Genomic DNA, 67,769 nt, shown 5'->3' with positions numbered 1-67,769 from the left:
CGTTCTCCCATGCTTCGGTATTTTCTTGGATTCGATCAAGAAGGTCCCTTTTAAACTCTTCTTTGTTGCGTGTAAATGATCCAGTAACAAGAAGTATCCAAGCAAGGTCTTGTCTTGAAAAGAAAGTCTTGCATAGAAATTATCAATAATAACATTACCAGGAAGCTCATGAATGGGGCATTTGAGCATTAAAGACTTCAATCTCCCCCACGCTTGGGCAATACTCTCTCCATCATGAGGCCAAAAATTATATATGCGATTCCGATCCTTATGAATTTCACTTGGAGGATAGAACTTAGAATAAAACCGGGGCACAATATCATTCCATTCAAGAGAATCCCCATTATCCAGTAATTTATACCAATGCGCCGCCTTACCGGACAGCGATAAGGAGAATAATTTCTTCCTCACTTCATCCATAGCAATACCTGCACATTTGAGTAACCCGCATAATTCATGCAAAAACAAGTAAATGATCACCGGGGTGGACAGTTCCATCCCCTTCATAGCGGTTATCCATAACACGTTCAATAATTTTCATAGGTATTTTATATGGTATTACTTCCTCACCTGGCGCCTCGTCTACTACCGTTGCAGTAGTAGTAGATTTCCCAAATAGAAAATGAAGAGAAGATCTCTCCATAATGACTTATAGCAGCAGGCAGAAATAAAATCAGCACAACGATAAAGGTTTTCCTTACCAATTCCACTTACCAATAGCGCTTCACTCCCCGGCAACGGCGCCGGAAAATAGTCTTGATGACCCACAAGTATAGGGGGTGTATCGTAGTATCTTCGATAAGTAAGAATGTCGATCCCAACGAGGAGCGAAGGTGTTGACAAGCAGTTTCGATGAAGGATTCACTCGTAAATGCTCACGTGACAAGTATTCGGGGGTTTTGATGTAACAGCTTGAATAAAGTACGAGTATGTAAAGTGCGAGAGTGACAATTGCAGCGAGTGGCCCAATCCTTTTTAGCACAAAGGACAAGCCGGTTTGTTTACTTATAATGACCAAACGTTCTCGAGGACACACGGGATTTTAGTCTAGTGCTTTCGCTACATACGGCTAAATAATCTTCATTGTTATGATAAGTGTTGTGTGGGTGAACCTATGCTAATGTACCGCCCTTCCTAGGACTAATACATACTTGTGATTATACCCCTTGCAAGCATCCGCAACTACAAGAAAGTAATTAAGAATAAATCTAACCACAGCCTTAAACTCCGAGATCCCGCGATCCCTCCTCGCATCGATATACCAACGGGGTTCAGGTTTCGTCACTCCGGCAACCCCGCAATTAGCAAACGAATACAAGATGCATTCCCCTAGGCCCATAAATGGTGAAGTGTCATGTAGTCGACGTTCACATGACACCACTAGAAGAATAACACCACAACTTAAATATCACACCATTGAATATTACTCAACCATAGTTCACTACTAACATTTAGACTTCACCCATGTCCTCAAGAACTAAACGAACTACTCACGAGACATCATACGGAACATGATCAGAGGTGATATGATGATGAATAACAATCTGAACATAAACTTGGTTCAATGGTTTCACTCAATAGCATCAACAACAAGTAGAGATCGATACCGGGAGAGTTTCCCCTATCAAACAATCAAGATCAAACCCAAATTGCTACGGCGGTGACGGTGTCCAGTGGTGATGACGGCGGTGATGATGGTGGAGATGATGATGATGGTGATGGCGATGATGTCCAGCTTGATGACGGTGACGATGGCGTCGATTTCCCCTCCCGGAGGGAATTTCCCGGCGGATTCCCGCCCGCCGGAGAGCTCTTTTCTCTCTGGTGTTCTCCGCCCCGCGAGGCGGCTGTAACTCTTCGCGAGGTACCCCTTCTGGCTTAGGTCTTCGGGACGAAGGGTTTCGCGAAGAAAAGGAGGCGAAAGGGGTCGTGGGCCCTCCACACCACATGGCGGCGCGGCCAGGGCATGGGCCGCGCCGCCCTAGGGTGTGGGCCCACCCTGGCTCCTCCTGGCTCCTCCTTCTGGCTTCCTTTGTCATCTTGAAAAATAGGATTTTTGGTATAATTTCCTTCCACAGTTGATCTTCCGAAATATTGCTTTCTGACGGTGCTTTTTCCAGCAGAATCCTGGCTCCGGTGCTTGATCCTCCAATAATGATGAAACATGCAAAATAGATGAAATAACATAAGTATTGTGTCCCAATATGAAATATATCAATGAATAACAACAAATTATGATATAAAATAGTGATGCAAATTGGACGTATCAAGCACCGCCGGGAGCAATGAGTACTCTAATGTGGAATTGTCGCAGACTCGGTAGTGTCACGACAATGCGAGAGCTTCGCGAGTTTTCCCCATCTATTTTGACAATGCCACAGAAGATTTTTTCGCTCCCCACGCAACTCCACACCCCCCTCCCGTGGATCACCATTTTTAGCTTTGTAAAATATAAAAGAAATAGATAGAAATTTCAAAAAAAAATCCTTCGAGGTTCCCATGTATTATGTCATCTAGTACCACTAAAAATTAACAAACATGAATTTTGACTTTTTTACAAAATTGCGTTGCAAAATCATCAAATTGCGTTGCATACGAACTCGGGAAAAAACGCACAATATATCAAAATGACCGGGAGAAAATTCTACATCCGAATTCACCTAGGCTTGCCCGATTAGACAATTTTTAGATTCTGAAAATTCGAAAAGAGTAAAAAAGATATGGCAAAGTCAAGATTTGTTGCTGCAAAAATAGAAAATTCAAAAAAAATCTGTGGCGCACCATGTGTCCATGCGCCACAGAGGTTTTGAGCCGAATTTTGAATTTCGTAGGCGCCATTCTCCTCCTCACTTCTCCTCCTTCTCCTCTTTCTCCTCCCTCCTCCTCCTCCACCCACACCCGACAACCTCCTCCTACTCCAGCGACCATCTCCTCCTCCTCCTCCTCCACCACCACCACCACCACCTCCTCCTCCTCCACCACCACCACCACCACCTCCACCACAACCACCTCCTCCTCCTCCTCCTCCTCCACCACCACCACCACCTCCTCCTCCCCCTCCACCACCACCTCCTCCGACAACCTTCCGACGAAATTTCAAAAAAAATTCAAAAAAAAATATTTGGCGGCCCCAGATCTAGATCTAGCCGCCATTTTTTTTGAAATTCAAAAAAAAATCTATGGCGCACCACCGCCGGTGCGCCACATAAATAAGACTTTCTCTTTCTGTGGCGCACCTTTCCTGGTGCGCCACAAAAATAAGACTTTCTACCGTGCATGGGCAGGTGCGCCACATAATTCTTATTTTTGTGGCGAGAATTCTGTGGCGCACCAGCCCATGCACAACAGAATATTGTTTTAGGTGCGCCACATATGAGCTTTTTCCTACTAGTGTATCATGTTACGGACGGGGTTTCACCGTTAGTGGGTAGACTTAATCATGAGTCTTGTATCATCAGTGTCCTTTGCAGTTTTGCTCAACGGGACACCTCTTGAGGAATTCCGAACCTCTCGGGGTCTTCGTCAGGGTGACCCAATATCGCCTTACCTGTTTTACTTGCAGCAGAGGGCCTTTTAGGCCTCCTAAAAAAAGTCGCCAGTCATCGCATCTTGAAGGGATTTAGGTAGCTCTCACAGCTCCAGCTGTGAACCACCTCCTTTTTGCTGATGATAGCCTGCTGTTTGTGAAAGCTAGCGAAGAAGGTGCTACAGAGGTTGTGAGTATTTTGGAAAAGTACTGCAATGCTTCGGGCCAACGTATAAATCGTGACAAATCCTCAGTCATTTTAAGCAAGGGGTGCCTCGAGGGACACCGCCAGATTGTTAAGACAATTCTTCAAGTTCCAAATGAAACTTTGAATGAGAAGTACCTTGGTATGCCTTCTGATGTGGGGGGATCTTTGAATGGGGATTTTAAATACCTCAAGGACCGCATCTGGAAAAGGATACAGGGGTGGCTGGAACAACTTTTAGCCGCGGGGGGAAAGGAAATGTTGATCAAGTCAGTGGCTCAAGCAATTCCTATTTTCTCCATGTCATGTTTCAGATTAGCACGAGGCTTGTGTTTGGCTATTAATGCTATGCTTCGAAGCTTATGATGGGAAAGCAAGGATGGCAAGCGCAAAACAAATTGGGTGTCTTGGGAAACTATGTGTTATCCGAAATTCTGTGGAGGGATGGGATTCAGAGATATTGAGCTCTTTAACTTGGAGATGCTAGCTCGTCAAGCCTGGTGGATTCTGCAAAACCCATACGCACTAAGCTCTAGAATTCTAAAGGCGCTATATTACCCGAATGGGGAGTTCCTTGATGCCACATTGGGATCCTTTCCTTCTCAAATATGACGTGCCCTCATTGAAGGGAGGACTGATCAGGTAGATTGGATCAGGCGAGTGAACCAACGCGTGGAACCAGAATTGGTTACCTCAGAATTTCATGATGCGTCCGACTGCTTATCGGAAAATGGATCCACCAATGATGGTAGCATCTTTTATTGATAACACATCGGCGACATGGCGCATCAAGCTGCTCGAGGAGTGGTTCCTCCCCATGGACATCAAGATTATTAGATCCATCCCTCTAACCGCTAGGCGGATGGAGGACTTTTGGGCTTAGCTGTACGAAAAAATGGACTGCTCACTGTCCAATCAGTGTACCGTATGCTAGTTCAAACAAAGAAGCGACGAGAAGATTGGCTTGAAGGGAGATCGAGATCCTCTAACTCGGAGGGTGAAGCCAGATCATGGCTCCAACTTTGGAAGATAGAAGTCCCTTCTAAGCTCCGGGTCTTCCTATGGCCTCTGGATCATCAATCTCTGCCTACATGGGACATTACATGTCATCGTCACATGGCTGAAACAAGTGCTTGCTCGATATGTGGCAAACCAGACTCCTGGATACATTCCCTCATAAACTGCACGGTGGCGTGGTGCGTGTGGGCTCTCGCAGATGAGGGAGTAACTGAGCATATGTGTGCAAATGAAGACCCATCCGCCAAACAGTGGTTGTTTGCGATGATGGAAACGCTATCACGAGATGATTTTGCAAAGGTGGCAGTCACACTTTAGGCCATCTGGTATGCAAGGAGGAGGATAATCCACCATGAAGAGTTTCAGAGCCCGCTGTCAACAGTACCTCTTCTTTCAGAGTTACCAGCGAGATCTTGCTGTTGCTATACCAAGTAGCAAGAAGCCAACGCAGGGAGCAAAGCCAGTCCACCCACGGTGGATTCCGCCCATGGTCGGTTGCGCCAAGCTGAACACTGGTGCGGCGGTATCCAAGAATGCTCGCAATGGAGCGGTGGGTGTAGTTTGTCGTTCGGAGACAGGTACCTTTTTGGGAGCATCAATGTTGGTGATACAGGGTATTAATGATCCATCCGTCCTGGAGTCACTTGCGTGACGGGAGGCGCTAGCTCTAGCCCAAGACCTGAACCTCCATCGAGTTACAATTGCAACAGACTGTATTGCGGTTGTTAATGACATGGATAGGTCCTACGCGGGAAGCTACAGCTCTGTGATGCATGAGATAAAGGAGCAGCTCCCGTCCTTTGCATAAATTTCTTTTAGACATGATAATAGGGCTTCCAATTCAGAAGCTCATAGACTAGCATGATCGGCTACCTCTCGTAGTGTTGGACGTTAGGTTTGGTTGCTACAGCCCCCTGATGGTCTTTGTATCTCTTATTCTATATTAGATCAATAAAGTGCTATGTTTACCCTTAAAAAAAAGGAGTGCATGCTATTATGTTCCTGGACATGCAAAGGCCTTTGCGGTTCGGTAGGCGCTCTCTCTTACTTCCGACCTAGGTTGTCTCAATATTGTTGTGGCCTCGAATAACTTGTCTTTGATCCAGCGTCTATCTTCTCAAGTTCAAGATCGTTCCCCGCTGGGCATGGTGGTACGTGCTATCAAGGTTCCAGCGAGAAGTTTCGTGTCCTCTGTTTTTACGTTTTATGGTAAGAGTTCCAATTTATTGGCACATCACTTAGCTCATAGCTCTTTATTTTTTGTTTTGTTCTACTTTATGATATCGCTATCCCTAATTGAATCCTAGATGTACCGTGTAATCACATTATCTAATCAATAAAGTGCTGTAATTCTCAGAAGAAAAAGAAACTCACGTAGAAATAATTTGATAGCCTTCTAGTTAAGATTTTTCTGTTTACATGAATTTCATGATCAGATAGGTCTTAGCAACAACTTACAAATAACTCATCTAACAAATAGCAAAAGCACAACCTTAATTTTAGCATGGCAAGTTAGTACTCTAGAGATGGTACGGAACCATGCATGTTCATATATCGGTTATGTGATAGTGAAGGGCCGGATTCCTCACACTTGTCGCTGCAAAATGAGCAAATTACACTGTTCGTCCCAATTCTTGTTCTGTAGGTGCAGTTTCGTCCCAATTCTTGCAAACTGTGGTGGAGTAGTCCCAATACTTGTGTCAAGGTGCATAAGTAGTCCCATTTTGTCTGAATCACAAGTTTAGCCTCTCAGATGGCGCCACGTGGTAGTTTAAACTCTGTTTTGTGATCTTGCTGATACCCCCCGTCCTTTGCGTGTAATTTCTGGATTCGTCCATTTTCTTTTCCCCAAATCAGCTGCTTCTAATCCCTAAATCTGGTAGGAGGAGAGAGCGGCGGCGCGGCTGGACGAGAGAGCGACGATGCCACGAGACGGCAGGAGCGGCGACGCCACGAGCGGCGCGCGGCGAAGCGGTGCAAGAGGCCTTCCACGATGCGGCGGAGCGGAGCAAGGATGGTCGGGTTGAAACCCGAGCTCGCCTTGGACGAAGCAAGGGGACCTGCAGTCGCTGGCGACGGCGACAACCCCGCCGTCGACGAAGAGAGCTGGGAGTTGACTGGTGAGGTTTTTTACATGAATTGCCCCTGTGCTGGTGATGCCACTGTCGATGGCGATGTTGCGAGGAAGGAATCGATGATTCAAGCTGGGAAGAAGAATGTGTTGCACACACATGCTGGAGGAGCCACAACAGATCAAGGAGATGAATTTCTTCAGAGGAGAGTGGTAGAATTGGAGCTGCAGGTCAAGCAAATGATCAAGGAGAGGAAAAGGATGGAGAAGCTTCACAGAATTGAGATGAGAGCAAGGGATAAGAAGGAAGTAGGCATTGTCATAGTTGTAGCTATATGTGCAATCATCTATGGTGTAGTTGCTTTGATGGTTAGTGACAATGTGTAGTGCCAGTGGAAATGTGTGTATCAGATTCTGTAATGTGCAATGCCTTTCTGTGACAATCTGTTGGAATATGATGAATAAAATTATTGCTTCTCTTGTATGTACAAATGTCCAACTGCAACAATCTTTCTTCTACTGGAATATTGCCAGCATTGTTGCTTTTACTGGAACAATGCCTTTCTGTGACAATCTGTTGGAAGGAGATGAATAAAATACTGGATAAACTGAAATACTGGACATCATTGTTGCTTCTACTGGAATAAACTGCAAAAAATAATTGATTGTACTGGAATAGTTTCAACATAATTCACTGAATAGTTTCAACATCTACTGACATAGACCAAATCATTCTTCATAATTCACTGAATAGTTTCAACATCTACTGACATAGACCAAATCATTCTTCATAATTCACTGAATAGTTTCAACATCTACTGACATAGACCAAATATTGGCAATAAACAAGTATGGTTGACAGAGAACAAGCTACAAGGAAAATATGCATTTCTCTGAGTAACTTGTGCACTCAAAGTCACAACATGGCCTGTAACTTGAATTGGTTGGTGCATTTTGTGTTATTTGAATCTCCTCTTCTACAACAGTTGCATTCAGATCAGGAACTGAGGGGCTGTCAGGAACATTTGCACTGTTGTAGCTTCTTTTTCTTCCTCTCCCTCTAGCTTGCCCTGTTGTTGATTCTCTTCCTCTCCCTCTGGCTTGACCTGTTGTTGATTCTCTTCCTCTCCCTCTGGCTTGCCTTGCTATTGATGTTCTTCCTCTTCCCCTAGCAGTTGATGCTCTTCCTCTTCCCCTGGTAGTAGCAGTTGTAGCTCTAACTCTAGCTGCTGGAATTGTAGCTCTAGCTGCAACAACAAATGAACTTTCTTCTGGAACTGAACCATGTGATCTGTTTGTAGCAACATGAGCCCTCTCCTGTGCCATGTCAATGATTTAGTGCTAGCAGTGAAATTTAGTAGACAGTAATACAAAGCAATACATGAAAATATAATTTACCTCTTGTCCCATTCTGTACACCATGGATTCCACCACATGAGTGGGGTCCCTGCTTGGATCAACACTCTGGTGTATAATGTGCTGCATTATCAAAGGATCATCATAGTCTGCACCAACTTCCTCTTGCTCTCTAACCGCTTCTTCTTCTGCTTCATTTGATTGTGCATACTTGTAGTGCCCTTTCTTGTTGTGGTTAGCCTTTCCACAGATAGAGCAATGCATGGTCAAACCACCTCTTGTAACATATTTGCCTCCATTTTTCTCCTTCTCCTCTGGTGCTTTCTTCCTATTTTTCCTTGGTCTTCCCATCACTTTTGTGTACAAGGGAGGTAGTACTTGGACAGCATTCATCTTCTCCCACATGACCCTGCCTCTTAGTGGGAACAAATTGTATGCATATGCTTCCTTGTAGGTGTTTATGTGATAGCAGCTGTGTACATATTCATCCACATCTAACCTATCTTCTCTACAACATGCAATAGCATGGTGGCATGGGATGCCACTGAGTTGCCATCTCCTACAATCACAAGATCTGCTTGGGAAATCAACAGTGTAGTGTCTTTCTAGCTCACCTGTTCTCACATGATAAACCCCATTGCCAGATGGTTTTACAACTGATCCCACACTCCACTCAGTATATTTGTCAATAATCTTCTGAATTTTGGGACATATTGTTCCTGACATTTTCACTGCCTCCTTCTGCTTTGTATTCACTCTCTGCATTGTCTTGTAGAAAATTGTATCAAGCATGGAAAGAACTGGCATCTCTCTGGCCTCCAAGATGTAGCTATTATACACTTCACAGTGATTGTTTAGCAGCATATCACATTTAGGGAATTCACTGAAAAAAGCCTTTATCCAGGTGTTTGGTACAAGATTCTGGACCCACTCATATGCAAGGTTGCTGTCCACTTGCATTTTATCAAGGTTTATCTGCCATCTAGCAATATTTGTTGACCTTGCAATTGTCCAGAGATGATTCTTCAACACCTCACCTCTATGGCCTGCTTTCTGGAAATTTTGATATAAATGCCTCACACAAAATCTGTGCTCTGCATCTGGCCAATTTTTTTGCACTGCATTGATCAATCCTTTCTGTTTATCACTCATTATTGTGAATGGGGAGGTGTTTGTGATGTTAAGATCCTCTTTCAGAGTGGTAAGAAACCACTCCCACGAGCTTGTGCACTCAACCTCTACTAATCCCATAGCTATTGGGTAAATGCAATTGTTAGGATCAATCCCTACAGCTGTCAGCAGAATCCCTTTGTACTTTGTCTTGATGTGGCAACCATCCACACAAATGAATGGCCGACAACCTCTTAGGAAACCCATTTTTATAGGACCATATGACCAATACAGAGTTGACAAGTGTTCTTGTGCTGGCTCTGCTCCAATACCTGGCACTCTATTTGTGGACAAGAAAAATGTAGAACCAGGATTGCTTCTTCTAAGCTCTTGCCCATAGTCCCATAACTGAGCAAACTGGCCATCCTCATCTCCATGGATAATATTCAAGGCTAGTTTCCTTGCCCTGCCCAATTTCCATCTATTTGGGCATAAGTTATATTCCCTCTGTACTTTTGCTGCAAATGTAGCTAAGTCAATCTTCTGGTTGTCTCTGACTTCATCAAGAAATTTCCTGGCAAGAAAGGGAGCAGTGAGTGCCTGGATTTCCCATTGTGCCTTGCATGTGTGCTTCCCACAATATTTCCTCACTGTAAAAGCACCTTCTTTCCTGCTGTCTTTTGTAGCTTTCAGAAACCAAGTGCACCCAGGCTTGCAAATTGCATCAATTCTTCTCTGGTCATTCTTCACCTTGACCACCTTAACTCTATTCCTGACACTATATGCTGCTAGTGCTTCCCTCAGCATTTTCACAGTACCAAAAACCATTCCTGGTTTGAATACTGGATTATCCATATCGACAACGTAGGTTGAATACTTTGAATGTGGACTGCAACTGCTTCTCATCTTCTTCTCTCAAGTGTAGGTCAGTGTCATCTAAAGCATGCTCATTTTCAATTTCAACAGTGTCTTGCACATCGTTGTTATCATCTACATCTCTGTCCACATTGTCAAGAAATAAATCATCGTCACCCTCTTCGATTTCATTGTCACTGTCAACAAAATCTGAATCACTGTCAGTATCATCTTCACCAGCAGAAGTATTGTCTTGTCCTTGATCAGCAACAGCAGAAGTATTCCATTGTCCTTGATCAGCAGTAGGAGAATTATTGCCTTTACCCTCTTCAATTTGAATATCAGATCTGTTAATCATGCCAGGCCTCAAAGTACAGAGAAAATTTGTGTGATCAACTATCACACACACAGTCTTGCTCTGGTTCAGAAAGGACATCATATGAAGAACATCCTTCTCTTCCCTCAACTCTTGAACTCCATCCATTATATCCTGCCCTGGCTTCATCTAGTACAAGTGCAGCCTACCATCAAATTGGTAATCGAAGTGATGCAGAAATTCTTCAAGCCACAGCATAGAAAAAGTTTCAGTGTGGCAGTAGTCAAAGTAATCAACAGTTCCACTTTTGTATGTGAGATTGTCCCTCAAACCTCAAAAAAACCCCATTATGCTCAATCTCCAATTTCCTGAACACAATTGTAAGCAAAAAGCTGTCAAATGTTCAACACATAACTGAATTTTTAACTGAATAATAAGAGCAAGGAACAGTACATGTATATATGTATCAGTAAAAATCATCCTAAACCACTGCATCAAGTATATATATCGTTGATATTATCACGGGACAACATAAAGTTAACTTCTTTGGACAAATTGATCAAATCCGTGCCGCCAAGAACCAAAGCACAACCTTTTCTTGGACCAACTTCACAGCAAGGAACAGGGCATATGATCAAAACACCCTAAACCACTATATCTACTACGTACATCAAAGCTATTATCATAGAACAACATGAAAGGTAACTTCTTTGTGCAAATCCGTGCCGCCAAGAGCCAAAGCAAAGCCCTTTCTTGGACCAAATCTGCTCAGAAGTTTTTCTCTAAAACATGCTCTTCATACAACTACAGACTACCTAATCCATGTCCGTTTCATCCATTACAACCAATAAATCGCTCGACATCATCGCCGCCGACGAACCACAAACCCCACGGTTACAGCAGCAAGGCGGAAGCGAAATTCATAGCGAAATCGAGGAAACTGACGACGTACCGTAGTCCGGCGGCTGGTCCTGCCACCCTCGGTACGATGGCTCCATAATCTACGCGGCGAAATCGTCGGCACGGACGACGACTGCGGCGACAACCACGCCGTCGCGGCGCCTTCCTTCTATTCCAACGAAACTGGCGGCCGCACGGAATATCTCCTGGCATTTATTTTGTGGCCTGGTTTGCGGGAGGGCTTCTTTGCGCCACGTAACGAACGACAGGGGGTTGTAAGCAAGATCACAAAACAGAGTCCAAACTGCCACGTGGCGCCATCTGAGAGGCTAAACTGGTGATTCGGACAGAATGGGACTACTTATGCTCCTTGACACAACTATTGGGACTACTCCACCACAGTTTGCAAGAATTGGGACGAAAGTGCACCTAAAGAACAAGAATTGGGACGAACAGTGTAATTTGCTCCTGCAAAATTACCTGGAATCGTGGTCTATTCCGTGGGGGTCCTTGAATGCGGGTGACGCCACTTGGTGAAGCCGGTGGTTTGTTAACTACTAGATGAATCCTACTTGTTTCCTGGCTAACGGAATCACGGCATGTGGTTACGCCAGTCTCTGTTGTCGGCGCGAAAAAGTCCACTCCAAGCGAGATCCATCTTTCTGTCGCAAAGTCAAGTGTTGACATCAAGTTTCCTCGTAGAAAAATGATTCTGCAAAAAGTTTGTCCCATGTGGATGGACGGACTTAATGGTCATTGCTTACATCAATGTCAAAATTATCTCTATTTATTTACTCTGCAATCATCAGCTCATAACAGGATTTGATGTGCCCATTTCAATTCATTTTATTATCTCATCGTACGTACACTTTCGTCCTACCGCGATCAGACGTTGAGAACAGAACTAGAGCTTCCCGCAATCGTAGTCGGCCATGTCGACCATCAGTTTGGCCAGTAGTCCCGACAAGAACTTCTCCCTGAGGAACTTGATCGCCACGTTGTTGCTCTGCTGCACGAATCCCACCACGTACGCCGCCGTGACCAGCCTGATCGCGCGCCACCGCCGCTCCCCGGCGAACTTCTCCAGCGCCGCAGTGACGCACGCGTACCCGCCATCGTTGCCGGGGCCGACGAAGGCCTCGCCGAGGCACCGGGCGAGGACGACGCCATCCTCCAGCGCCGCGCAGCCGCCCTGCCCGAGCTCCGGGGTCATCGGGTGCAACGCGTCGCCGGCCACGCACACGTTGCCCCTGCTGATGCTGCCCCGGACCAGCGCCAGCGGCGACCGGAACCGCAGCGGCGACGACACCACCTCGCTCATCTCGCTCCGCTCGATCACGTCCAGCGCCTCCGCCGGGATCTTCTTGGTGGCGCCCAGCTTCGCCAGCACGTGCTGCCGCATCTTGGCCACACTCTCCTCCGCGTCCCCGTCGGCCGGGGACGGGTACCAGGTGTAGTTCCAGTACACGGAGGTGTCGGAGCATGGCAGCACGCCGGACCGGAACCCCTGCCCGATGAACTGCAGCATCTCGGGACCGAAGCCGTGGCCCTCCGGGTACTCGGCGAGGCCCCTGGTGGCGGAGCGACCCGACAGGATCGGCTTCGGGAGGCCCAGCCATTTCGCCACCACCGAGTTCACGCCATCACACCCTACCAGAACCTGCACACAAGTTCACTCATGTCGTGTAAGCTTCTGTTGCTACTCACAAGAAGAGATGCACGACGAATGCGCAGCACCGCTACGTCTTCTTACATTAGCTCTGATGATGGAGCCGTCGGCCATGTGCAGGACCTTGACGTTGCCTTCTTCCTCGATGGCCACGATCTTGGAGGAGTACCTGATGCTGCCCTCAGGTAGCTCGTTCTCCAGCGTGTCCAGCAGGAAGTTACGTTTCACGCACCGGATTTCGTGAGGCCCGCTGGTCGAATAGAACCATGATTAAATTGTTGAACATAGAGAAGTTGTCAGATCGTGCATCTGCAATTCACTGAGCATAGTTTCAGTACCTTTTGCCCTGCATCTTCAGGCTCACTGTTGCAGCAGCCTCGCCTGTGGACGCAGAGAAGGCCACCAGCCTGCCAAGTGCGAACAAGTACAGTATTCAGTAAGTAACACCTTTCAGTTGTAAGGGCAGTCTTTTTTTTCAAGAAAAAAGGTCACTCTTTCAGTGTACATAAGAATAACTTCTGCACTAGGCGTGGATCCACAAACTGGGCAGGCGGCAATGGTGAACCAATTGGCAAAAGAAAAATGATTCTCAAATCTCAATACTCAATAGTGTCTATTTTGATCAAGTTAAAATGTGTATTCCTCTCAAGCCAGCAATGCACCACACAGGTTTAAAAACACCATATATTTGTATTTCTGTCCATAGTTTGTATCCTGGATATATTCAATGGGCAGACTCCAAAAGGTAGGCTGTTGTGACGACGTCAAACTTTTCATGCTGCGTATTGCACATATATTCTACAATTTGTTGCAACAAATGGGTATTTGTTGTGGGAAATACTTTTGTACTTACACGTATGGGTATTTGTTGCATATATAAAAAACATGTTGTGTGTAATCGTTGGATGTGTTGCATCACTTTTGCCTTTTTAAGTGTGTAATTGTTAATGTTGCATATGTGTGCAATATATTGCACACGGAAGATTGATGTTGCCACGATTGTGGGTGCCAGATTTGACATTTAAAGTGGATCAACTAGTGGAGGAAGCGACTATTTTGTTTCCGTGTTCCAGCCGGTTGACTCGAAATGTCCACCAATATTGTAAGAGCACAATTCACAGTAAGGTACTAAGGTGCGAGTTCATTGGTGAAATAATATTTTATAAGAACTTCTATTATAATTTTGGGATGAAATACTAGGGTTTGTCTCTAAACTTTCATTCCTCAAACAAATTGAATACTGATTCAGTCAAGATTTGAAAAAATAACAATATTTTTTAAAACCCCCATCACATTTTTTTCAAAAAATGGATAAACTAAAAAAAATCACAAAGTTAAGAATAAAAAGAAGAATCTCATATGACTTGCTAAGTTCAGACAACTAATTATTACTATAATGGATTGTACTCAAGTCCAAATCTCCCATGAAACAGATTAAGAGCACTTCATGAGAGGTGTGGCTTCCAATAATCATGCCTACAACATAATCCAAATTTAAACATATAGTTTTCCTTTCGTAGGTACATGCATATCAAGGTTGGTTGTTTGGGATTAATTATTGTCAGAGAAGAGTTTCAGGAGGACATAACCTAGGGTTCATATCCAGAGATTGGCCATGAAAGGATGGAATGGGTGAGGACCCATCTTGCCATGTCATTGTCTTGATTTGGAATGGAGATGCTAGCCATGAGTGGAAGAATGAACAACATCAACCGTTCCAAAATTCCCACGGAAAGCCGAAGGGTGGTGGGGTTACAATTTATACTGAACTTTTTTAGTTCTATAGAGCTTATGGGCACATTCGATTCAAAGGAATACCATAATAATTTTGTAGGATTTTCACCCTTTTGAAATTATTCCTATGTGCACTATTGGATTCATGTGATTGGTATCATTTCGAATGCACGACAGTTCCTTTGCATTTCTCTGAGTCAGACGCTGCTCGAAGAAATATCATGTAGGTTCGATTCAACTAGACATGGCATTCGAATCATGTACTTTTTTTATTCCTATGTTCTAAGAATCATGCGAATCAAACATGCCCTAACTTTAGAGTGATATAATTTCGACAGGTACACCATTGTAATATAGTATTGAAAAATACATTTTCATAGTTCTAAACTTAAACATATTTCGTAACAATAGCTTCTCAATGAATATATTTTTGACAATTGCATAACACTAATAGTATCTTTTATTGCCAACGTTTATAAAGCATAACTAACAAATATCTTAATAGTGGTTTCAAGTGTATGATTATGTAAGCATATTGTATAATTTCTAGATTGTAAATTGAACCGTTGGCACAATCTAAATTTATATCAGGTCGGGCCGTGGTGGCCTTTTGCCATTCCAACTCGTTCGTTTCGATCCGCACCATTCTCTCCTAAACCGGGTTGATTTGCTGCGGATGGGCCACCACTCCGCGAGCATGCCGTCCACTAAGATTTGCTGATGGACTAGTCCAAACATTTTTCATTTGCACGGTTTTTGTGTAAATGTCTTAATAGCCATTTTAGAGATTAAGGACCAAATTAAACTTGGATAAAACTTTCGAACATAACCCTTTTTTCCAAAATTTAACTCGTAATGTAAATCCAAAACTATAGCACAGATGATCTAGACAAAGTGTATACCACACATGATCTAAAATCTAGTCCTAGCTAGATTTGACTATTCTCCAACTGTTATTCGGAAGGTCCCACTGCCACTACCAGGCAAGTCGTGTCACCTTCACTCTTAGTAGGTCTAATCAGTCCGTAGAGTTTTTGTAGGCTAATCAGTCCGTAGGTCTAGTGTTATTGCTCTTAGTACCGCTAGGAAAGTTCCATGATTGGTCTGTAGTAGCTCACCTCTCGTAGCGCAGGTGGTGCTCCCTGATCTTGTCCCCAACGCCGAGGGCATCCAGCGCGCGGAAGGCGTTCGTCCATGTGGTGAAGGCGTACCCTGACGCGCGCAGCGTCGCCGACGACTCCAGCACCAGGCTCCTCACCCCTTTCCTGCAACACTCGTTCATCAGCTCGGCCTCTGCATCCAGCTCGGAGCTAGCAGGCGCAGCAGCGCTGAACCGAACAAGAAAAACGGAGATGATTTTTTCTTTACCTATGTAACCCCAGGGCCGTGGCGAGGCCCGCGAGCCCGGCGCCGGCGATGACGATGTCCTCGACGACCTCCATCAATCGGTGGCGGCGTACCCCGTGGGGCGTATGTAGCTGGTGTTTATCGGAACAGAGTGAAGAGTGCTAGAGCAAGAAGAAGGAGGTCAGCAGAGTGGCCGGATCTGATGGGACCGGGAGCTTATGTGAGTGGTATTTATAACAGCATAGCAGGTGGCTGGGAGCCTTGGCGGCCACGGTGATCACCGGCAGGCATGTGTCGAATTGGGTGTAGCCGTGAAGATTGATCGGTGACCGACTGACCGGATTCGGCATGGGCAAGGAGAACTCTGACTTTGGTCCACCAGGGCGGCGGTCCAGGCATGTTGTGCTATCACGTTGTCGTCAGGTATGGCCTTCTTGGAAGACGGCTTCAAGGTTGTAGGGCTAGCGTGGTGGCCTCCGTTGCAAAATTGGTTCATCATACAACACGCCAATTCGGGCTTCCTATGCGGTAATGTGGCATGGTGCACAAAAGCATTCAGGATATGATGGTGCCTCAAAGGAAGCTGCATATGTGCTTTCCTCCAGCTCATTGATTTTGTCGCAGAGGCGGCTAGTGAGTACTAAATCAAACTCCCTGGATGCTTTACATCTGATCAGTGATTGCAGCTAACAATATTAGATTGTTAGGTAGATGATCTTTTGAAGAAACCTGCTACGCACTCCCCTTTTGTTGGTAGCAAACAGGTGTAGAGTGGCCGATCAAAGCTTGTATTTTTATTTTTGCAGGGCTGTAAAGCTTGGACTCAGAAGGTGATGTTTCTGTCCCTTGACACCCTTGCATTCATTTTCTAAGCGATCGTTCCGCAAAGTTAGCATGCTTAGTTAGTGAGGTCATCTCCACCGGTCCGTTTTGGTCCAAGCGAGGACAGCCGAAACCCAGCCCGGTGGCCCGATGCAAATGGCTTGTCGTGTCCACGACGATCCATTTCATGTCGAAATTTAGGTGGCATATATGTCGCAGCGGACACAGCGCGGACCACGGGTTTCCTCCCGCTGCTGGCTTGAGCGTGCGTACATTGCCCGCTTCGTCTTTTGCGCACGCACCGGGTACTGCTTCGCCATCAATAGCTCGCTTCGATTTCAACAGCCACGCCAGGTCTAGCGTGCGGGTGGTTGGTCTTTTACGCCACCATCAATGACACACGCGCTTGGAGTCCAACGCTTTTTAGATGTCGGTGACTTAGGAGGATGATGAGCAGCAGACTAGGGCTTTGTCCTTTTTTATTTTCTATGTCCTTTTTTCCCTTTCTATGCAAACTAAATTTTATATCTATAAAAGTTCATCAACATAAAAAGTGGGTCGGGCCACTGGGTTGGGTCCGACCAAATGGACAAAGGGTAGCGCGATCGATCTGTGCATTCATGACTCGATTCGAATGGAGCAAAAACAGACACTTTTGGTGTCCGATTGGCGGTGCACTGCTGGAGTTGACTTAGACATATACATTGAAATGGTTTATGCAGAAGAAAGGTATGTTAAAAGGTGTTCAATTTGGTCGAGCCCGATAGAGGTGCCCTTAAAGATATTTAGTGAAATTGTTTATGTAGAAGAAAGGTATGACATCTTGAAAGGTGTACATAGATTAAATACTCTGGAATCCAAACAGTTTTGGAAGCTTTCTAGTAAAGCTGGACAAATCTACACCAGCTCCTTAATTTGAATAGACCAAGAAATACATGAGCAGATTTGGTGCACCCGAGAGTGCTTCTGGTTTTCGTGATATTTTAAAAGTATGCTTTTGTGTTTCAAAAAATCATAAATTTTATTTTATGAATACATACACATATTCTGAATATTCGTGCAAATGTTAGGTAGAAATTGCTTTGTATTTTAAGCTACAGAAAAATAAAGAATTTGTGGTCAACATACAACATATTTTTATTCGAAATTTACACTTTTTTTTTCAAATAGGAAGAAATACACACTAACACCGAGACACACTACTCACTGTCGCGTCCAACTCTGACAGCAGCCCCAAGTGAATCGAGACAGTTGCCTGCCTCACAGTCACAGCGTGCCGCAGTCGTAGTCCGGCATCATCAGGAGCCCCTTTGCCAGCAACCCGGATAGCATCCTGTCCCGCACGAAGCTCACCACGGCGCGATCACTCTGCTGCACCAGACCCACCACGTAGGACGCCGCGATTACCTGGGCGCTCCTCCACCGCCGGATCCCGGCGTACCGGCGCAGGGCCGCCTCGACCGTCTCCGTCCCGTCACCGACGATGGCGTCGCCGAGGCACCGCGCCAGCACGACGGCGTCCTCCAGCGCCACGCACGCGCCCTGCGCCAGGTCGGGTGTCGTCGGGTGAAGTGCGTCGCCGGCGACGCACACGTTCGCTTTGCTGATGCTCGCGGACAGGAGCGACAGCGGGGGCCGGTACCGCAGCGGCGCCACCAGCACGTCGTTCATCTCGCTCCTCTCCACCGCCTCCAGCACCTTGGCAGGGGCGTTGATACTCCTCAGCTTGGTCAGCACGAACTGCTTCATCGCCGCCGGGCTCCGGTCATCGTCCTCCTTGCCAGTCGGAGAGGGAGACCATGTCAAGAACCAGTAGACGTCCGTGTCGTTGCAGGGGACCATGCCGGCGCGGAAGCCCTGGCCGCTGAACTGCATCATCTTGTGCTCCAAGCCGTGGCCGTCGGGGTACCTGGCGTGTCCCCTCGTGGCCGTGCGCCCCGAGTCCGACAGCTTCGCCAGCCCCAGCCATCTGGCCACCACCGAGTTGATCCCGTCGCAGCCGATCAGCACCTTTGCTCTGAGAATCGAGCCGTCGGCGAGATGGAGGATCTTGGTACCGTCGCCGTCGCCGTCGTCGTCGACCCAGACGATCTTGGAGGAGTAGCGGATGGTGCCTGTCGGCAGCTCTGCCTCCAGTGTCTCCAGCAGGACGTTGCGCTGCACGCACCGGGCTTCATGGGGTCCCCTGCATCAACGAGTGCCAGATACTGCATCAAACATTGCCTACGTCACCAAGAACTGACAATTGATCGAGGTACTGGATAGAAATCCTCCTCACAGTTTTCCTTGAACCCGGAGATCCATCTCTCGCGCCACTTCCCCGGTAGACGAAGACATGACACGCACCCTAATTAAACGTACGCCAATATGCGTGAATGAAGGATTGAACATCTACAGTATAGTCAAGGGCAACAAGGACTCTTCTCAAAAAAAAAGGGGGGGGACTGTCTAATTAACAGACAGCTGTTTTTCAATTCATTTACACTCGTTTTTTCGACCAATTAGGTATTGCCATGTCATTTGTCCCATCTGTACGCCATCCATGCCGCGTGGGGCTGACTTGAGCTTCTCTTCCGGCCGGAAGCCTCATTCCGGTTTGAAACCCACAAACGTAACCACGATGTGCTACCCATTTTCGTCCTTGGGCCGCGTTTCAGATTGTAACCCAGTATGACAACGAGAGGCCTGTAGCGATTCAGTTGTTGGACTGCTCACCATTTGCAGAAACAGAAACACATGCACACCTTCTAAGGAGCAACTTTCCAGGTCAGAATTACTCACCAAAATGATTCTGTCAAAAAAAATCTTGCACTTGAGTACCAGTTTCTGATTATACTTGGTAAAGCCCAGACATAATGTTAGATGGAAGTATTAAAACTGATAATGTCAGCTTGGAACAAAAATAGTGCTTCCACGTTACTGATGTCTGATGTAAAACAAACTTGTAACTCTGACTATGCCAAGATATCTTGCTTCTAACATCTTGAGAAATAACATTGATGAAGTGAAAAAGGACAATTTAAGGTAAAAAGCGCACGGGGCCGAGACCTCGCGCAACCATGGCCGCATCAGTGGTCGCGTCCACGGACGGCTCGCCACTGCCTTGATCTCCCAATGCCGACCTCCTTTGCCTCCACTCAGACCAGACCTCAGATCCTCGCCGTGTCCTCTCTCCGCCCATCCTAGGTTTGTTGTCGTCATCGCCAGGGTCGTGGTAGGCAGTGGCCCATGTCTCGCCAGGACGCCACCGCCCGCCGTTCGTGAAGCTGCCAACACCGCCCCCCCCCTTGGGCAAGCCAGCAGCGGTCGCATCCTCCGGCGTCGCTCGCTGCACCGGCTCCACCGTCCGCCTCCGCCACGGCGGCTACTCTTGCCTCTCGCATGGGGCCATGGCCGACCTAGCCATTAGGGGCATAAGCAGAGTTCCCTACCCCTCACCCTGTTCACAAAACCTAAAACTCAGTGAAAAGAAAAAAATGAAATAATAAAAAAGACAAGAAAACAACCTAGAATCTGTAAACTGATTTGCAAGAAAAGATATCAAAACAACATTGAAAACACAAATAAAAAAAGATATATAAAAGTAATATGATATACACAATATTAACAAAACTATCTAAGACTATGAAAGACTAATTGAAGTGAAACTTAAAACAGATTAATGAAACTAAAGATTGATGACTAGGAATGACTTAGTTAAACTTTGGGAAAGAAGAAGACTGAAAAAGACTGAACAATGAAGAACTGACTACTTAGAATAAAACCTAGGGGTTATTTCCCAAGGCTAAACAATGAAAAACTGAATATTTAGAATAAAAATGCTAATACTGAGAGAAATGAAGACTGAGAATGACTACTTTTAACTATAAAAATGACATAAATGAGAAGTGAAGAAAGAGAGACTGAACAAAGAACATGAAATAGGAAAGAAAATGAGTACTGATGGAAAGAATTCAAAGTACCGAGAATTAGAACTGAAGAAAGAATAACTGATAAACCATGAAAAATAATGAGAGAAAACTGAAGAAAGAAACAAAACTAAAGAATAATGAAGACTAAGAATAAAATGAGGACCACACTTAATGAAAAGGAAAACAAATGAAGAACTGAATAATGAGAATAAAAGGATAAATACTGAGAAAAATGATACTGAGATTGACTACTTTTAACTATAAGAATGACAAAAACGGAAAGTGAAGAAAGAGAGACTTAACATAAATAGGTAAATGCTAAAGATCAACATGATGGTTTGCTTGGTTTGCTGGAAGGGAATGCTACAAGAGTGCCTGAAAGAGTACGCGGTGCAGGGAAGTGATGTACAAGGTCAACAATCGACTTTCTTTAAACCAGGCTAGTCGTGCACGCCAACCATAATGTCGATTGGCGTTGCGGGCCACCGAACCCGAGGATTTTGGTGAACAAAAGGAAGACACAGAGGCTACATCGATTGCATCCCATCTCAAATTTTTGTTGGGTGAGGAGGGACGGTGGTGGCTCTAGGACCAGCGCCTCGATGTGCAAGCACAGTGGCGTCAATCTTAAGAATTACTGGATCATGTCTTCGCGCAGCAAAATCACATGTTTGATCTTTCCTCATGTAGCATCAGTTCCTGCAAACAAACATATCATTAAGTAACTAAATCATCTCCACTAGCCTTGACGAGCACAAATGAAAAAAAAAATCACCAGCAGCATTCGCACAAACATCCAGCGACTCAATAACCTTGGCAGTTTTCTACCAGGAAAAAAGAGACGTTGATCTCACAGTATTAAACAAAACCTCCAAGAATTCAGTGATTCTTTCAGATTATAAGTTTGGATGTTCGACAAGGTCGCGTTCTCTTTTTCAGTACCATCTCCTGCCTATTTTCAATAAAAACACAGAGAAACTTTGAACTGATAATTTGAACCGAATCACTGATAAAACAGTTACATCAAGCAACTGTACAAAAACAAGGCCGGATTGGCTGATAAGTGCGACTGGTAGCTGCGGCCTGGAATCCACTCGTTGGTATCTCTAAGCTCCAAATCAATGGCGAGTCCACAGGTCACATCAATTTGCAGCAAGCAAACTAACTTCAAAATATCACTTAAACCATAAAGAGGAAATCCCCATCCACATCTACACACACAGGGACGCTTCCCAGATAGAAAAACAGGGGATCTAGCGGGGGGACCTGAAATCGCACCGAGGCATACACACAGCACAAAAGCAAGCCACATCATCAACTCCGCGACGCTAGAGCTTGCATCCGGGAACCTCGAACTCACCCCCTTAGACCTCCATCTAGCTTCAATCCGAGCTTAGATCCACAAAAAACGCGCGATCACCAACACAATCAAACAAATCAGAAGTAAACGCATACGACTGGGCGCACGCCCCACACCCCAAAATCGCGACAAGAAAAAAAGGAGTAAAGGCGACCTGCGCGTATACATACGCTCGGCGGCGAACCAGGCTGCCTCCACCGTCTCTACTTCTCGCCATACGACGAGGCTCTGGACGGTACGGGAGGCACCGCTCCTCTCTTCCACCACCTGTTACCCTCTGTCTCTCGAGAGTTCCGTTTGCCTCACACCGCTCTGTGACCCCACACAAACAACCAACGGAAAAAAGACACAAAACCAAGCCCAAAAAAAATAAAAAAGACGGAAGAAAACGGGCAGCCAAAACACTGACGGGTTCGGGTCCAACTGCCTGACAGCAGGATGGAACACACAGGGACGCGTAGGCGACTCACGCACGAATCACAATGACACACGAACGGTCAGAAAAACGAGTGTAAACGAATTAGAAAACAGCTAGCTGCTATTTAGTAGAAAAAGGGGGAAACAACGACTGGAAATGCATGCAACTGTACCCCTGAATCTGCGCATGTTTACTCCTGACGGTGTCGCCTACACCAAGGGCGTCGAGCGCGCGGAAGGCGTTCGTCCATGCCATGATCGCGAACCCAGACGTTCTGAGCACCGGCGACGACTCCAGCACCACGCTCCGAACGCCCTTCCTGTGGAGCCCCAGGGCGACGGCCAGGCCGGCCACGCCGGCGCCGACGATCACCACCTCCTCTGCGCCGTCCTTGTGTCGCGTGGCCGTTGCCATGACTTTGTATGTGGGACCGGCCGGCTGACTATGGTTCTAGGACGATCGAGCTGAACTGTGAACTGGTATTAGTTTCACCTATGAACTGTGTGAGCATGTAAATCGAGAGCGTCTGGTGAGTGTATATGTTTATATGCCTGCATACTTGCAGAGTGCAGACTCATCAAGATCAGATCAGAGCACGTATTTCTTTTCCTTCAAGAGAAAGAAGCAGCAGAAATATGGCGTCACTGCTGACGATGCTGATGGGATCTTCGAGTAGTCCTCCACTTCAGCTCGATCCAACGTAGGAGTACTACCGAACAAATTAAGCAAGCCAGCCCGTACTGGAAGAGGTTAGACATTGCCCTATGATCTGGCAGTGGGACGCCAAGTAAAACTTATCTCCTCTCCGGCTCTCCCAGCCATGCATATGGGGTGTTGCCTCCTATCATCCTACTCCAAAATGATTTAGGATAGCTCTTGGCACTCCCAATGCGATGTAGTGCAACGACATCAATTAGCATCTTTATTTTTATCTTCAACATGCCAACTAAAAGTCACAAATGCATTGCAATTGCAATAACATCACTTGCATCTTAAACATGATAACTAAGCAAAATTCTCGTGTGAGTGCATAACGAATGCTGATTGGCGAGAGAGAAATAGAGAGACTAAAATTCAGAAAAGTACGATACAAAAAAGTCAGCTCCCAAAAGCATTTGGTATCGGGTGAAACAAATAATGTTTTTAACGCAAAAAAAATCTAAAACAAATTACACATATATGCATCTCAATGTACTATGTGTATTGTAATCTTCATGAAAAACGTAAGTTTTGTAGCCTATGCGGGTAAAAACAACAATATTGCTTCAAATCTGAGCAGGACAGAACATTTTTATTCTTCTTAAAACTATGTATGCACATAATAGATACGGCATGTATATTTTCAAAATATTCATAATTGTTTGAATTTTTTTAAATACTGTGTATCCCTATAAACACCCTCGGAACAAACTCCATATACTTTAGGTACATCACAAAGATACTTTAGGATATAATATAGTTTGTGAAATGTTTGGGCTTCTAATTGCACATAGATGTGTAATTGCATATACGTGTGCAATTGCACACACGTGGATGCGTAATTGCATATATGTATGCAATTTTAAACCTTACACGTACTTTTTTAAATTTGTTTTCTTCATGTTAACTTGTAGTTGTGGTAGTTGTCTAATTTTGAGCTTGTTAATGGGCTTGTAATTTATGTATGGAAAAAAATCAAAGCATAAAACGGGAAGAGATTCCGCTCTATCATTGAAGACGTCGATCGACCTAGAATTAACAAGAAAAAAACCTCGGTCAATCGAGTGCTAGCGACTTCTTACATGAAACGTAGGGATGAGGGGTGCTGCTACTTTATCCTTCTCCAGTCTATCGGAAATTTAGAATTGTATGCTATGACAAGGAAAATATTAGATATACGCCCCCAAAGTCGAAATGGAGGCCAAGCTTCATGTAGCACTTCATATTTTCTATAAAAAAATATTTACAAGTTCTAGAAAAACTGGAAAGAAAACACTGGACTAGTTGATGATATACTATATTACGACCGTGTGGATTCTCAATGTGAAATAATTTACATTTCAGTCAACACAAAAATAATTTACATTTGAGTAGTTCTTCAATCTATAATAAGTGTCGGTGATTTAATAACTTCAAGATAGGAGTAAAAGTGTGCTTGTATATTGAATAGTTGACATTTTTAAGAAGATAGAAGAAATTTCTCAGATTTTATCATTTTCTCTGTCATTATTGGATATATACTTTAGATGCGATTTTTTTACATAATCACAGTGTTGATCAAATAATATTGATCCAGCTTAGCAACCATGAAATACATGAGAAGAGCTTGCATAAAATGGATGGGTGCTACTACTTTATCTTCCTCTAGTGTATCAGAAATTCAGAATTGTGTGCTATGACCAAGGGAAAAAATTAGATGTACGCTAGTATATATACTCCGTACTAGACTTCAGAGCTTGCCACAGTCGTGGTCTGGCATCATGAGCAGCGTCCTGGCGAGCACCCCCGACAGCAGCTTGTCGCGCACAAAGCTGACGACGGGGTGATCACTCTCCTGAAAGAATCCTACAACGTAGGACGCTGCGATCACCTGCGCGCTCCTCCACCGCCGGATGCCGGCGTACCTGCTCAGTGCCGCCTCGATCCTCTCTTTCTCCTCCACGGCACCGTCGGCCGCCATGGCATCACCGAGGCAACGGGCCAGGACGACGCCGTCCTCGAGCGCGGTGCACGCGCCCTGCGCCAGGTCGGGCGTCGTGGGGTGGAGCGCGTCGCCGGCGACGCAGACGTTCCCCTTGCTGATGCTGGCGAACAGGAGGGAGAGCGGGGGACGGTACCGCAGCGGCGCGGCGAGCACGTCGCTCATCTCGCTCCTCTCGACGGCTTCCAGCACCTGGGGGCTCACCTGGGCACCCCGCATCGTGGTCAGCACGAACTGCTTCATCGCCGCGGGGCTCCGGTCGACGGCGCCGTCCTTGCCGTCCGGGGAAGGGGACCAGATGAAGAACCAGTAGACGTCCGTGTCGCTGGTGGGCACGACGCCGGCGCGGAAGCCCTCGCCGACGAGCTGCAGGATCTTGGGCTCGAAGCCGTGGCCGCCGTCGGGGTAGTGCGCGAGGCCCCTGGTGGCCAGGCGGCCGGAGTCGGAGGAGCTTGGCGAGGCCCAGCCATTTGGCCACCACGGAATTTATCCCGTCGCAGCCGATGAGTACCTTGGCTCTGAGGGTTGCGCCGTCGGCGAGATGGAGGATCTTGGCGCTGCTGTGCTTGTCCTGGTCGATGGAGACGATCTTGGACGAGTAGCGGATGGTGCCCGCTGGCAGCTCTTCCTCCAGGGCCTGGAGCAGCACGTTACGGTGCACGCACCGGACCTCGTGAGGCCCTCTGTTTGTTTGCATCAACGAGTGACACATCAGAATCAGATACAGAGTAATTTTAAGAGCATGTCTAGCAGGCCCCTTATATTTCTGCCCCGTATCTGGCTGCTTTTTCGCCCCGTATCCAAAAGTTGGCAACGAAAGAGGCATTCCGTCTAGCAGAACCCGTATTTCGCCCCGTATTTTCAAAAATAAAAACCCCGGGAAGTTCGATTTCAATGAATCATACTACGGATTTCATTGATCATACTACGGATTTCATTGATTCTACATCCAGAATGCGCGATCCTACTCGGGGAGGTCGACTAGGTACGAGTCCGCCTCCGCCTCCGCCTCCCGCAACTCCGCCTCCTTCGCGGCGGCGATGGCCGCCGCCACCTCTTCCTCTTGGCGTCGTCCTTCAGGAACTGCCGTAGCTCCTTCAACAAGTCCGGGCCTCCTCGTCATCGCCGGCGAGCGGAGCTCTTCTAGCGCCGGTGCTCCCGCTGCTCCAAGCCTCTTTCGCCCGGCCGGCGGCGCTCCCGGTCGGCGCGCCACTCGTCGAACTTGAGCCCGCTCATCGGCTTCATCGGCGGATCCTCGATGAACCGGCGCCCGCCCCGCGCGAAGTCGATTAGCTTTTCCGGGACCGGACGCGGCGCCGTTGTACTTGCGAGGCCGCGGCACGGCTGCCGGCGGCGGATCTCTTGCATTGCCGCCGCCACGCTTCCTCTACGGTGTCCGGCGAGCGGGATCGCTTCGATCCGCTCGCCGGCGATGCCCTACCGCGGCGGCGGGAGTCCATCCTAGCTTGGGGGTGCAATGCGGCGCGGGGAGCGGCTAATTGCTCGCCGGAGCAGGGAGGAGGAGGCGGCGGCGCGCGGCGGAGCTAGGGGTTGCGAGTGAGGGGTTAACCCCTCACTCGCACCTGCGCCCACTATATGTACGGGGCGAAGGGGCCGATTTCCTGGGCCCCGTATTCCGCCGAAACGGGGCGGCCCGAATACGGGGCCTGCTAGACGGCCCGAACCGCGCCTGCCCCGTATGTCGCCGGAATTTTACGGGGTGGGCGGGTTATACGGGGCCTGTTAGACATGCTCTAAGCTCGGTTAGGGACTGAGATATCTGACTCACAATTTTCCTTTGACCTGGAGGTCCATTTCTTGCGCCACTTTCCCGGTAGACGAAGACACCACACGCACCCTGGCACATCATCATCTCACGTCATCGATCGGATCGGACACTCACAGATGTACATGAATGGATAGAGCTGCCCGTACTGTACATACCCCTCAAGCTGCAGATGCCGTCCTCTCATCTTGTCGCCTACGCCGAGGGCGTCGAGCGCGCGGAAGGCGTTGGTCCACGTAAAGAAGGCGAACCCGGACGTCCGGCGCACCGGCGACGACTCCAGGACCACGCACCGAACGCCCTTACGATGGAGCCCCAGGGCGACGGCGAGGCCGGCCAGCCCGGCGCCGGCAATCACGATTTCCCCGGCAGCGTCCTGCTGTTGGATCTCCGCCGCCATTGCTGACGCGTGCCAAGAATGATCAGTACGGTCAGTATGCTCGATCGATCACAAAGAACTGGATGATGAATGGGATGCCGTTGTGAGGAACCAGGAGGGAGTGACCAGTGTATATATACGCTCGCAGCTCCAGGAGGGAAGCAACAGAGGAAATGGCTTTGACAGTTTGACGTCATTGCTGATGAACCGGCGGCTGCGGTGGCAGTGGCCGTCCCCGGTGAGGGACAAGCTTCAGTTTTGGGTGTGCACTCTCCTCTCCAGTATTTAATCATTGCCTCATGGCCTTTGGGAGCAAAGCAGAAACCACAAAGATTGATTGATGCCTTGATAGGAACCCCTGAACCACGCGATCGATGAGCCAATCCATGACATATTCATCCACGCAAATACTATGTCAGAGCATTCTTCACCGGCGCACCCTATAGCAATCACAATAACGATTTGGAGGTCCATCCCGATTTTTAAGCCACACCGACGCGTTTAATAAGTAACCGACCAATTTTGAACCACAATACAATCGTCAGCAACCCCATACCGGCACATGATGCCACGTCGGATTCTAAATGAGGGGCCGACATGTCAGCGACTCTAAGACCGGCTGCATCCTTAAATATGTCGTCTTGTATGCTCTGCGGCGGATTCTAAATGAGGGGCCGACATGTCAGCGACTCTAAGACCGGCTGCATCCTTAAATATGTCGTCTTGTATGCTCTGCGGCGGATTGCCATTAATGAAGCCATTGGTTCTTCATACGCATACGTCACCGTAATGCGATGCGACGCCTCGGATGCTCCTCTACCGCAGTAGCATCACCACCACCGCCGCACTAGTCTCTCCACTACCGTTGCTCTCCTCTGCTCCGCCGCACTAGCCTATCCATCACCGCCGCTCACCTCTGCTACACAACAGTGCTGCGCCGGCTGGCGACCACGTACTGGAATTGAGAAAATATCTAGTCCGCATCCATATTCCACTAACGTACACTTCGTCATGCGTCTTCGACAATATATTCCCATCCATATTCCAGTAAGGCACACATTTTCCTAGCACTCCATGTTATCTAGAGAATGTAATAGATATATGTTATAAAATGCATCATCTCTTATTGTTTTCTCTACCAATTAATGAATATTAATAAAATTTAAGTAGGAAATTAGGGCGGAAAAACGTTTGTACACGCAGGCACGGGTACACGAGCTATCTCGCCTCCCATTACTCACGTGGGTTGAAGTTTTTTTTGCATCTGACCCTAGCAGATAGGACGTGTCCTGCAATAGTGCAATACTATCTCTGTGTAGCTACATGTCCTCTCTCCCCAAGCACTTCCAAGGTGGCCATGGCAAGCTCCGACCTAGGAGCGGCAGATTCATTGCTTCGGCCATGACGTCGTGCAGCCCGTAGGATGTGCCTCCCCGTCCCGGCCGTGCCCGTTGCCTCCCCGCACCGGCCACGCCCCTGACTCCTCGCCCGGCCCCCCATCGGCCATCGCCTCCCCGGCCGCGCCCGTGCCTCCTTGCGCCGGGTGCGCTAGTCGCCGCTCCGGCCTGGCCGCTCCCATCGCCGCCCCGTCCTGAGTTCGCGGGAGCTGCAGCGCAAGCCCGACGGCGTGCTGAGTTCGCGGGAGCTGGAGGCCGAGCGACGCGAGTTCTTCCATGCGGTTCACTGGCGTGCAGAGGAGGCCGTGGCGAGGATGGCGGCTAACGCGGTGGGACAGGAGGGCGCTGAGCGGCTGGAGCGGTCTGAATTCTTTGACGGAGGCGGGCACACACGCCTAAGCTGTGGAGCTCGAGCTCGCCTTATGGAAGGGCAGGGACGAGCGCATCCCCAAGTTCGAGCAGGTGGGAAATAGCGGGAGTTCGCGTGTCCAGCTCGGTCCCTCCTGCCGTCGTGGCCCTGGTCAACGAGATTGGCTCCGCAACCGCCATCCCCGACTCCCGGAACCTAAGGTCTACGTCGACATGTCCGTCACCTTCCCCGACCTCTAGCAGGCACGCTCAGGGGATAACCTAAGTATCCTGACGAGCGCGTTGGGCCACAAGGACGCCTACTCCGGCACGCGCGTCCTGCTCACCGCCGCTGACACCGGCAATGTCGTCTCCTAGGGCAGTCACTCCGTTTGTAGCATCACGAAGAAACCACCGCCCAAGCCGTCCCCAGCTCACAAGATCAAAATGTGATTTGCTACTAGTCCTACTGCTAGGTGCTGCCCCTTACTCCTTATGCAATGAGACGGAGGGAGTATCTCTACTAGCATTGGCAGAAATAAAAGCAAACGAGTAGCGATGTGTGTACTGAATCCATACCATGGATATTGTGTTCGTACGATGTATGTATTGCCAGTTCAGTTAACTGAGCATCTCTGCTCTGCTGCCCGACAGAAGAGTGCAATCGCTGTTGGATCCTAGCTAGCTACCAGAGGCGAGGAAGGGGCATCCGCTAGCTGTCGAAGGGTTCCGGCGGTGGGGCGGAGCGACTGCGAGGCGTCGGAGGTTGGCCGAGGGAGCAGCCGGAGATGAGCGGAGGGCACCCTCTCATGCCTTTTTTCTCCAGGGCATTGTCGCGACCAGAGGAGAGCCGGGGGAGCCGGCGTGTATCACCTCCAGGGCTCTGTCTCCGCCAGAGGTGGGCGCAGCATCGGCCCGAGAATAGCTTGTTCAGCCGGACAGCCATGCTGTTCATATGTGTCACGCAGATATGCGAGAAGGACGAGACCACTGAAAATTTGAAGAAGAGGACATCTAAGGATGAAGATGATATACAGAGAGGCCTGGCCTACGGACGGAGCGCGTTGATTAAAAAAAGGCATGTGACAGGAAAGAACACGATGGATTTGAGTATAACGACAATGCATTTATTGCTTTTGAGTGCATTCATGCTATTAAAACTGGATCGCCGGAGAGAGCGAAGTTCTGTGCATATAAATTGGACATGGCAAAGGCCTATGATCGAGTGGATTGGCGTTTCTTGGAAGGGATTTTGGCGAAACTGGGCTTTCATAGCACATGGATACGGTGGGTGATGACGTGTGTGACCACCGTACGATTTTTGGTTCGCTTTAATGGTCATTTGTTGGACCCTTTCACGCCAACACGAGGTCTTCGGCAAGGTGACCCTTTGTCACCCTATCTTTTTCTCTTTGTCGCTGATGGGCTCTCTAGTCTGATACAGGAGAGCATTGCGAGGGGTGCTCTCCATGACCTGCGTATATGTCGGCGAGCGCCAGGAATTTCACACCTTCTGTTCGCAGACGACAGTCTCCTGTTTTTCCAAGGAAATCCGCAGCAAGCTCTAATTGTTAAGGAAATCTTGGATACTTATGAGCGATGTACAGGACAACTTGTGAGTCTGGGCAAGTGTTCAATCCTGTTTGGTGACAAGTGCACCCCACAAGACCAACAAGCTATCAAGGGGATTCTGCGCTATGAGACCGACAGTTTTGAGGAAAAATATTTGGGGTTGCCTGTACCGGAAGGGTGTATGAGGAAAGGGAAGTTTCAGTCTTATAAGGAAAAATATCGCAAGCGTGCAAGTGACTGGATGGAAAAATACAGCTCTTCTGGCGCAAAGGAAGTCTTGATTAAGGCAGTTCTCCAGTCCATACCCACATACGCGATGGGGGTATTTAAATTCCCTGTAGGTGTCACTGATGACTTGGCCAAGGTGATACGGGATTTTTGGTGGGGAGACGAACATGATAGGAGGCGCATTCATTGGATCTCGTGGGATAAAGTAACCAGACCCAAGTCGCAAGGAGGCGTGGGATTTCGGGATTTGCGGGTGTTCAATCGAGGCTCTTCTCGCAAGGCAAGCATGGAGGCTAATTAAGTTCCCTGATAGTCTATGTGCGAGGCTTTTGAAAGCTAAGTACTACCCTGCAGGGCACCTTCTTGACACGGCATTTATTCAGAATACGTCGGCATCATGGCAGGGCGTTATGCATGGATTGGAATTGCTTAAGCAAGGAGCAATATGGCGAATTGGTTCTGGCAGGAGTGTAAAGCTATGGCGAGACAATTGGCTCCCAAGAACTGAGGCTATGAAGCTATCGGGAAAAAGGACTAACTCGAGACTAAAGTGGGTGTCGGATATTATCGACCCGGCTACTAGAACATGGGACGAACAAACAATTAGGAGGATCTGCTTTGTGCATGATGCAGATGCGATTCTGCAGATCAAGCTACCTCATAGAGAAATCGATGACTTCGTTGCATGGCACGGTGAAGCTAATGGTGTTTTCTCTGTACGCAGTGCTTATCGGTTGGGCATGCAGCAAAAAATGTTTGATCTGAGCTCTGGACAAAGTAGCGCAGAACCTGATGGTGATAGGAGGATTTTGGATGTTATTTGGAAGTGCCCTGTCCCTCAGAAAATGCGGATCTTTGCCTGGAAACTAGCAACCGACACACTGGCAGTCATGACAAATGTGCACCGGAGAATCGGTACGGTTCTGCCGATCCGCACTATATGCGGGTACGCTGAAGAGGATGCTCATCACGCTGTTGTAAACCGCACTTTGGCGCAGGCCTTGCGTAGTAGTATGCGGAAACATTGGGACCTTCCATCGAAGCTGCGATGCGGAAAACTGGACAGGAGTGGGCGATCCAGCTCCTTGCCAACTCCAATGAGAACACAAGGGTGAAACTGATTTTCCTGTGGTGGAGGGCATGGCACCATCGGAATAATGCTGTTCATGGTGATGGAAAGGCATCAGTGGCAGCCTCAGTGCCCTACTTAGTTAACTACGTGGAGTCCTTTGCACATCCCCGAGTTATTCCGACTGATGTAAAGGGCAAGGCGGTGATTCATCCTATTCCTCCACCGATGACCCCTGACTTAGTCAGGTGCTCTGACTGGAAACCCCCGCCACCAGGCTGGATCAAAGTTAACGTTGACGCAGCCTGGGACATCTCAACCAAGCGTGGAGGTACTGGAGTGATAATTCGCAGTGAAACCGGTTCAGTTTGTTTATCAGCTTGGGAGCATTTACCAGAATGTTCGAGTGCGTTAGAAGCGGAGCTGCTGGCTTGCCTTCATGGTTTGAAACAACTAGGTAAGCTTCCGTACGGACCTGCCATCCTGGAGACTGACAGCGCCCCGGTACTTAGATCAATTATGGAGCATTCGGCCGACCAGTCAGACTGCTGGACTATAACTGCAGAAATTAAGGAGCTACTGGAGTTCATGAACCAGGTGCGGGTGGAGAAAATCTCAAGGAATGGAAACGTCGTGGCTCATAGCCTAGGGCAATTAGGTAGGCGTGAGTTAAACGGGTGTTTACGCGATTCAGCGCCTCCCTGCGTGTTGGCACTAATCGAAAAAGATTGTACTTTGTAACCACTCTTTGTGCTGTTTGCGGGCAAGTTTTCAGACGCACTCTTTTCCTTCCAGGGCATCGAAGGAGACCTGGAAGGTTTTTAATGAGCGGGCTTGCTTTGCTTAATATAGTGTGGTTTACATTTCAAAAAAAAAAAAAATAACGTGAATGAGGGGCCAACCTGTAAGATTGTTGCACGAATCTCGAACAGGTACATGTGGACAGGATAGCTTCCTTACCCATACGTGGGTGTACAAAATCCATTGGTGTGACTATTTCTCACATGATGTTATCAAAATTCAGTTCCAACTCATATTAACACAAATCACGATGCAAATTGAATGATGCAAGACTTGACTAAGCACGAAGTTAGTTCTCAGGTAGTTGAGAACTAGCAACTCCCAAAAAATTATATTGTTAAGGGAAGACAAAATTGTATCATGAAGAAATAATATTCTCTTATTTTTAAGAAATCATCTCTTAACTACTAAAAGAAGATAGCATTATCTTTCTTCAATGTATTTGCTCTAAGCAAGCAAAAAAAGTCAAGTAATATCTGTAAGGCCAATATCACTCTATGGTACATGCCCGTTGAACCAGGTCGAGTAGACATAGCCAACTGAACACCACGTCGTAGCTGGCGCAGCCATGTCACCAACTGGCTGTAATATAAGATGGGATTTGCTAGTTTTCAGTTGAGAACTAAGTCCGTGCTCAGTCAAATTCTATACCATTCAATTTATACCGTGATTTATGTTAGTCATCAGTTACAATATAAGTTGCAACTAAAATTTGATGACATCATCTGATCGAAAACGAACTTAACTCTCAGATAGTCACGCCCATATATGATCAGCAAATTAGCCACCGGCCCAACATGCTTCAGAGCGTGCCACAGTCGTAGTCCGCCATTCTCAGCAGACTTCTGGCGAGCACTCCGGCCAGTACATTCTCCCGTAGAAAGCTGACAATCGGATTGCCACTCTGTTGCACGAAGCCGACCATGTAGGCGGTCCCGACAAGGCGTATGCTTCTCCACCGCCTTAACCTGGCATACTTGCACAGAGCCCACTCAAGCCTCTCCTTCTCCATGCCGTCCTCCTCCGCAAGAACGGCTTCGCCGAGCAACCTGGCCAGGACGACGCCGTCCTCCAGCGCCGAGCAGCCGCCCTGCCCCAGGTCCGGCGTCATCGGGTGCAGAGCATCGCCGGCGACGCACACGTTCCCCTTGCTGATGCTCGCGAAGACGAGCGAGAGCGGCGACCGGAACCGAAGACGCGCGGCGGACGCGTCGCTCACCTCGCTCCTCTCGACCACCTCCTGCGCCTCCGCGGGCACCTTGGAGCTCCTCAGGCTGTTCAGCACGTACTGCTTCATCGTGGCGGCGCTCTCGTCGACACCCTTGTCTGCATTTTAGATCGACTACACATGAATGTTTGGACATTTCGATCGAATCTATCCATTGAGAGATGAGAATGAAGTGCAGATGATGCCCTGCCACTAAAACATTTATCTGACCGTTTTGGGAGGGACACCACGTGTAGAACCAGTAGACGTCGGATTCGTCGCAGGGCACGAAGCCGAAACGGAAGCCCTGGCCGATGAACTGCAGGAACTCAGGCTGGAAACCGTGGCCGCCGTCAGGGTAACGCGCGAGGCCTCTGGTTGCCAGGCGCCCCGAGTAGGACGGCTTCGCGAGCCCCAGCCATCTCGCCACCACGGAGTTGACGCCGTCGCATCCGATCAGTACCTTTGCCCTGAGAGTTGAGCCGTCCGCGAGATGGAGGACCTTGGTGTGGCTGCCGACGTCGTGGTCGATGGCGACGATCTTGGAGGAGTACCGGATGGTGCCTGGTGGCAGCTCTTCCTCCATGGCCCGGAGCAGCAGGTCTCGCCTCACGCGGCAGGTCTCATGGGTTCCTCTGCATCATCGATCCCAATATCAAGTCTAGTCAGTTTCTTGATTCAGTGAGATTCAGTTCAGCTATCACGATGGATGAATTTGTTATCTCCTCACCCGTTCTCCTGCGCCGTGAAGTCCAGCTCGTGCGCAATTTCTCCTGTGGACGAAGAGAAGACACGCAGCCCCTGGATGTGGAGGTGGAGCTTCCTGATCTTGTCGCCCACCCCGAGGGCGTCGAGCGCGCGGAAGGCGTTCCTCCACGTTGTGATGGCGTACCCGGACGCCCGCAGCGCCGGCGACGACTCCAGCACTACGCTCCCAACCCCTTTCCTGCACCACGCAAAATTCCCCAATCATACCAGTGTTCGCTGCTATTGAATCTTTGAACGTGCAATCCGCAGGGTGGTTTTCAGTCTTAGGGATAACGCGTGCGGATAATGGAAGACATGTGTCGAGCCGTGTATACTGTACCTGTATAGTCCGAGAGACACGGCGAGGCCGGCGGGGCCGGCGCCCACGACGACGATGTGCTCGGCCTCGGCGGCGCTCTCGTCTTGTTGCATGCTGCCTACTGTGTCGTGTCAGTGTGTCCAAAGAGAGGAGTGCTCCACGTGCTATGCTATCTAGGCGAGGGGGGTGCTCTCATTCTCCCCCCTCCCCCTCTCAAGAGTGAACAGTACCTGAACCTTTCTTCTCTCTTGCCGGGCCTCTCCCTTCTCCGCTCCGCCGGAGTAGCCGGCCGGAGATGGAGGGGAGATGGCGCCGGAGTAGCTAGGTTCCTTAGGGGTTGCAGCAGTTTGCTGGTAGTGGGATGTTTGCCCGGTAGTGGAAGCGATTGGCGAGATCTGGCCGCCTGGATCTCACCATCCTTAGGGTTCTTCTGGTTTCTTCTCCTTCTCCGGTGGTCGGAGGGGAAAGGGGAGCAGGAGAACGGCGCTTCCTTCAATAAAGGTACGGCGGTCTTCTTCCTGCTGCAGCGCGGATGCGGCGGGCGGCACCTTTTCTTGGCTGGCCTCGGAGGCGAGGGGAAAAGGTGCGCCTGCCGGGGAACATCGACGTCAACAAGCTCCTGGCCGGCCGTGGAGGCGAGGAGGAGCTCAGCTATGTCGTCATCATCCTCTCTGCTTCTTGGAGGGTGTATCTCTGCTGCTTCTGCGGTGGAGGTACCACATCGACGCTGCTCCTCTCGGCCGGCCATGGAGGCGAGGGTGAGGACAGCAAGGATGCTGCTGCTACCACAAGCTTGAAGCGGTGAAACAAGTGCGTGCCTGAGTGGTGCTATGGAGCTGCATCCTCTTCGTCGACGCTGTTGCTGGTGCGGTGTTCTGCCAGGGAAGCTCACCAACGGGGGACATATGCCGGCGTCACCGCCCTGCCCCTACCTCTTATGGTCGATTGGCGGCCCTTCTCCTGGAGATCTGACTTCCCATGGACCAAGCAGTCCAATGGGAAGAGCTACCGCTTCCACCACGACGCGGGAACGATTGGTTCGTCCCCGGCGCCGGTGCTCGTTCGGCGGAGCAACTCGACGGCGAATCCCTTCTGCGGTGCTATGCGTCGAGGACCTGATCGCGTTTTCAAATCTTTCTGCGAGGTCTTCTATGTAATAGTTTGATCCTTATCCAGAAAACCCCTGACCTGTAGGGGTTTTTCTGCAAATTGTACCTACAACCTGTTTAATACTAGCAGCTTCTAGGGTCTCTGGACCCTACCCTTGTTCAAAAAAAAATCTAGGCGAGGGGAACAGAGCATGGCCTGGAACCAGATATGATAGATAGGAGAAAGCAGCTTCCACTTGACAAGTGATGTCACTCATGATGATTTCATGACGTGGGTATGGCGGTCCCGGTTTCGAATTAGTTTGGCAGGCTCCAAAGTTTTCGTTACACGTCGTCGCGGTAACGGATTTCTCGTGCATGAATTTTAACAAAATCTTCGGTACAATAGTCATGCTGAGAAATTTGAATTTAAATTTTGGTTTTCAATTTTTTCGGTAACCGAGATCCCTCCTTGGATTTTTTTCTATGAAACCAAAACCTTAGGAGGCCCAACAAACATCACTGATCATAAACCGTCCACGACATATGACTCGCTAAGTTGCATGAATTACTAATCTTACATATTTTTTTTACATACCACTAACTATTACTCTAATGGATTGCACTCAAGTCCAAATCTCTCATGAAACCCATTAAAAGCACTTCACGATAGGTGTGGCTTGGCATAATTATGCCTACAACATACATAAACATATAGTTTTTCTTTCCTAAGTACATGGAGATGAAGGTTGAATGTTAGGGATTAATTATTTTCGAAGAAGAGTTTCACGAGTTTGACGAGGACGAAACCTACGGGCCATATCCAAATATCTACCATGAAAGTATGGAAAAGATCGAGGGTCCATCTTGCCATGTCATTGTATTGATTAGGAATGGAAATATTGGCCCTGAGTGAAAGAATGAACAACATCTACCATTCCAGAATTCCCAGAGAAATGACTTCCTGAAGGGTGGTGTGGGTTACAATTTATACTGAACTTTTTTAGTTCTATGCAGCTTAAGGGCACATTCGATTCAAAGGAATGCCATAAGAATTTTATAGGATTTTTACCCTTTGAAATTTATTCCTACGAGCACTATTGGATTCATAGGATTGGAATCCTTTGGAATGCACGAGAATTTTCCCTATAGAATTGAACTGCACTATATTTTGGAGAAAAAAAAGTCCACTCAAACCTCATGTTACAATTCCTTTGCTTTTTTTCCGAGTCAAACACTACTCGAAGAAATATCATGTAGGTTCTAAATGGCATTGGATTCAACTAGACATGGCATTCTAATCATGTAGTTTTTCTATTCATATTTTCTAAGAATCACGCGAATCAAACATGCCCTAACTTTAGAGTGATATAATTTTGAAAGGTACATCACTGTAATATAGATTAAAAATACATTTTCATAGTTCTAAATTTCAAAGTATTTCGTATCAGTAGCTTCTCCATGAATATATTTTTGACAATTGCATAATGCAAATAGTATCATTTATTGCCAACGTTTCTAAAGCATAACTAACAAATATCTTAATAGTGGTTTCAAGTGTATGATTATGTAAGCATATTGTATAATTTCTAGATTGTAAATTGAACCGTTGGCACAATCTAAGTTTATATTAAGTATCGGTATAACTCAACCACCTAGAAGATATCCCTTCACAAAAAAAACCACCAAGCAAGTTATCACAACGATTTTGCGTCTTGAACCGTTCGATCGTACCTGTAACATCCCAGATTATCAAGTCGCGTCGTGGTGTCCTCTTGCCATTCCCACTAATTTGTTTCGGTCCGCACCATTTTCTGGGGCTGCCACTCCGCGAGCATGTCGTCCACTAAGATTATCGGCCGAGCCCCTCAACAAAAAAGGCACCCCTTCTACCTTCCATGGTTGTTCCTTCCACGATGTTACAAGCCTCGGTAGCTGATGCGGCAAGGAGGTTCGAGCGTCACGATTGGTGCCAAATCGGTTCCTAGAAGCAATTAATGGCAGTTGAGGTGCGATGGTAACCAACAACGAGTTATGGAGAGGTATCCTTCACTTTATTTGACTATATATTTTTGGAAACCCTAGAGTGCGAGTGGTGGCGGTCATTCTGCCACTATCAATGGTAGAGGTCAACAGGTTGAAACACAATCGAGATGGAGGGGAGAGCGCCAATCCTATAACACCAAGCTAGTAGAGTAGCAGCAAGACACACCATGGGCCGCTCCCCTTGCGTCGATGTCGAGGGCCGCTTGTTGATGGCGCTCCGTCTATGTTGATAACCACTGCTCAGCCCTCACCATTTCCGCTGCACCGACCGCAATCTGCAGCGAGGCAACAACCGCCAAGGAAGTGGCGGCCACGTCACTATACTCCAACGTCATGGAAACGATCCTCTCTTTCTCGAGCTCGGCGTCAAAGATGATTTCACTCAGCTCGAGATGATTTGTAATAAAGAGGGGAAATCCCATCTTTCAATTGAACTCTCTGTACCTTATTTCATTTCAAGTTTTTTCTTCTTTTTATCACTTGTTGAACGATATGCGACGGTTATATGCTTTTTTCAATATCTGCTATTTGGTTAGGTCCTTGGGGTGAACTTTAGTGATGTGGTGTTCCTCTCATGTTCTCTGTCACCACTACGTCGCCAGAGCTTCTGCTCGACCCTCCTACGGCCCGAGAGTAAGGGCCAGTGGTCTGCGACATTGCGGGTTGTAACAGTCTTGAAGCCACTCTGCATCACTACTCCCTGGTACAGGTTCAGGCCATGTCATCTAGCATACAATGCAGCTAATGGGTATATTTAGTGTCCTTTTACTTTTTTCCATTATAAATTATTGTGATATTGAAAACACATACCATCTGAGTTATGGTAATCATGATGTTATGTACCGCCCTGGTTGAATCAAAGAAGATTTATACAGATTTGATGTAGTTGTAAGTTCATGTTATTATTAATTAACATGTCGTACTTTTGTTACAACCTTGCCTCTTATTTAACTTGTGCCACCCAAACTTTCTGGTAAATATGGGTTTTCTAATTATTTTGATGAGGATAGACCCGGCTGAAAGTTTCAAGTGCTAACACTGACACAGTGACATTAGCAATAATGCATTCATGGCTGGAGAGTTTTAAATGAAACATTCTATACATACAACAACATCAAGAACAACATCAAAGCCTTTTTCCAAACAAGTTGGGGTAATCCAAAAACAAGAACGAGTGAAAAAAGAGAGTAAACTAATATTCCGGTACTAATTTTCATGCAATCCTATCAAGAGCCAAGACTTAAGATACATTCCAATCCCTCAAGTCTATTTTTTACCGTCTCCACCCAAGTTAAGTTTGGTCGTCCTCTACCCGTTCTAGACTCCTCCATACTCCTTAGTATTCCACTGTTAACTGGAGCTTATGGAGACCTCCGCTGGATATGCCCAAACCATCTTAGTCAGTGTTGGACAAACTTCGTGTCGATCGATGCCACCCCTAGCCTATCATGAATTACCTTGTTCCTAATCAGCCTCTTTCTTGTATGGCCGCACATCCATCGTAGCATGTGCATCTCCGCAACACTCATTTGTTGTATGTGCTTATCTTTTTGTTGGCCAATATTCTGCCCCATATAGCATCGCCGGTTTGACTGTCGTCCTATATATAGAACTTACCTTTTAGCTTTTGTGGGACCTTCTTATCACATAGGATACCAGATACTTGCCGCCACTTCATCCACCCTGCCTTGATCGTGAGGAAAACATCTTCATCGATATCACCATTGCTTTGCAACATTCATCCCAAATATCGGAAGGTGTCCCTCTTAGGTACTATCTGTCCTTCTAATCTGATATCTCCGTCTTCGCCAGCAACACCACTAAAGTTGCATCGCATGTACTCGGTCTTGGTCCTACTAAGTCTAAACCCCTTCAACTTCAACGTCTGTCTCCATAGCTCTAACTTCCTATTCACGTCGGGCCCTAGTGTCATCTACTAGCACCACATCATCAGCAAAGAGCATACACCAAGGAATATCTCCTTGTATATCCTTGGTCACCCCATCCATCGCCAAGGAAAACATGTACGGGCTTAAGGTTGACCCATGTTGTAGACCTACCGTGATTCAGAAGGTATCAGTCTCACTATCACCTGCGCGAACACTTGTCACAACACGATCGTACATATCTTTGATGAGGGTAATGTACTTTGTGGGGACTTTGTGTTTCTGCAGCGCCCACCACATGAACGTCCTTGGTATCTTGTCATACGCCTTCTCCAAGTCGATGAAGACCACATGTAGGTCCCTATTTTGCTCCTTATATCTCTCCATAAGTTGACGAAGTAAGAAAATTGCCTTTGTAGTTGACATCCAGGGCATAAAACTGAATTGGTTTTTAGCGAATATGTGGGAATATGTTGAATGTAGATGGGCTGCAGCCCAGTAAGGCAGCCTATATAGTCTACAATTCCTGAAATCTCAAGGCCCATCACGTTGGCAGCTTGGGACAGCCTTGGGGGACAAAGTTTAGTCCCACATTGCTAGCTGGGAGTGAGTTGGAGTGATATATAAGGGCTGCTGTTCTAGTCATTCCAAGTGAGTGAGAATAGAAGGAGCCCTCGCGCACTCCTCCTCCTCCGCCCGCCCCGCCTCGCCTTGTCACGCACGTCGCGTTTCGTGACTCGAGTTCGAGTTCGAGACACACTCAAGGAAGCCTAAATTTTTGATTGGTGCACCAACTGTGTTGGGTACGTGTCGGCCTGCATGTGCATGCTCGCCGCGTGTCCCTGGCTTCCTAGGCGTGGCAATGCGGTCGGGTCGGCTTGCTCCCAGGCTATACAAGGAGACAGATCAGATCTAGAGAAACACACAGTTCTCAGAACTCTCTAGTTCGTCTCTCTCGCGAAGTTCCTTTTGCTGCGCTACTCTCTAATATTCCCCATCCCGGCGACTGCGTGCACAGCCGTCCGGGAGAGCAGGCCTCCGAAACTCCGTCCGTTGAGATCCTGCACCGGGAGACGGGAGATAAGGTTTTTGGTGAGCGTTTCGGCGCGACTGCTCGCTGTTGTTCGTCTTCTTCATCGACGGTTCGGTTGCTTCATCGACAGATCCGACTACACCATGGGCGACATCAACAACTCCCATGGTGGTGGTGCTGCTGCTGGTGCGACCTTCTGATACGTCTCAAACGTATCTATAATTTCTTATGTTCCATGCTACTTTATTGATGATACTCACATGTTTTATGCACATTATATGTCATTATTATGCGTTTTCCGGAACTAACCTATTGACAAGATGCCGAAGGGCCAGCTTGTCGTTTTCGCTGTTTTTGGTTTCAGAAATCCTAGTAAGGAAATATTCTCGGAATCGGACGAAATCAACGCCCAGCATCTTAGAAATCCACGGAGCTTCCAGAACACCCGAGAGCCAGCAGAGGAGGGCCACAGGGCCACCAGATGACAGGGTGGCGCGGCCAGGGCCTGGGCCGCGCCCCCCTATTGTGTCACCGCCTCGTCAGCCCTCCGACTCCGCCTCTTCGCCTATTTAAGGGTCCCTGACCTAAAACCTCGAGACGGAAAAGCCACGGTACGAGAAACCTTCTAGAGCCGTCGCCATCGCGAAGCCAAGATCTGGGGGACAGGAGTCTCTGTTCCGGCACGCCGCCGGGACGGAGATTTGCCCCCGGAAGGCTTCTCCATCAACACCACCGCCATCTTCATCAACGCTGATGTCTCCCATGAGGAGGGAGTAGTTCTCCATCGAGGCTAAGGGCTGTACCGGTAGCTATGTGGTTAATCTCTCTCCTATGTACTTCAATACAATGATCTCATGAGCTGCCTTACATGATTGAGATTCATATGAGTTTTCTATCACTATTCGTCTATGTATTACTCTAGTGATGTTATTAAAGTACTCTATTCCTCCTCCATGGTGTAACGGTGACAGTGTGTGCATCATGTAGTACTTGGCGTAGGTTATGATTGTAATCTCTTGTAGATTATGAAGTTAATTATTGCTATGATAGTATTGATGTGATCTATTCCTCCTTCATAGTGTGATGGTGACAGTGTGCATGCTATGTTAGTACTTGGTGTAGTTGCAATGATCTATCATGCACTCTAAGGTTATTTAAATATGAATATCGAATGTTGTGGAGCTTGTTAACTCCGGCATTGAGGTGCTCTTGTAGCCCTACACAATTAGTGGTCTTCATCATCCAACAAGAGAGTGTAGAGTGGTTTTATTATGTGATCAATGTTGAGAGTGTCCACTAGTGAAAGTATGATCCCTAGGCCTTGTTTCTAAGCATCGAAACTCCGTTTATTTACCGTTCGTTGCATGTTTACTCGCTGCCATATTTTATTCAGATTGCTATTACCACTCATATACATCCATACTACTTGTATTTCACTATCTCTTCGCCGAACTAGTGCACCTATACATCCGACAAGTGTATTAGGTGTGTTGGGGACACAAGAGACTTCTTGTATCGTGATTGCAGGGTTGCTTGAGAGGGATATCTTTGACCTCTTCCTCCCCGAGTTCAATAAACCTTGGGTGATCCACTTAAGGGAAACTTGCCGCTCGTTCTACAAACCCGTGCTCTTGGAGGCCCAACACCTGTCTACAAGAATAGAAGCACCCGTAGACATCAAGCACTTTTCTCGGCGCCGTTGCCGGGGAGGAAAGGTAAAAGGCACTCATACTCCGGTCCCAGGTAAAGTACTTTTCTGTTGCCGTTGCGTGTGTGCTCGAAGCTATTTCCTTTAGATCCTGCAATTGCATCTTTTTGTTTCTTCTTAAACACTAGTAAGGCATAATGGAAAACATTTGTGAGCTTTTTGTACTATTTCCTGAGTCAAGACATGAATGGTTTAATGTGAAAATTAAAAAACCTATGGAACCTTATTTGCATGCTGGTAGTAATATTAGTATGAACGCTTTGAACACCATTGTTGATAATGATATAGAAAATGCTAAGCTTGGGGAAGCTGGTTTTGATGAAAATGATCTCTTTAGCCCTCCGGGTATTGAGGAGAAAGTTTATGTTGATTATGATATGCCTCCTATTTATGATGATTATAATGATAGTGGTCTTTTGTTGCCACCTACTATGGAAGATAAAGCTTGTTATGATTATACTATGCCTCCTATATTTGATGATGAGAATAATAATGATAGCTACTTTGTTGAATTTGCTCCCACTACAATTAATAAGAATGACTCTCTATATGCTAAAAATCTTGAAATTGTGCTTGTGTTGCCTTTCTATGCTTGTTGCATTATGCTTCATGAATTTGTTTATTTACAAGATTCCTATGCATAGGAAGCATGTTAGGCTTAAATTTGTTTTGAATTTGCTTCTTGATGCTCTCTTTTGCTTCAACTCTTATTTCTTGCGAGTGTATCATTAAAACTGCTGAGCCCATCTTAATGGCTATAAAGAAAGCACTTCTTGGGAGATAACCCATGTCTTTATTTTACTACAACAATTTTGTTTTATATTTGAGTCTTGGAAGTTGTTACTACTGTAGCAACCTCTCCTTATCTTTATTTTATTGCATTGTTGTGCCAAGTAAAGTCTTTGATAGTAAAGTCAATACTAGATTTGGATTATCACGTGAAATGCATTTCTTGTCTGTCACGAATTTGGGTATGATTCTTTGTAGGTAACTCGTGAAAAATCTGCCAATTTACGTGCATGATCCTCGGATATGTACGCAACTTTCATTCAATTTGAGCATTTTCATTTGAGCAAGTCTGGTGCCTCTTTAAAATTCGTCTTTACTGGATCGTTCGTTTTTGACAGATTCTCGCCTTTTATTTCGCATTGCCTCTTTCGCTGTGTTGGATGGATTTCTTTGTTCCATTAACTTCCAGTAGCTTTGAGCAATGTCCAAAAGTGTTAAGAATGATTGTGTCACCTCTGAATATGTGAATTTTTGATTATGCACTAACCCTCTAATGAGATTGTTTTGAGTTTGATGTGGAGGAAGTTTTCAAGGGTCAAGAGAGGAGGATGATACAATATGATCAAGAAGAGTGAAAAGTCTAAGCTTGGGGATGCCCCCGTGGTTCATCCCTGCATATTTTAAGAAGACCTAAGCGTCTAAGTTTGGGGATGCCCAAGGCATCCCCTTCTTCATCGACAAATTATCAGGTTTCTTCTCTTGAAACTATATTTTTATTCGGTCACATCTCATGTACTTTACTTGGAGCGTCTTTGTGCTTTTACTTTTGTTTTGTTATTTACATTCTCTGAATAAATTCATGCTTGTGTGGGAGAGAGACACGCTCCGCTGGTTCATAGGAACACATGTGTTCTTAGCTTTTAATTTTCATGGCGAAGGTTGAAACTGCTTCGTTCATTGTTATATGGTTGGAAACAGAAAATGCTGCATGTGGTAAATGGTATAATGTCTTGAATAATGTGATACTTGGCAATTGTTGTGCTCATATAGATCTTGTTTAAGCTCTTGCATCATGTACCTTGTACCCATTAATGAATAACTACATAGAGCTTGTTAAAATTTGGTTTGCATGATTGATCTCTAGAGTCTAGATATTTTCTCGGTTGAGGTGTTTGAACAACAAGGAGACAGTGTAAAGTCTTATAATAGTTACAATATGTTCATATGTGATCTTTGCTGCACCTTTTATACTTGAGTTTGCTTCAAACAACCTTGCTAGCCTAGCCTTGTATTGAGAGGAATTCTTCTCATGCATCCAAATCCTTGAGCCAACTACTATGCCATTTGTGTCCACCATACCTACCTACCACATGGTATTTCTCCGCCATTCCAAAGTACATTACTTGAGTGCTACCTTTAAAATTCTATTCTTTGTCTTTACAATATATAGCTCATGGGACAAATAGCCTTAAAAACTATTGTGGTGAAGAATATGTACTTATGTGTCTTATTTCTTAATAAGTTGCTTGTTGAGCGGTAACCATGTTTCGGGGACGCCATCAACTTTTACCTTTGTTGAATATCATGTGAGTTGCTATGCATGTTCGTCTTGTCTGAAGTAAGGGAGATTTTCATGATCAAATGGTTTGAGTATGCATAATGTTAGAGAAGAACATTAGGCCGCTAACTAAAGCCATGATTCATGGTGGAAGTTTAAGCTTGGACAACTAATCCTCAATCTCTTATGAGAATATTAATCGTTGTTGAATGCTTATGCATTAAAGAGGAGTCCATTATCCGTTGTCTATGTTGTCCCGGTATGGATGTCTAAGTTGAGAATAATCAAAAGCGAGAAATCCAATGCGAACTTTCTCCTTAGACCTCCGTACGAGCGGCATAGAGGTACCCCTTTGTGACACTTGGTTGAAACATATGCTATGCAATGATAATCCGTGTTAATCCAAGCTAATTAGGATAACGTGCGAGCACTATTAGTATACTATGCATGAGACTTGCAACTTATAAGATGTCTTATACATAACTCATATGGTTTATTACTACCGTTGACAAAATTGTTTCTTGTTTTCAAAATGAAAAGCTCTAGCACAAAAATAGTAATCCATGCTTTCCTCTGCGAAGGGCCTATCTTCTACTTTATTGTTGAGTCAGTTTACCTATTCTTTCTATCCCGTAAGCAAACAGCTGTGTCAACTGTGTGCATTGATTCTTACATGTTTACTTATTGCACTTGTTATATTACTTTGTGTTGACAATTATCCATGAGATAAATATGTTGAAGTTGAAAGCAACCGCTGAAACTTATATCTTCCTTTGTGTTGCTTCAATGCCTTTACTTTGAATTTATTGCTTTATGAGTAACTCTTATGCAAGTCTTATTGATGCTTGTCTTGAAAGTATTATTCATGAAAAGTCTTTGCTATATGATTCATTTGTTTACTCATTATCTTCATCAATGCTTCGAATCGCTGCATTCATCTCATATGCTTTACAATAGTATTGATCAAGATTATGATAGCATGTCACTTCAGAAATTATCCTTGTTATCGTTTACCTACTCGAGGGCGAGTAGGAACTAAGCTTGGGGATGCTTGATACGTCTCAAACGTATCTATAATTTCTTATGTTCCATGCTACTTTATTGATGATACTCACATGTTTTATGCACATTATATGTCATTATTATGCGTTTTCCGGAACTAACCTATTGACGAGATGCCGAAGGGCCAGTTGCTGTTTTCTGCTGTTTTTGGTTTCAGAAATCCTAGTAAGGAAATATTCTCGGAATCGGACGAAATCAACGCCCAGCATCTTAGAAATCCATGGAGCTTCCAGAACACTCGAGAGCCAGCAGAGGAGGGCCACAGGGCCACCAGATGACAGGGTGGCGCGGCCAGGGCCTGGGCCGCGCCCCCCTATTGTGTCACCGCCTCGTCAGCCCTCCGACTCCGCCTCTTCGCCTATTTAAGGGTCCCTGACCTAAAACCTCGAGACGAAAAAGCCACGGTACGAGAAACCTTCTAGAGCCGCCGCCATCGCGAAGCCAAGATCTGGGGGACAAGAGTCTCTGTTCCGGCACGCCGCCGGGACGGGGAAGTGCCCCCGGAAGGCTTCTCCATCAACACCACCGCCATCTTCATCAACGCCGTTGTCTCCCATGAGGAGGGAGTAGTTCTCCATCGAGGCTAAGGGCTGTACCGGTAGCTATGTGGTTAATCTCTCTCCTATGTATTTCAATACAATGATCTCATGAGCTGCCTTACATGATTGAGATTCATATGAGTTTTCTATCACTATTCATCTATGTATTACTCTAGTGATGTTATTAAAGTACTCTATTCCTCCTCCATGGTGTAACGGTGACAAGTGTGTGCATCATGTAGTACTTGGCGTAGGTTATGATTGTAATCTCTTGTAGATTATGAAGTTAATTATTGCTATGATAGTATTGATGTGATCTATTCCTCCTTCATAGTGTGATGGTGACAAGTGTGCATGCTATGTTAGTACTTGGTGTAGTTGCAATGATCTATCATGCACTCTAAGGTTATTTAAATATGAATATCGAATGTTGTGGAGCTTGTTAACTCCGGCATTGAGGTGCTCTTGTAGCCCTACACAATTAGTGGTATTCATCATCCAACAAGAGAGTGTAGAGTGGTTTTTATTATGTGATCAATGTTGAGAGTGTCCACTAGTGAAAGTATGATCCCTAGGCCTTGTTTCTAAGCATCGAAACTCCGTTTATTTACTGTTCTGTTGCATGTTTACTCGCTGCTATATTTTATTCAGATTGCTATTACCACTCATATACATCCATACTACTTGTATTTCACTATCTCTTCGCCGAACTAGTGCACCTATACATCTGACAAGTGTATTAGGTGTGTTGGGGACACAAGAGACTTCTTGTATCGTGATTGCGGGGTTGCTTGAGAGGGATATCTTTGACCTCTTCCTCCCTGAGTTCGATAAACCTTGGGTGATCCACTTAAGGGAAACTTGCTGCTGTTCTACAAACATCTGCTCTTGGAGGCCCAACACTGTCTACAAGAATAGAAGCACCCGTAGACATCACCTTCCCGGTCGCGATGTACGTGCTTTTACTCTCCTACCTTGCACTTCTACTTGTTCCATGTTCAGATATGATGCATGTGCTTAGTCTGATGTGTATGGTTAAGTATGCTTGTGCATCTGTAATCTTGCTTTCGGTAATTAAACTCACACGGAAATTGCCTAATAATCCAACAATCCAAAAACCTTATTTGCTTAGGCAATTTTCACCGTCTGGTTTTGCTGCCGCGCTCAAACCGAGCCCGTTTACAGGTTCTCATTTCAAGACATGGCAGAATAAAACCCTCTTGTGGCTCACTTCTATGGGCGTGCACCGGGTTGCGGAAGGTACTCCCAGAGGTCCGCTTACTCCTGACGAGGATAAAGCGTTCGGGGATGCCACCGTAATCTTTGTGGGTGCCGTGCTAAGTGTGCTTGGAGACAAGTTGGTTGATGCTTATCTGCACATCCGAAATGGGAAGGAACTGTGGGATGCACTGGACACTAAGTTTGGTGTTGCCGATGCCGGAGGTGAACTGTATGCTATGGAGCAGTTCAATGACTACAGAATGGTTGAGAACCGATCTGTAGTAGAACAGGCTCATGAGATACAGATCATGGCAAAGGAACTTGAGCTCCTCAAGTGTGTGCTACCGGACAAGTTTGTCGCGGGATGCATTGTCGCTAAGCTTCCCCCTTCATGGAGGAACTTTGCCACTTCTCTGAAACATCAGAGGCATGAGTTCTCTGTTGAGAATATCATGGGCTCTCTGGATGTTGAGGAGAAGGCGAGGGCAAAAGACAAACACACTGGAGGAACCGAGGGACGTCCTGCTGCCAATATGGTGCAGAAAAATGCCCACAAGTTCAAGGGAAAGAACAAGGGAGTCTCCCAGACTACCAACTTCAAGAAGAAGGGGAAAACGGAGAAGAAAGATCCTTGCTGGGTATGTGGCGAGATAGGCCATTGGGCTAATCGTTGTCCACAATGCAAAGGAAAGAAATGTCAGGCTGGGCAGAACTCAAATTTTGTCAGCATGGTCATTGGCAACACAGAGGAAGGAACTACAGGGTATGGTAATATATTACCTACTGTTCTTTCAGTGTTTCAGCCCACGGAATGGTGGGTTGATACAGGTGCCAATGTTCATGTATGTGCTAACATCTCCATGTTTACCTCTTATCAGGCCCGAGGTTCCTCAGTGATGATGGGGAATGGGTTACATGCTACTGTTCGTGGTGTTGGCACGGTAGATCTGAAGTTTACTTCGGAAAAGATCGTGCAACTGAAGAACGTGCTGCATGTCCCTTCTATCAAGAAGAATCTCGTTAGTGGCTCCCATTTTATGAAAGATGGGTTTAAGTTGGTGTTTGAGTCCAATAAAGTTGTACTGTCTAAGTGTGGAACCTTTGTTGGAAAGGGCTATGATTGTGAGGGAATGTTTCGCTTCTCTCTAGAAGACTTCTGTGATAATGTTGTGAATCCCATGTAAGCACTAGTGGTAATGAAACTAATGTTTGGCATTCACGACTTTGTCATGTTAATTTCGGTTGTATGACGCGGCTTGCTGATATGAGTTTAATTCTGAAATTCACCTTTGTCAAAGGCTCTAAGTGCCATGCTTGTGTGCAAGCAAAGCAGCCTCGCAAGCCTCATAAGCCTGCGAAGGAAATAAACTTGGCACCACTAGAGCTCATACATTCAGATCTATGTGAGATGAATGGTGAGTTGACAAGAGGTGGAAAGAAATATTTCATGACTTTGATTGATGATTCCACTAGGTACCGTTATGTGTATCTCCCGAAAACTAAAGATGAGGCTCTTGATTTCTTTAAAATCTATAAGGCTGAAGTTGAGAATCAACTTGAAAGAAAGATAAAAAGGGTTCGGTCCGATCGTGGTGGAGAGTACTTTTCTAGTGAGTTCAATTTATTCTGTGCGGAACATGGTATAATCCATGAGAGGATGATGCGTGCAGTTGACACACGTCCGTTGGGAACCCCAAGAGGAAGGTGTGATGCAGACAGTAGCAAGTTTTCCCTCAGAAAGAAACCAAGGTTTATCGAACCAGGAGGAGCCAAGAAGCACGTTGAAGGTTGATGGCGGCGGGATGTAGTGCGACGCAACACCGGAGATTCCGGCGCCAACGTGAACCCGCACAACACAACCAAAGTACTTTGCCCCAACGAAACAAGTGAGGTTGTCAATCTCACCGGCTTGCCGTAACAAAGGATTAACCGTATTGTGTGGAAGATGATTGTTTGCGAGAAAATAGTAAAACAAGTATTGCAATGAGATTGTATGCGATGTAAAGAATAGGACCGGGGTCCACAGCTCACTAGAGGTGTCTCTCCCATAAGATAAAAGCATGTTGGGTGAACAAATTACAGTCGGGCAATTGACAAATAGAGAGGGCATAACAATGCACATACATGACATGATAAATATAGTGAGATTTAATTGGGCATTACGACAAAGTACATAGACCGCTATCCAGCATGCATCTATGCCTAAAAAGTCCACCTTCAGGTTATCATCCGAACCCCTTCCGGTATTAAGTTGCAAATCAACGGACAATTGCATTAAGTATGGTGCGTAATGTAATCAATAACTACATCCTCGGACATAGCATCAATGTTTTATCCCTAGTGGCAACAAGTACATCCATAACCTTAGAGGTTTCTGTCACTCCCCGCATTCACGGAGACATGAACCCACTATCGAGCATAAATACTCCCTCTTGGAGTTAAGAGCAAAAACTTGGCCAGAGCCTCTACTAATAACGGAGAGCATGCAAGATCATAAACAACAAATAGGTAATAACTTGATAATTAACATGACATATTATTCTCTATCCATCGGATCCCGACAAACACAACATATAGTATTACAGATAGATGATCTTGATCATGTTAGACAGCTCACAAGATCCAACAATGAAGCACAATGAGGAGAAGACAACCATCTAGCTACTGCTATGGACCCATAGTCCGGGGGTGAACTACTCACTCATCACTCCGGAGGCGACCATGGCGGTGAAGAGTCCTCCGGGAGATGAATCCCCTCTCCGGCAGGGTGCCGGAGGAGATCTCCAGAATCCCCTGAGATGGGATTGGCGGCGGCGGCGTCTCAGTAAGGTTTTCCGTATCATGGCTCTCGGTACTGGGGTTTCGCGACGGAGGTTATTTGTAGGCGGAAGGGCAGGTAAAGAGGCGGCACGAGGGGCCCTCACCATAGGTCGGCGTGGCCAGGGCCTGGGCCGCGCCGCCCTGGTGTGTCGCCACCTCGTGGCCCCACTTCGACTCTCCTTCGGTCTTCTGGAAGCTTCGTGGCAAAATAGGACCCTGGGAGTTGATTTCGTCCAATTCCGAGAATATTTCGTTACTAGGATTTATGAAACCAAAAACAGCAGAAAACAAGAATCGGCACTTCGGCATCTTGTTAATAGGTTAGTTCCAGAAAATGCATGAATATGACATAAAGTGTGCATAAAACATGTAGGTATCATCAATAATGTGGCATGAAACATAAGAAATTATCGATACGTCGGAGACGTATCAGAGGACGCCTCCCAATTCCCCACAATCCAATGGGATTGCGGAAAGGAAAAACCGTACTCTAACAAATTTGGTTAACGCCAAGTTAGATGTTTCGGGTTTATCCAAGGAATGGTGGGGGGAGGCTATATTGACTTCGTGTCATGTCCTAAACCGTGTTCCAATCAAGAATAAAGAGATTACCCCTTATGAGGAATGGGAAAAGAAAAGACCAACACTCTCCTACCTACGAACTTGGGGTTGTTTGGCTAAAGTGAATTTGCCAATCACCAAAAAGCGAAAGCTTGGACCAAAAACCGTGGATCGTGTCTTTCTTGGCTATGCTCGCCCATAGCATTGCTTATAGATTTCTTGTGGTGAAATCGGAGTGGACGACATGAATGTTGGCACCATCTTTGAATCAAGAGATGCTACATTCTTTGAGGATATATTTCCTATGAGAGATATGCATGGCATGTCTAGTTGGGAATCTGATCCAATATATGAAACTCATATGGAGTCTGATGAGGAATCTGATGATGAGAGTTCAGATTCTGATGAAGATGACAATGAAGCTCCCACAAGGAGTAAGAGACAAAGGACTGCAAAGTCTTTTGGTAATGATTTCATTGTGTATCTTGTGGATGATACTCCTACTACCATTTCAGAAGCTCTTGCATCTCCTGATGCAGACTACTGGAAGGAAGCGGTTCAAAGCGAGATGGATTCCATCTTGGCTAATGGAACGTGGGAGTTAACTGAGCGTCCTTATGGGTGCAAACCTGTAGGATGCAAATGGGTATTTAAGAAGAAGCTTCGAGCTGATGGTACTATTGAGAAGTACAAAGCTCGGCTTGTAGCCAAAGGCTATACCCAAAAGGAAGGCGAAGATTTCTTCGATACCTACTCACCTGTGGCGAGATTGACCACCATTCGAGTACTACTGTCATTGGCTGCCTCACACGGTCTTCTCGTTCATCAAATGGACGTTAAGACGGCTTTCCTAAATGGAGAGTTGGACGAGGAAATTTACATGGAACAGCCTGATGGTTTCGTACTACAAGATCAAGAAAGAAAGGTGTGTAAATTAAAGAAATCTTTGTATGGTCTCAAACAAGCACCCAAACAATGACATGAGAAGTTTGAAAGAACTTTGACATCTGTGGGCTTTGTTGTTAATGAAGCCGACAAATATGTGTACTATCGACATGGTGGAGGTGAGGGAGTTGTCCTATGCTTGTATGTGGATGACATACTAATTTTTGGGACAAGTCTCAAAGTGATTGAGGAGGTAAAAACCTTCTTATCTCAGTGTTTCGAGATGAAAGATCTTGGAGAAGCTGATGTTATATTGAACATCAAGTTATTGAGAGATGGGAATAATGGGATTACTCTTGTGCAATCTCATTATGTTGAGAAGGTGTTGAACAGATTTGGCTATGCTGATTGCAAATCTTCTCTCACACCTTATGATCCTAGTGTCTTGCTTCGAAAGAACGAAAAGGCAACTAGAGATCAATTAAAATACTCTCAAATCATTGGTTCACTCATGTATTTAGCTTGCACTACGAGGCCTGATATCTCGGTTGCTGTATGCAAACTTAGCCGGTTTGTGGCCAACCCGGGAGATGATCATTGGCATGCTCTTGAGAGAGAAATGCGCTATCTAAAGGGAACCATGAGTTATGGAATTCATTATACCGGGTATCCAAGAGGACTTGAAGGGTATAGTGATTCCAATTGGATTTCTGATGCTAAAATGAAGGCCACAAGTGGATATGTTTTCACTCTTGGTGGTGGTGCTGTTTCCTGGAAGTCTTGCAAGCGCGACCATCTTAACGAGGTCAACTATGAAAGCAGAACTCACGGCATTAGATACAACTCTATCGTCGAAGCGGAATGGCTTCGTGAGCTCTTGATGGACTTGCCCATGGTTGAAAAACCAATACCGGCCATCCTTATGAACTGTGATAATCAAACTGTGATTATCAAAGTGAAAAGTTCTAAGAATAATATGAAAAGTTCCAAACATATCAAGAGGAGACTGAAGTCTGTCAGAAAACTGAAAAACTTTGGAGTGATAGCATTGGATTATGTCCAAAGTGCTAAAAATATTGCAGATCCTTTCACAAAAGGACTATCAAGAAACATGATAGACCTTGCATCGAGGGAGATGGGTTTGAGACCCACCTGAGTTGCCGAGGGGGTAACCCAACCTATGTGATCAGAAATTCCATGAACTAGGACCTGGGAAAACAAACCGGAGCAACTGAGTTGAGAGAAAATCTAATACTCCCACTCCGCTGCAGATGCAATTCTCTCATAGCTACTGTAAGGCAGGTTGACAATGTCTTAATGTGTTCTGAGCAGCTCTTGATGAGCGAAGACGCCGTCCTACAGGACGATCTTTTGAAGAACACACCTATATGAGTGACACTACTGGTCATAGTGTGAGAGTTTTGGGTGAATCTCTAGTAAGCTCATGAAGGGCCGAGGAGTATGACTTATAAGCTCCACCCGAGGGGAATGCTATGGTAGCCTAGTACCGTGCCGGCATTGATCGAAACTTGCTGCACAAAGACTGACAATTCAAGGCATAGTCCATTGTTCAGTTGTAGTTAAGCGTAGCACCTTGCCTAAGTGGAAGTTCAACTTAACAGTCTCCACGGAAGTGCAGGTATATTAAACAGTGAATGGAACTAATGTGTCATCTGATGTGCATATGAGATCTGGTGGGGGATTGTTGAATATAGATGGGCTGCAGTCCAGTAAGGCAGCCCATATAGTCTACAATTCATGAAATCTCAAGGCCCATCACGTTGGTAGCTGGGGACAGCCTTGGGGGACAAAGTTTAGTCCCACATTGCTAGTTGGGAGTGAGTTGGAGTGATATATAAGGGCTGCTATTCTAGTCATTCCATGTGAGTGAGAATAGAAGGAGCCCTCGCGCACTCCTCCTCCTCCACCCGCCCCGCCTCGCCTCGTCACGCACGTCGCGTTTCGTGACTCGAGTTCGAGTTCGAAACACACTCAAGGAAGCCTAAATTTTTGCTTGGTGCACCAACTGTGTTGGGTACGTGTCGGCGATAAGGTTTTTGGGGAGCATCTCGGCGCGACTGCTCGCTGCTGTTCGTCTTCTTCATCGACGGTTCGGCTGCTTCATCGACAGATCTGACTACACCATGGGCGACATCAACAACTCCCATGGTGGTGGTGGTGCTGCTGGTGCGACCTTTCCGGTCGCGATGTACGTGCTTTTACTCTCCTACCTTGCACTGCTACTTGTTCCATGTTCAGATCTGATGCATGTGCTTAGTCTGATGTGTATGGTTAAGTATGCTGTGCATCTGTAATCTTGCTTTCGGTAATTAAACTCACACGGAAATTGCCTAATAATCTAACAGAATATGTGTCAACAAACTTCAAAGTTCATGCTTGCATTTTACATGCATCAGCGTGCATCTTGTCGAGACGAGTGGGGAGGAGGAAACGTGCTGCGCGCACGTATCACTACTCTTCTTACTCACCTACAAGTGGTAGTCTGGTAGAACAACACACCTTATATGGTGTGCTATAACTTCTCCTAATTTTAATGTGGAACTAAACTTTACGCTTGGACCTCTTATCACTTCCTAGTAAGCTGTCAACAACATAGGCTCAATATGTGAGCTCTGAGATATAACCATGAAAAAGACCCATTATTTCAACATTTATTTTTTTCTTTGGACCTTTGGACGTGTGTGGCACGCACATACTATGATGTGATGAATGGCAAACCTAAACTTCCCCAATACGTACACACTATCACAATTCTCCAATGTTTTTAAAAGAACTTTCTGCAATGTACCGACAAAAGACAAATGTTTAGCTAGCTCGATAATGTTCCACAATCATAGTTCGACATTTTGACAAGTTTTCTCGCGAGCATTCCAGCCAAGAATTTCTCGCGTAGAAAGCTTACGATCGTGTTGCTACTCTGCTGCAAGAATCCGACCACATAGGCGGTTCCGACGAGGTCGATGCTCCTCCACCGCCGTATCCCGGCGTACTTCTGCAGACCCGACTCAATCCTCTTCTTCTCTGCGACACCTCCTGCGCTATCACCGCCAGCGCCAAGGATTGCCTCGCCGAGGCATCTCGCCAGGACGACGCCGTCCTCCAGCGCCGCGCAGCCGCCCTGCCCCAGGTCCGGCGTCATGGGGTGCAGCGCGTCGCCGGCCACGCACACGTTCCCCTTGCTGATCGTGGCGAACAGGAGGGAGAAGGGGGACCGGAACCGCAGCGGCGCGGCGGGGGCGTCGTCGCTCACCTCGCTGCTCTGGATCAATTCGAGTGCCTCCGCTGGTACCTTGGAGCTCCTCAGCTTCGCGAGCACGTACTGCTTCATCTTCGCGCCGCTCTCATCGACACCATCATCTGCACGCCATCGCGATCGACATTATCATAAGTTAACACCAGATCGAGTATCGGACATGTGCAATCGCCGTGGAAACCCACCGTCAGGGGAAGGAGACCATGTGTAGAACCAGTAGACGTCGTTGGCGTTGCAGGGCACATAACCGAAACGGAAGCCATGGCCATAGAACTGCAGGAACTTGGGCTGGAAGGTGTGGCCGTCGGGGTAACAAGCGAGGCCCCGTGTGGCTGAGCGCCCGGAGTAGGACGGCTTGGCGAGCCCCAGCCATTTGGACACCACGGAGTTGATCCCGTCGCATCCAATCAGCACCTTCGCTGTGAGAGTTGAGCCGTCGGCAAGATGTACGATCTTGGAGTCGTCGTGTTGTTCGTCGATGGAGACGATCTTGGAGGAGTAGCGGATGGTGCCCTTCGGCAGCTCCGCCGCCAGAACCTGGAGCAGCACGTCTCGCCTCACGCAGCGGAATTCAAAGGGTGCTCCTCCTCCTCTGACCAAGCGTACGAGTAGGTGGTTAATTCTGTTCATGTTCAGCACCGGGAACCAAGAAACGAATAGCTGAGCTAAACAAGTCCCGATCATCTAACTCACTGCTTTCCCGAGAAATCCAGTTCTCGTGCCACTGTTCCCGTGGACGAGGACGCGACACGCAGCGCCTGAGCCTGCACATGGAGGTTCCTGATCTTGTCCCCGACGCCCAGGGCGTCGAGCGCGCGGAAGGCGTTAGGCCACGTCGCGAAGGCGAACCCCGACGCCCGGAGCGCCGGCGACGACTCCAGCACCACGCTCCGGACCCCTTTCCTGTCACCACGCAATGTGAATCTGAAAGCCACCCACCGGCAGTCCAACACTCTGCAGCCTGCGCGAACACATACCTGTGCAGCCCGAGCGCCACGGCGAGGCCGGCGAGTCCGGCGCCCACGATCACGATGTCCTCGCCGGAATCCTCCTGCTGCTGCATGCTCGCCGCTGCTGCCTGGTTTTAGTTACCAATTTACGAGAGGGAAAGATCGCCTGATCCGCTGTTTAACACATGAATCGAGCTAGAGCTCCTCGTGGTCGGATATATAGAGCTAGACGAGTGACTGGAGCTGGGCGATTGACGTCATTGCTGATTATATGCTGGTCTAGCTCACGCTGATCACTCACTCGTTAAAGTCACTACTGCCCAAGAGAAATGGATAGCCGGAAAAGGACACCTCACAAGTACTGTAGCAGACAAACATCCACACGTCACGTTCGATCGGCCGGAAAATTCCACACCTCAGCTCCAGTCTATCCCTCTAGCGCCACGCCTACGTCACCGCAGACGCTGGTTAATTGTCTTGGCTGCTTCTTTTTTTTTTGAGTTTTCACCGGGGGCGAGCGCAAAGGCTCCCACCTGAATGGCTTTGTATTCATTTCATCGGGATCGGGTGAATTCCCCGATTTTTGTAGAACATGTGTATAGAGATCAGAGCATCGGGAGTACAGAAGGAAGGGAGGGGAGGTACACGCGCGAAGGCATCTCAGTGCAGGAGGAAGGAGAGCCACACGTCCACGTCCCGACGGTGCTCCAGCGGTAGGCGAGCGCGCCACAACACCGCATCGTCCCTGCAGAGTTTGCGGAGCAAGGTGACCGAAGGCGCGAGCTCGTTGAAAACGACATCGTTCATGTGCTTCCAGAGCTGCCAAAGGCACATCAGGCGGAGGGTGGAGGCGGAGCCCGGGGGAGCGGCGGAAGGGAGAGCACAGGTGGCCGCAGAGGAGGCGAGGTGACTGTCGTTTGGAGACGCACCCAGGGAGGCCCAGAACCGCCGCGCAAAGGGGCAACCAAAGAGGATGTGACTCGTAGTCTTGAGCGGCTCAGTGCAGATGGGACATCCGTTGTCCGCGGCAGCGAGGATACCCTTGCTGAGAAGGTTGCTCCGGCACTGGATGCGGTCTTTCACGGCGAGCCATCCGAAAAACTTGACCCGGGAGGGGGCGCAGCTGCCCCAAATGAACTGGTGGTGCTCGTCTTGGACACCGCCAAAGGTGCAGAGCTTGTAGAGGGCAGAGGTGCACAGCTTGCCGCCGGCCTTGCTGCAGAGCGGGAGGGAGCGCTCATCGACAGTATTGCCCAGGCGGATGGGAGATAGGATCCTGAGAAGGTCAGCGCGCTGCGCCGCAACGACGGTGGACAGGCGCGGGGCGAGGATGATGTCGAGCCCATGGGCGAGCACCTGCCGCACAGAGGCACACTGCAGTGAGAGAAAAGCTCCGGCATGGAGGTGGCGAGGGGCCCGGAGGGGAGCCACCAGTCGAGCCAAAACGCCGCACGCGCGCCGTCCCCAACTTTGACCCGCGAGATGCAGCGGTATAGAGGAAGGAGGCGGCACAACGACGCCCAGTGAGCTCCAGAGAGGGACGTTGCCGAGTCGTCGCGATCAAGGGGAATCCCAGACCCACCGAGGCCAGGACTCGCCCGGCGCGTAGTGGAGCCGGTGAAGGAGCTTGAGGAGCAGGCAGGTGTTCTGAACGGCGATGGAGCGGATGCCAAGCCCACCCTCGTTCTTGGGGCAGCAGACGCGATCCCAGGCGACGAGGCATTGGGCGCCATTGGCTTTATTCGTGGCTGCTTCTTGATCCAAGACTCTCTTTCGTTCATGACAAAGCTGATGAAAAACATGAAAATATAAATTTTCTGGGTGGTACTAATATTTATCCGCTTGATTCGCCAAATGAGGAAAAGAAAAGAAGATGGTAATTTTTCCTTAATACCAGATTTAAAGGAGAACACATGAATTTTAAAATATATTTTGATTTTCCTTTACAAACCCTATGAACGAAGTACGAGATCAATGACTTTGATGGCATGATAACAACCTAAGCATACCAATTTGTGTGGTTTGGCTTTGTTTTATTGGGATTCTTGGGCCTTCTCTATTCTTGCGATCCGAACAAGCAAGTTTACATTAATATGTGCTTCCAATTCTCAGTTTTGACAAAGATTCATATGTATTCCATTTCTCTCTCAATATCTACGTATTTAGAATCCCGTGAACCAAAGAGGACATTTCGTTTGTAATGATGAAAAAGCAATGAAATTGCAATGGGCGTGGATTAGTTGCACCGCAAGAAAATGCACGAATTCTGATGGATGATTATATATATGCCATTATGTCATTAAAACAAATAGGCATTCTCATGAGGCTGATCTCGACGGAATTCTTTGTAGTTTTATCCAAAGCAGACCATATATAGAATAATTTCTATGGTTTGTAGTCATAAGAACCAAACAATTTATGTAGTAAATAATCCTAAAGAGTTGAATCTTGCGAGATTCTTATGAAATTTCTTTGAACCAAAGAGGCCCCAAATTTTAGGTTTCTAGACCATGTTTAGTCTAGTCACCATAGAACTAAATTGGTGTTGAATTTTTTTCTACTCCGTATAATTAATTCGGTTAAACTTAAATTAGTGGGAGGTAGGACAAACCTGTCACTTGAATATAGATGTCTAGTATGCACGTACTAATTCTCAATGGCGAATGTTTTCATACGTGATCTACACAATATATAACAAATAGGGGAGCGATGGAATTGCAATTTTGTTCTTTTTTTGCATATCCAAAAATATGACATATTATTTAGCGATATTTTCCAGAAATGTAGACACATGTATACTCCCTCCGTTTTTATTTACCCTGCATTTTGGCTTTAGCCAAATTCAAAGTTTCTAAAGTTTGACCAAAGATATAGCAAAACATATCAACATCTATAATTGCATATTTACATAATATGAAAATACATTCCAAGATGATTCAAATGGTACTAATTTTACATTGTAGATATTAATATTTTTTTTCATATATTCGTAGTCAAACTTTGTATAGTTTGACTTTGACTAAAACTTGGTAACTGTGAAGGGAGGGAGTATGTACCCATGGATTGTTTTTGGAGTTTTGTGAAACTTGTAAATATCATTTTCTTGTTTTAATTTACTAATATTCTGGCTCAGGCGGTGATCCCGAGAGCTAAAACCCCTTGAAATATATACATAATCCAGCCCAGCCATTAAGATTCAGTGGCCCAAGAAGATTTCCTTACTTCCTCTGTCGGCAAGGCCCAAGAAGTAGAAGGCCCAAACATAGGGAGCGAGGGGTGCACCTGTCAGCACTAGGAATTTTGCTTCTTCTCTCGTCTTTCTCGATAGAAAAGCCGAGCGACGGGGGTTTAGCCTTGGCTTCTCCTTTTCTCTCTCCTAATCTAGGGTTTCCAGCTCCCACCAGCCACGAATCCCCCCATGGATTTCGACGAGTACGAGTACCTGGAGAAGACCGTCGAGGCGGCCGCGGCTCCCTCCAACGGCGCCGCCGCCGCCCCGAGATCCGAGGGCAAGGAGCGCAGCTCCCGCCGCCGGAGCAGCGCCGGCGACGAGGAGCGCGACGACGGCGAGCGCAGGTCCAAGCGCTCTCGCTCCGAACACCGCGATAGGGACCGGGACCTCGAGAGCCGCGAGCGCCACCGCAGCAGCCGGGAGCGCCGGGACCGTGACGAGAAGGAGAGGGAAAAGGAGAAGGAGAGGAGGAGCCGCGACCGTGACCGTGACCGCGAACGGGAGAAGGAGAAGGAGAGGGAGCGCAGGAGCCGCAGCAGGTCGGAGCGCCGCCGTGAAGACGACGACCGCGAGCGCCACCGCGAGCGCGACTACCGTGACCGCGATGTCAGGTGCCAATTCATCCATGACTCTCAGCTTTATCCAAGTAGCTGTCATATGAACCGAGCGATATTTGCTAGTATTATGAATTTCAATCGTCAATCCACTTTTTAGTAGCTATGGACCTTAGGGATACATATAGTCAAAGTTGCTCCGAATGAGAGTTATGTTCCGCAGCCATTGCCCAATTGTTGTACTTCTTTTAGGCCATTGCATTTTATCGTATAAACCGAGTGATGTTTTCTATTATAAATTCCACCGTCAGCCGCCTCTTTCAGAGCTGTGAACCTCATTATGGTTACATATAGTCAAAGTTGCCCCAATGACAATTATGGTCCACCGCCATTGTCCAATTCTTATGCTTCTTTTAGACCATTGCATTTTATCACAATCGTAATGTGCCTGGGTGGCTGAGCATTTGCGGTTGTGGATTGTCCATGCGCCTCTAGCCTGGTGTGAGGCTATCTCTTGATTCTACCTCACCCACCCCCTTGTACTTGCTATGTGGTCGCTGGTCTGCCCCCTTTTGTACCCTACTACCCTCCTTGTTTGTGAGATAGTGAAAACGTTCAGGTGGGCGACCACTCTCTGTTGTTTCCCACCCCCAAAAGTGCCTGGGATGGCCATATGACCTTGGAAGGGAAAGGAATGTGTTATCCTTCTTACATATACAAAATTTCCCCCAGCATAGCATCCATCTACATATTTTGAACAAGTTTCTATAATAGCCAGACATCAGCCAATGATTTATTCCGCTACTCAAAATTTTGCTAGTCGCAGATCTAGGTTTCTTAAAAGTAAATACAGTTAGTATGGACCTGCAGATTGGATATGCTAGTGCCGTCTTCTGTTGGTCTTCATATTGAGCGTGACCTTGGATTTCAAGTGATTTGTTGTGGGTTCCTTTATTATGTGACGTTAGTTAGCATCACATAATAGGGTATGATCATCCGTGTCTCTGAGAGCAATGATGCCATCTGTAATTACAGATTTCCTGCATCCAGAACATGGAGCTGAACTATATTTCTCCTGTTGCAGAAATCCTGCTGGAGGGGTGTATTGGGATTTTTCACCGAAGCATTGCACCTTATTGTAAAGAGGACTCAATGTTTGTCCCCTTGCACAAATAAGCTATTAAAATTTTTCTCTCCCCTTGCAGGAGATTTTGAAGTCAAGTTGCCTAAATGATGCCTGTCTTATAATGCAGGGACTGCCCCTTTGCTTTTGTTTATTTTAAGGTCTTGCGACTCGATGGAATGTCGATTTGCTGGGTATCTGTTTGGCAGTGGGCCGTCCTAGAAATACTCCATTCTAGCGTGCGAAGCAGCTGTTTAGGCTCTCTATCTACCTAATTCTGTTTCCCTCCTTGTTCTGCCATAGTATTAACTTGTTCTGGCATAGTATTGACTTGTCTGGCCACATATCTTGCCAAAATTTTCCTTGGATTGCCTGTTTGTAGAGTAATTTGTGGGTTGTGAGAAAAACCTGGAATGCAAGCTACTGGTGGACGCAATCTCTCGTCCATTTACCATCTTGTCAATAAGTACACCTCCTTAATATTTTAAGGTCGAAGCCTTAACTCGTTAAAATAATCCACTGGAAAGAAACTACCAGACCATGTCGAGTCCCATTTCCTCTAAAGGAGGATGTTGATTCCCATCCTTGGCACCCACAATAAGATTGTGCCTTTCAGGAATATAGTCTTATGTCTGTGTCTCATTACAGTGGTGTTGTTCTTGCAATTATAGCTCCTACCCTTGATGGTGAGTAAGGATTCATAATGACTAATTAGAACATTTTGTTTACAATGGTTGACAAATGCCAACTCCTATATCCAAGTTGCGACACCTCTCACATATACCCACGGTCTTGTAGCCTCTTGACCTGCAGATAGCATGACTGGACTTGTATTGAGAAATAGAGGGGATATTCTCACTGTACAATTGCAAATCTTTGAACCTACAATATAATGTACGTTCTGATTTCTTATTTTCTGTTTCCCCTGTTCTGTACATACAAGCTTATGAATATGTTTCTCTTTGCAGACGTAGAAAAGAAGATGGTGCCGAACCTGAAGCAGATCCAGAAAGAGATCAAAGGACTGTATTTGCTTTCCAGGTTTGTATTCACAAAAAAAGTTCCACTTTGTGGTCTAAAATATTTGGAACTTTATAATTGTAGCTAATGACTATAAGCATGATGGCAGCTATCTTTGAAGGCGGATGAAAGAGATGTGTATGAGTTCTTTTCAAGGGCTGGGAAGGTAGACCCACTGCACTTACACCCTTTTTGTTCTAGTAAACAGCCTATTCATTTTACTACCCAACAATGAAATATCTTTGATATGTGCACTACATACACTTTTAGTTTGCTGGATATTTTTCTTATAAATTAAAGAGATATCAATTTGGTTCTATTGAAGGAAAAACTATTTTTCTAATTAGTATAACCCAAACTTAACAGATGTATCTTTATGCCTTGTTTTCCACTTCCTCTATGTAGTGATAACATATTTTCTGTTGCTGTTCATTTATTGCTTTTTGCGCATTAACCAATCTTTGTTGTGTAATTTTTTGTAGGTCCGGGATGTCCGCCTCATCATGGACCGAAACTCACGACGTTCAAAAGGAGTTGGGTGAGTACATAATTTTTTGTAGGCCCGGGATGTCTTGCATGGTTATTTCATCATTGCACTCTTGCTATTCTCTTTTTTTTAGATGATGAATAGACAATCATATTTTGATAATTAGCAATGTTGAACATTAAACACATTTGCTCCACACCATTGGATACTATTTTGTGCATTTCAAATGACTTTGGTAGAAGTAGGGTGCAATTAAATTGTGTCTGAGAAAATAAAGTAAATTTGTTATATGATTTTTTTAATTGCACAATATTTGTCCCTAGAAATAGAGAAGAACTTCTTGACAGCTGATATTCTGTTTTTTTGTGATGCTATTGCATTGCCAGGTACATTGAATTCTATGATGTTATGTCTGTTCCAATGGCCATTGCTCTCTCTGGTCAGCTGCTTCTTGGTCAACAGGTGATGGTTAAGCCATCAGAGGCTGAAAAGAATTTAGTTCAGTCAAATGCTAGTTCAAGTTTAGCAGCTTCAGGTGGAGCAAGGAAGTTGTATGTTGGAAATCTTCATTCCAATATTACGGAAGAACAATTGAGACAGGTAAATAGTCAAACATATAATGTAGATTAATGGGCATTGTTTATTTCTCTTCAAAATGCCACAATTATTACTGTTGCATATGTATCCTGGTTATGAGGTGTGCATGCTATAGTGATTTAATGGGTTTCTTTTCCAGGTCTTCGAACCATTTGGACTGGTTGAGCTTGTCCAGCTGCCTGTGGATCCACTTACTGGACTGTGCAAAGGTTTTGGTTTTGTTCAGGCATGTATCTTGTTGTGGTGCAGTCCATGTTTCTGTTTGTGTAATTATCAGCTTCTAACTTTGCTCTCTCCCATCACTTAGTTCGCCCGTCTTGAAGATGCCAAATCTGCTCAGAGTTTAAATGGTCAACTCGATATTGCTGGAAGGGTAATCAAGGTAAGCATTTTTTTATGTGTTACTTGCAGTCCTCCTGTTGTTAGCTCAACTCGTTTAGTAGCATTACGCCACCTGACCTCACATATTGTGACCAGGTTTCAGCTGTGACGGACCAAGGGGGAATGCAAGCTAGTGGGGCAACGACGGGAGATTTGGACGATGATGAAGGTGGAGGCTTGGTGGGTGTCATCTCTGCGAGAATTTTTTGTTACTAGGATTTTTTTGTACATATATGATTTCTCTTGTTTAAGTTGGATTACCTGGGATATGATGCTCGTATTTTACATCAGAAATTGGGAAAAGGTTATCTTGGTATTCAACTACCCCATTGTGTAGGTTTAGTGTCCATCCAGTCAATACTCTATCCACATTTGCATACTCTTTAGTAGTAAATTTGTTTTATTCTACCATACTGCTGCGGGTTCTGAGATTTCTAGTGTCTTCCATGAATGATGTACGTGGATTGCATCAGCGATTCAGTCTTTTCTTTTTAATATGCCAGTACACCTTTCCATGATCATCTGTTTTCTGAGTAATCAGCTACTCGTATTTTACATCAGAAATTGGGAAAAGGTTAACTTGGTATTCAACTACCATTGTGTAGGTTTAGTGTCCATCCAGTCAATACTCTATCCACATTTGCATACTCTTTAGTAGTATTTTTTTTATTCTACCATACTGCTGCGGGTTCTGAGATTTATAATGTCTTCCATGAATGATGTACGTGGATTGCATCAGCAATGCAGTCTTTTCTTTTTAATATGCCAGTACGCCTTTCCATGATCATCTGTTTTCTGAGTAATCAGCTATAAGATCACTGTTACACCGGCGGGGACTGAACGAGGCTGTTTTCAAATGTTATGTAGATAGCTTAATATCCCTCTTTGTCGTTTGACTTGTATATACTGATCTATGTAGGCACTGAATGCTAGCTCGAGAGCTCTTCTTATGCAGAAACTGGACCGCAGTGGCGTTACAACCAGGTATATTTTTTGTGAAGTGGACGGATTCTTTATGTTTTAATATTGTTCTATACAGAATATTTTCTTGATTTGACAGCAGTTTTTTTCCTTTTAGTCTTCCATTGCTTTATTATCACTCAGTTCTTGTTTCGTTAGCAGAAAGCTGTTACTAAAGATAAAGTTTGGCTGTTCTTGATTCGATAGGCACGTCTTCACCAAAATAACACTACCCCCGTTCGGCCGTTCCATAGAATAAGGCGTTGTATAAAATTTTCCTTAAGTCAAAGTTTGACCAAACTTATAAAAAATCTATTACTGTGATATTATATAGTTATAAGATGAAAATGTATGTCATGATGTATCTAATGACATTAATTTGGCATGGTAGATGGTACATGTTGATAGATTTTTCTAAAATCTTGGTCAAAGTTTGCATCGTTTGACTTTTGAAATAAATTATATGCCTTACTTTGTGGAATGTAGGTAGTATGCGACTTTTAAGGTTAAATTATAACTGCTTAGTATTTGTATTATGAGCATTAATTTAAATATAATGATGGCAACTCCCAAAAGCCTAAAACAAAGCTCGGGCTACAATCTTTTCTTTTTGGCTTAAACAAATTCTGAAAAAAAGTATATAGAATTATAGATGTATAACATGTATGTATAGATTTTCGAAGAATGTTTTCACCAGTGACCTACACAAAAAAGTCAAATGTGAAGACAAGAAAGTGAATTTTCAAATGCCTACTTCGAGCCACTAAATATTTTTCAACAAAAATTGCATGTTCGTAATATCATCTTCGTGTGTTGGTACAAAAAGGCTCTGATTTTTTTTTGAAACATCAGAATAGGATTTTTTTCAAATTTTGAAAAAAGGCTCCATGTAGCCTGGGCTCCATATTGCTTCACTCTCCCAACACACACTTGCTCGTTTTAGTTTGAGTTATTGCCATGATGCCGCTCATCCTTAATTGTGTCATAACTGCTTAAGATAGTTACGAATTTCTGACATTTGAAGTTGCCCAGACAACTGTAGATGCTCACTCATATGTATGTGAATACTTGTTCTCCTTAATTTACTTAATTTGTAGATCAAGGATTGCATAGCCTTCAGTTTATGGTTGATTCGTATAAAATGACCATCTGTATCCAAATCTTTCGTTATTGACATCTACTATATTATCGTCAGGATTCATCCACTACTACAGCAACACTGTTACCATGTATATCTAGCTTGTGAAGGTCATTCTCCACGGACCTCTTCCAGTTCTTTGGTGTACTTGGTTTTGTTGAAATGTTTTATTTCACTGCAGTTTTAACATTTAATATTAATTACATTAACTATGAACTTTAAGAGGCTTTCATGAGACATGAGGAAAATAATGCAATTTTATATCTAACTGTCAATTGCATTGACCGCGAGTTCAAGATAATGAAGGATGATTTCTTGACATATGAGGAAAAAACCAAATACTTCTATATTCTTGTGGTGTCTGGCTGTTGCATATATCAACAAGCTAGGTTGGCCTGAAATCTGAGCCATGATACTTTTAATTTTTCTTCCTGTTAGAAATAATGCGTGAATCGTTAGTTTATCATAAACACATATTGCTTCGGTCTCTCGGTATTCCTACATAATGCTCTCGTTTAATGTCTGCTCCTTTTGTCAATCTGCAGTTTGACTTCTGGGATGGGTGCTACTGGTGTGAACACTTCGGTGGCATTAGCACCTGCATCCGTTCTTGGTGCACCTACAGCCACTCCTTTGCTGCAAACAGCAATATCTGGTCTCGGTCTAATTCCAGGGGCAGCTCTTCCGGTTATCACCCAATCCATTGGCACGGCTCCACCGAGTGAATGCCTACTGCTCAAGAATATGTTTGATCCAGCTGTGGAGGTTATTTATTCTTGTTATTTTTAATTGCCTGCAGTAACAGTTTTCTTGTTTATTAGTCTGGAAATCATTTGATAATTTATGAATTTTTCTGTGCAGACGGATCCTGATTTTGATTTGGATATTAAAGATGATGTTCGAGAAGAATGTTCTAAGTATGGTCAAGTAAGGCACATTTTTGTGGACAAGTAAGTAAATCATATATTGTTAAGCCATGCATTCAGAATCTATCTTTTTGTTGGTTCACTAGTGGGCATGCTGCATTATTTAAACTATCTGTATCTTGTAGAGTTCATTGAACTGAAAACTGTACGGGATTATCTTGACACAAGCATTGCCTTTTCTTGTTTGCTTGCTTGGTAGCTAATATACTACAGTATGAAAGCTACTTGCCTAATCCAGAATCCATGAGATTCCCATAGCTTGAAGTGCTGGACCATAAAAAATCTGCTTTAAAGCTTGAACTGTTCTATTTTTATTGTTTGTTGTGCCCATGGATAGCAACAGGTCTGCTCTCCACTGGGCAGTGCCTTCTCATCCCCATCCCCATTTAACAACCGGGGACACTTTTTTCCCATAATCTCATAATTTCATGATTTTTCATTTCTGACACATGGAAATAAGCAACTTTTGTACTCCCTCCGTCCCACGAAGGTTGTCTTAGATTTGTCAAAATTTGGATGTATCCAGATTAGTGGGACGGAGGGATATGTGGTAAAATGACAACAAATTGGTACAATATGTTAAATATTATTGAAATATATTACACTAGACACAATATTGCAACATATTACATATAAAATATACCAATTTACATCAATATATAAGTATATATAAGGGGGCATAGCAGGGAACGGGGATGGGGAGACCTTTTTATCCTCATCCCCATTTTAGATAGCAGGGATCAAAGTTCCCCATATCCTTTCGCTAATAGATGATTTCCCCACGGGTTTGCGGGTAATGGTGTTCCATTGCCATCACTCGTGCCTCCCTGCACCTTGCTTT

General features: G+C 46.1%; 5 protein-coding genes and 1 pseudogene across 11 annotated transcripts in view; 1 reads left to right on the top strand and 5 right to left on the bottom strand.

Annotated features, from left to right (window-relative positions):
* Positions 1-12,047: 12,047 nt before the first annotated feature.
* Positions 12,048-16,412, bottom strand: LOC124694439 (monooxygenase 2-like). Its single transcript, XM_047227423.1, has 5 exons — positions 16,128-16,412; positions 15,878-16,024; positions 13,364-13,432; positions 13,110-13,275; positions 12,048-13,016 (listed from the first exon to the last, which is right to left on the bottom strand). Exons 1-5 carry the CDS (start codon positions 16,199-16,201, stop codon positions 12,261-12,263), a joined length of 1,212 nt encoding a protein of 403 aa, XP_047083379.1. The 5' UTR covers positions 16,202-16,412; the 3' UTR covers positions 12,048-12,260.
* Positions 16,413-18,194: 1,782 nt separating this feature from the next.
* On the bottom strand, positions 18,195-23,004 carry LOC124701170 (monooxygenase 2-like). The gene is made up of 3 exons (XM_047233222.1): positions 22,790-23,004; positions 19,207-19,275; positions 18,195-19,113 (listed from the first exon to the last, which is right to left on the bottom strand). The coding sequence occupies exons 1-3, from the start codon at positions 22,870-22,872 to the stop codon at positions 18,195-18,197; spliced, it is 1,071 nt and encodes a 356-aa protein (XP_047089178.1). The 5' UTR covers positions 22,873-23,004.
* A 1,855-nt stretch (positions 23,005-24,859) lies between these two features.
* LOC124701169 lies at positions 24,860-27,483 on the bottom strand (annotated as a pseudogene).
* Positions 27,484-33,644: 6,161 nt separating this feature from the next.
* On the bottom strand, positions 33,645-35,263 carry LOC124701171 (monooxygenase 2-like). The gene is made up of 4 exons (XM_047233223.1): positions 35,172-35,263; positions 34,828-35,030; positions 34,316-34,711; positions 33,645-34,203 (listed from the first exon to the last, which is right to left on the bottom strand). Exons 1-4 carry the CDS (start codon positions 35,261-35,263, stop codon positions 33,680-33,682), a joined length of 1,215 nt encoding a protein of 404 aa, XP_047089179.1. The 3' UTR covers positions 33,645-33,679.
* Positions 35,264-55,092: 19,829 nt separating this feature from the next.
* On the bottom strand, positions 55,093-56,657 carry LOC124694436 (monooxygenase 2-like). Of its 2 annotated transcripts, none has more exons than XM_047227420.1 (4): positions 56,538-56,657; positions 56,254-56,463; positions 55,746-56,152; positions 55,093-55,664 (listed from the first exon to the last, which is right to left on the bottom strand). In XM_047227420.1, the coding sequence occupies exons 1-4, from the start codon at positions 56,621-56,623 to the stop codon at positions 55,117-55,119; spliced, it is 1,251 nt and encodes a 416-aa protein (XP_047083376.1). In that variant the 5' UTR covers positions 56,624-56,657; the 3' UTR covers positions 55,093-55,116. The 2 variants fall into 2 exon arrangements, with proteins under 2 accessions (XP_047083376.1, XP_047083377.1); XM_047227421.1 differs by having other exon boundaries at positions 55,746-56,149.
* A 3,232-nt stretch (positions 56,658-59,889) lies between these two features.
* LOC124701168 (RNA-binding protein 39-like) overlaps positions 59,890-67,769 on the top strand; it is an 8,496-nt gene continuing 616 nt past the window's right edge. Inside the window, exons 1-12 of one of the 6 annotated variants that reach the window (XM_047233216.1) lie at positions 60,269-60,353; positions 61,381-61,450; positions 62,388-62,460; positions 62,549-62,605; positions 62,922-62,977; positions 63,313-63,526; positions 63,663-63,749; positions 63,831-63,905; positions 64,001-64,084; positions 64,824-64,888; positions 66,548-66,767; positions 66,864-66,952. In XM_047233216.1, the coding sequence (XP_047089172.1) occupies positions 60,347-60,353; positions 61,381-61,450; positions 62,388-62,460; positions 62,549-62,605; positions 62,922-62,977; positions 63,313-63,526; positions 63,663-63,749; positions 63,831-63,905; positions 64,001-64,084; positions 64,824-64,888; positions 66,548-66,767; positions 66,864-66,952 (1,097 nt within the window). In that variant the 5' untranslated portion in view covers positions 60,269-60,346. Of the gene's footprint in view, positions 60,354-61,380; positions 61,659-61,704; positions 62,314-62,387; positions 62,461-62,548; positions 62,606-62,921; positions 62,978-63,312; positions 63,527-63,662; positions 63,750-63,830; positions 63,906-64,000; positions 64,085-64,823; positions 64,889-66,059; positions 66,113-66,547; positions 66,768-66,863; positions 66,953-67,769 lie in introns of those variants that run through there. The other 5 variants (XM_047233221.1, XM_047233217.1, XM_047233215.1 and 2 more) reach the window with 5 other exon arrangements.

The sequence above is a fragment of the Lolium rigidum genome, chromosome 3 (genome assembly GCF_022539505.1).
Source record: "Lolium rigidum isolate FL_2022 chromosome 3, APGP_CSIRO_Lrig_0.1, whole genome shotgun sequence".
Taxonomy (NCBI): Eukaryota; Viridiplantae; Streptophyta; class Magnoliopsida; order Poales; family Poaceae; genus Lolium; species Lolium rigidum.
This window is presented reverse-complemented; position numbering and strand designations above follow the sequence as displayed.

Coding starts and splice junctions, on each gene's coding strand:
- LOC124694439 (XM_047227423.1), bottom strand. CDS start 16,201: ATGGAGGTCGTCGAGGACATCGTCATCGCCGGCGCCGGGCTCGCGGGC. Junction 13,276..13,363: donor CTGAAGATGCAGGGCAAAAG/GTACTGAAACTA, acceptor CTATTCGACCAG/CGGGCCTCACGAAATCCGGT. Junction 13,017..13,109: donor GCTCCATCATCAGAGCTAAT/GTAAGAAGACGT, acceptor ACTTGTGTGCAG/GTTCTGGTAGGGTGTGATGG.
- LOC124701170 (XM_047233222.1), bottom strand. CDS start 22,872: ATGGCATGGACGAACGCCTTCCGCGCGCTCGACGCCCTTGGTGTAGGC. Junction 19,276..22,789: donor AAACATGCGCAGATTCAGGG/GTACAGTTGCAT, acceptor ACGTTTAATTAG/GGTGCGTGTCATGTCTTCGT. Junction 19,114..19,206: donor CTCCGGGTTCAAGGAAAACT/GTGAGGAGGATT, acceptor TCGTTGATGCAG/GGGACCCCATGAAGCCCGGT.
- LOC124701171 (XM_047233223.1), bottom strand. CDS start 35,263: ATGCAACAAGACGAGAGCGCCGCCGAGGCCGAGCACATCGTCGTCGTG. Junction 34,712..34,827: donor GCACGAGCTGGACTTCACGG/CGCAGGAGAACG, acceptor GCAGAGGAACCC/ATGAGACCTGCCGCGTGAGG. Junction 34,204..34,315: donor GTGGTGTCCCTCCCAAAACG/GTCAGATAAATG, acceptor TCTAAAATGCAG/ACAAGGGTGTCGACGAGAGC.
- LOC124694436 (XM_047227420.1), bottom strand. CDS start 56,623: ATGCAGCAGCAGGAGGATTCCGGCGAGGACATCGTGATCGTGGGCGCC. Junction 56,464..56,537: donor GTGGCGCTCGGGCTGCACAG/GTATGTGTTCGC, acceptor GCGTGGTGACAG/GAAAGGGGTCCGGAGCGTGG. Junction 56,153..56,253: donor CTGGATTTCTCGGGAAAGCA/GTGAGTTAGATG, acceptor ACGCTTGGTCAG/AGGAGGAGGAGCACCCTTTG.